This window comes from Triturus cristatus, chromosome 6, assembly GCF_964204655.1.
Source record: "Triturus cristatus chromosome 6, aTriCri1.1, whole genome shotgun sequence".
In the NCBI taxonomy this organism is placed as follows: domain Eukaryota; kingdom Metazoa; phylum Chordata; class Amphibia; order Caudata; family Salamandridae; genus Triturus; species Triturus cristatus.
Genome location: NC_140589.1, coordinates 1,864,879,785 through 1,864,951,873, shown reverse-complemented (window position 1 = coordinate 1,864,951,873; position 72,089 = coordinate 1,864,879,785).

Genomic DNA, 72,089 nt, shown 5'->3' with positions numbered 1-72,089 from the left:
AGAGAAAGAAAAAACCCTACCTGCCCCACCATCGAGCAAATTTGCCTTGCTTCTGGAGAGCTGGAGTCTGGTGAGTGTCAGTAAAGGGAATCAACTGAAAGAGGCTGGAGGATAGTGACCATTGCTTAGCTTGACTAAGATCTGCTCTGAAGAACCCTATATGCCCTTATTCCACCGCACCTTTTGCTGCACCTGCATTTCCCTGACAAGCAGAGCTGAGCCCATCATGGGCTGCATACCTCCTCACCACCTACTCCAACAGTTTTCCTATGAGGGGCCAGAAAGCGATTCATACCCAGTTATGAACCTTTGTTTGATGACCAGCTGCAATAAACCTCAGTTTGTCCCTCATACCAGTGTAGCACTTTCAACCTCTACATTGGCAGTTCTGACAGTGCCAGTGTCAGTTGCTTCTACCAACTCTACAGAACTGCAGAACACATCTGCTCATCAGGAGCACACACCCTGAGCTAAAACGAATTTGAGATAAGACAAAAGCACAACCGACCACCAGCATGGATGGTGCTCGAGCAGCGCAGTTCCACCAATGCTGCACAACAAGAACAGTGTTTTCCAACTGCAGAACCAAGTTAGATACAGCCTTGCAAAACTGTGCTCTGACTTTGGGCCTTAACTACAAAGATAAACTTACCATTAAAGCTGTATTTCTGTCATAGATGGTCTTTAGATCTCTCCGCTGCATTTGACACCGTCTATCATGGTCTGTTGATGGAGCAACTTAGGAAAAGTGGAATTCAGCTAAAGGCATGGGACCTACTAAACTCCTTTCTATCCGATCGCAGCCAAATTGTGTCCTTGGAAAATGTTGCTTCCCGACCTTTCTCGCTGCCTTGCGGAGTCCCACAGGGTTCCTCGCTGAGTCCCACACTTTTCAATATTTACGTCTCTTCATTAGCGCCCATCATCAGAAACCACGGTTTTAGCGTTACCTCCTATGCGGATGATACGCAAATTGTGGTGTCTCTTTTACCCGGCCACGATCTAGGGTTGGACCTGAACTTTCAGTCATGTATGTCCGAGGTGGCGCAATGGATGGCAAATAACTGCCTTAGGTTGAATTCCAACAAAACCGAGGTTATGTTATTTGGTAACAACCCTAGTTTCTGGACCCCAACGTGGTGGCCGCAGGAACTGGGGTCCCCTCCCACTCCCGTAGACAAAGTTAAGAATCTCGGAATGGTAGTGGATTCCAAGCTGTCCATGGCATTACAGGTAAAGGCTGTGGTTTCTAAGACCGGCTACATCCTGCGAATGTTGAGGAAGATTTTGTTCCTGCTTCCGCAGGAGCATCGACAGACTGTTATAGCGGCCCTGATAACATCTAGATTGGACTATTGTAACAGTCTATGCCTCAATATTCAGGAGGGCCTGTTGCATAGACTACAGCTTTTGCAGAATGCCGCTGCCAGACTCCTAACGGGCCTTCCCAAATTCTCGCCTATATCAAAAACCATTCGAGACCTACACTGGCTTCCTATTAAGCATAGGGTCCAGTTTAAGTCCCTTTGCTTAGTCTTTAAGGCCCTACACGGAGAAGGCCCAGACGTCCTCATCAACAGTTTTAGCAAGTATGTCCCTGCCCGACATCTTCGCTCGTCTGATGCCTGTCTGATTAAGGTCCCTTTTATAAAGAAAGTTAATTGGGGAGGCCGTAGTTTCTCGTACAGTGCAGCCAAGTTGTGGAACGATTTGCCATTCCACCTACGTTGCATGGAAAATGTATTCCAATTTAGGAAAGCACTGAAGACCTGGCTGTTCTGTTAAATAATTTCCGGTCTCAGGGGGGTTATGGAGTAATGGACAGCGCCAGGACACCTACTTGGTAATCGTGCGCTATATAAATTACGATAACATAACATAACATAACAGCCCACAGCATAGTTTTAGCTACAAAGTAACCACAGACATTTACTCTCAGAACATATTGCAATATTTGGCATCCTGAAGTTATAAAGTAAATCTTCCTAAGTCATTTTTCTTCTCATAAATATAAAAGAATTGACATGTATTGTGTGTGATAAATGTCCCAACTGAACTAGGCGTGCCATTCTACACTACAGGAGTACCCCATGACTGTTCGGCATGTCATGGGGTACATGACCCAACTTTATCCCAATTATTTTCGAGGAGAAAAGTGTAAGAACTCCCGCGGCTGGACTTACATCCATCCACTCGCACATGATAGGGAGTCGCGGCCAACAACCAATAAGAAAAGGGAGCCATGGGTTGAAAAAGTTTGGGAACAACTGGCATACAGATACAACAAGCATTGAAAATGCAATAGGTCTTGCCTTTGATTAAGTCAAAGCCATTTGCTTTGCTAATGGTTTTCCATAGCAAAGCAAATGGCTTTAACTTAATGAAAGGCGAGACCTATTGCATTTTTAATGCTTGTTACCTTATGCTATAAGCAACAGTCACATTACAGTGTAGTGTTTAAACAAACCGCCTGGCTGGTCAAAATTAAAGCATAGAAACTTCACATCATTCCACACACGCACAACCAGTATTCTTACGTTGGGTTTTATGCTTTGCACACACTGCACAGAAACAACTTAAGGTTAGAAAAGGATGATGGGCAAAAAAAGTCTGCTTGCGTCCTAGAAAAAGAATACAGAAAACGGAAAGTGTTTTTCATTTACGTCCGTTCAGGTTACTAGCTCAAATTCAGTCAGGATGGAGTCAAGCTTGAGAATTATCCAGGTGGGTACCTACATACACAAAGTGGACTTGTTCAGACCAGAGTTGTTCATGCTGTAATGTGTACGATTGCCCCCTTTAAATGGAGTTCTTTTCTTGCGTGATTTGCGTAGTCTTGCTCAATGCATCAGTTCTGGGTTTTTTTTATACAGTGACATTCATTTAACTTGAAAACAAACAAATTGAAAAGTTTGCTTGTCTTCAATCGTTCTTTCTGTATTTAGGAACAACCACAGCCATCCAGCTTGCACAGCTGTGTTTTTCACATTTTTTGGATTCGGTACCTATAGCTTAAAACCTTCTCAAAGGATGGTGTCATATTTTAGTCAGTGTTGGTACTGATCCTTCCAGTGCTACTTTTCCTCAGCCTCAAAGTGATTTAAGGATAAATCATAGCTGATGCTCTAGAGGACTAGATGTTCAGGGTGGGTGTACAGCCCACTTGGATCTCGCGCAACAAACTAAAATGCACCTCGCAGTCAGTGGAGACTCCTCTAGCAAGGTAAGACAAAGGAAATGCGTCTAGGCCGTCTCCAGCGGAAATAAATTACAATGTGTTTTGGTTATGTAGCACGTGCCAGCTTGTCCAGTCCAGTTCCAAGCATACACAATCATCGCAGAAGTGTGTGTGGGGGGGGGTCTGGCAAACTGCAGACAACAATTTTGTGATGATCATATGTTTTTTTCCACTATGCAGCCAGGGATTAGAAGACTGATCTCCCGAATCCAGTTGGCAGAATGACCCATAGACCAGTACTCTTTTCCGTTCAGGTATAATAAAAGTTGATCAATGAAGTTGTGCCTGTCCCCTGCAATAAATCTTTGGTTGATAAGTGAGCCAAAAGTGAAAATCCGTGTGCAGCTAAATAAAAGATACAAAATACCACAGATAATAAATGCGTCCATTACCAAAACTAGAAAGTGTCAAATAAAAAGGAGTTTTGCAAGGCTTCCCATCGGTAAACCCATTCACCGCCCTGTCCATGAGTGGAAAAGCAATGACGTACGAAGCAAAGATGAGGTAAGACAGGACCTTAAGAATCTGGAAGTGAAGTCAAACCTGTCCCTCGTAGACTAAGAACCTTTAGGGAGGGCTCTCGGAAGAGCACATTGCAGATCCAATCCCTTTCTGGAAGCAGGCTGGGGTACCATGCAAGTCACGTTACCTTTCAGACCATATGCGAAGCTAGGTAGGTTTCTGCAACCAGGAAGTGAGGGGAAGCCATGAGTAACAAACTGACAGCAGTGCTCACGCAACCCTTGCAAAGAAAAGGGCACTCTAATCTCCAAGCCCGTTCAGTCAGACACCAAACTCGAAAGTCAGATTCATGTTAAAAGTGATCACCCTGCAAGAGATCATGCGAGTACTACTGTGCACAAAGTAATGTGCAATGAGTCCAACTACCTGCTAAGTGTACCTCAACCCCTTCCTACCTCTGATCGGAACTTTTAGTTTGTGTAAGAGATGTATCCTTTGTCTCTTTACATACATTTGTTTCTCAACTGTTTTCTTACTTTTGGCTTTCTGCTTAAATTTTTGTACTCCTTCCTTACACTTGTCCTTTCTTGATAACACGAATGCTCTTATTTGCCCTCTTTTCCTCCCTCTCTTCAACATTTTCACGCTATTTTCTCTTCTCTCTTTATGTCTTTTCTTCTTTTCATGGGTTTTTTATTCATTACTCATGTTTTCCACATTATTTGTGAGAATATTGCTTTTATGTCATTAAATATACTGTCATGGAATGTGAAGGGTATTAATTCTCCGATTAAGCGCCAAAGGATTTTGTTACACCTAGCCAAATTGAACGTTGACATTGCATTCCTCCAAGAAACGCATTTAACTGATACTGAATCTGTTAAACTCAAACGTGGTTGGGTGGGCGAACTCTTTTATTCACAGGGTGATGGCAAACGTAATGGTGTGGCAGTCCTTTGTCGTAAATCTCTCCCCTTTCAGGTTCTTACCCAAGAATCTGACGCTTTTGGTAGATGGGTTTACGCCAAGCTATCACTTAGGGGTGTTCCAATCTCTCTCCTCAACGTTTATGGCCCAACCACGGGTGAACCTTCTTTCTGGGCCAATTTCTCTCCACTCCTAACTAAATTTATGGACCACAATTTTATTTTGGCGGGAGACTGTAACCAACCGCTGGATCCCTTTATTGATAGGACATCCAAGACCCCCTATACTCCTAACAAACCCCACAAGCTGTTTAGTCATGCTATTTCACAACATAAGTTAGTAGACTCTTGGCGCCTATGTAATCCAAAATTACGGGAATACACTTTCTATTCTCCCTGTCACCGCTCCCAATCACGGTTAGATTACATTTTTGTTTCCCATAATCTCACTCAATCGCTTTTACACTCCGAGATTGGCCCGATTTTGCTTTCAGACCATGCCCCTGTTCTCACATGTGTTGATGTATTCCCTAAGATTGCTGGTCCCAGAAGATGGCGCTTTAATAACTCCCTCCTTGCCGATTCCAAGTTTACAGCTGCCTTCACCTCCTTTTCTGTCGATTTTTTTTTTACTAATGATGACGCCACCCTTCCGGAGCATACTATTTGGGATGCCTTTAAAGCAGCGGCACGTGACTTTATCATTAGTTATGTCGCAAACAAGCGTAAAACTGCTCGATGGTCCACCAAAAACCTCCTTTCAGATATTAAGAGATTGGAACATACATATTTCACATCCCACTCTGCTGATAGCTTGACGGCCCTTGTTGCAGCAAAAATGAAATTCAATGAGAAATCTACAGAAGATGCCTCCCTGTATTTGCTGAAGTCGACTGCTAAATTTTACGGAGGTAGGAACAAAGCAGGGAAACTCCTAGCTAACTATTTGAAGATTAAGCATAATAAGTTAAATATTGAATCTATTTATGACTCTGATGATAATTTGAAACATGTGGATGCTGACATTCTTGCTGAGTTTTCACGTTTCTATGAGACTCAACCCTCTCCCAGTTCCCTTGCGCACTTTTTCTCTACCATCCACACACCCGCCAATTTCCCCCTTGACCTTTCTTCCTTAGAATCTGACGTCACACAAAAGGAATTGCTCACTGCTCTGCAACTTCTCAAACTCAACAAGGCTCCTGGTCCAGACGGCTTTACCGTTGAATTTTACCTTCATTTTTCTAAGTTATTGATTCCACGATTGCATTCCCTTCTTCATACTTTTATTGCCCAAGGTGCTTCCTCAGGGACGTTTTCAGATGCTCATATTTGTTTGATACCCAAACCTGGGAAGGATGCTAAGTATTGCAAAAACTACAGGCCTATATCCTTAGTCAATATTGACTACAAACTTTTTGCTAAAGCATTGGCGATTCGACTAGATCACCTTCTCCCTGATCTTCTGGGTGAAGAGCAGTCCGGATTTGTCAAAGGTCGACATATTACGGATAACACCAGACTCCTATTTAATATATTGTCAAAATCTTCCCGCTGTCAACAATCCCTTGCAGCGGTTGCCCTTGACGCCGAAAAGGCGTTTGATCGGGTTGAGTGGCGCTATCTTTTTCATACCCTCACTTGGTTTGGTTTTGGACCCAGATTCATTTCTTTGGTCTCCCTGCTGTACTCACACCCTAGAGCTGCAGTATTTGCAAATGGTCAAATCTCTTCTTATTTTGATTTAGGCAGAGGCGTCCGTCAGGGTTGCCCCGTTTCCCCCTTTCTTTTTAACCTTGCTTTAGAACCTTTGTTGTCCAAACTACGTCAGAATCCCGCTATCCATGGCTTCCAGATTGCAGATTCTCAAATTAAACTCGCTGCTTATGCAGATGATATTTTACTTTTTCTTTCCAATCCTGCAGAATCCATCCCCGCTTTCCTAGACGAAGTCCGAAATTATTCCTCCATTTCTGGATATAAGCTTAATCATGATAAATGTGAGATCCTACCCTTGACTAAATTTACTTTCAAACAAGATTTTACTGTCTCCCAATTTACTTGGTGTCCCTCTCATATTAAATATCTGGGGTTATATATCACTTCCTCCATTCCAGACACTGTCTCTTTATGCATGTCCAAGTGCGCACAAAAGATTGCGGACCTCACTGCAAGGTGGCATCCTTTATACCTGTCCTGGTGGGGTCGCCTGGAGACTATTAAAATGATGATTTCCCCCATTATTCTTTATACATTGTCCAACATTCCAGTATCAATCCCATCGCGATTCTTTAAAAAGTTTAACTCAATATTATCCTCATTTTTATGGAACTCAAAAAAATCCAGAATGTCTCTTGCCAGACTAATTCGCCCTGCTTCTGAAGGGGGTGTCAACTTTCCTGACTTTCCTGCATATCAGAAGGCCTTTTTGTTACGTCAAGCCTCCCTCTGGCTGCAAGATCCCACCTCTCCCTGTCCTTTGTGGGTTAAGGTTGAGCGTAATCTCCTGTCTCCGTTTTCTTTTGCAGAATATCTTGCTTTCTCCCGCAAACCCTCTTCGCTTCCCACTCCTATTCACAAGTACACTCTCAAGCTCTTATTGTCTGCTGCCCCTAATCCACCTCTGACCATTGACGATTTCCTCTCCTCCACCATTTGACATAATAAATATCTTTTAATTAGTAATAAGCCCTTTTACTGGAAATCTTGGAGAACCCGGGGTTTGATTTGGATCTCGCAACTTTTTTCTGGTCCCACCTTTTTCTCTTTCTCCGATCTCTGTTCTTTTGGTTTACCCTCATCCTTTTTCCCCTAGTATCTTTTACTTAAAGCTGCTATTCTCGAGTCTTACGAGCAGATATCGAACTCTTCGCTTCCCCTTGTTTCACACGTTCCTAGCTCTCAGCTCCACTCTCTCCTACGTAACACCCCCAAGGCATCTCTTATTTATAAATACCTCCACACGCATGAGCTGCCCAGACCTAAATCCGAGATTGAACATCAATGGGAATCAGATCTCGGAATAAACTGGCCGATATCTATATGGGATGAGATATGGGCAAAACTCCGTAAAACCTCCAGAGCGGCTTCCCTGACACAATCCTTATTTTTTATTTATAACAGATTACTGCTCACGCCTTCTACACTAAATAAGCGTTTTCCAAACACCCCAGATTTATGCTGGTCGTGTGATACCCCTAATGCTACCTTACTCCACATGCTATTTCTTTGTAAACATGTGCATGACTTTTGGTTACAGGTGTGGGCTCAAATTAATGTTATTTTCCATACTTGTATTCCTTTTTCTCTCTCTCATCTCTTCTTAGGAAGCTTATCTTCTAGCTGGGATAATGTAGATATGAATGTTCGCATTGTTGATTTATTATTGGCTGTAGCTTTTCAACAAATTACTGTTAATTGGAAAAATACATCTAATGTTTCCCTCAAAGCGTGGTGGTATAATGTTTGCCACAACCATAGACTTGATACTGCCTTTGTTTTTCCTGTTCAATTAGCAGCTAAACGTGCAGACTTATGGCTTCCCATTACGCTGTATTTAAATAACTGTGCTGTCCGTTCTTTTCGTCCAATGCCTGTTCAACAAGAAGTTCCTAAACCTCCATGATACCCTTTTCACATTCAAGATTTTCTAGCATATTGTTTTGTTTTTATTCTTTTAACGATTTGCTGTTTAACTTATAACGGTTATGCCTTTTATGATTCTTTTTCTAATGCCCATGATTATTGCTTTATTGTAATTTTCTTATCTCTTACATTTTGCATTTGTTATCCCTTCCTCCCCCTCTCTTTCCCTCTCCCCTCCCTCCTCCCCTTTATAGCTGATATTGTGTATTGATTCTTCCCTTTTCATTCCTTAATAAAATTTCATTGAACTTAAAAAAAAGTGTACCTCAACCCTTGAAGAGTAAAGCACACGTTTCCAAAATGGATTCCCTTTATGCCACCCCGATAGCTTCATGGTAGGAGCCTAGTGGGCCTGTTGACATTTCAATAATATGCTCCAAGAATGCACAAAAATAAAACTGCTCAGTGCAGGAGACAGCAGTCGGTCAGTTGCAGCTCCTTTAGGTGGGTGGGTGGGTAGGTGGGTGGGTGGGTGGGTGGGTGGGTGGGAGGTGTGTTTGAGACTCCAGTTCCATACCGCCTACTAAAAATTCTCTCAGAATGGGGGCCTGGGGTACTGGAGGCACAGGTAGGCTCAATGTAATTAGTGCACTTCCAGAGACCACCCCCTGCCTCTGTATCAGTAACGCTGCACAGGTGCATGGGCAAAAAATGTTTCCTCAATTTTCAAGGAGCCACACTTCCATGAAAATAAGGCAACAACAACTATCAGGATGCATAATGGGTTATATTAATCTGGGTACATTCGAAAGTATCTTAACCGTCAACATTAGTACACGTAGGCTTTTAAAAAAAAAAAATTATAGTCACACATTGTGTCGCGAATGACCTCAGATCTTGGATAGGACATCAATTCCTCAGCTGCTTCATCAGCCAAAATGGAAAAAAGCAGATCCTTTCCACTGAGCAGAATAGCAAGAGAGCGTCGAGCGAGCCTCGATCCTAGAAGCTGTGCACCTGTCCTGGTATTTAATGCAACAATGAAAATACAGCTTTAAAACAAATTATGAAAACAGCTTACGGCCATATATCGATCAGTAAAATCATTGTGCCTGAAGTGGGTGATTGGCACAAGCAGCTGGTAGGGTTGCCCTCATTGACCACACACTATCATTTACGAGTTGCTAGATGGCGTGTATAGTTACTGTTGATACGGACACACTGGTGTCAAATGAAGAATGCCTCCTTTTCTCGCGCAAGGAAAATGCACCAACATGTTTTTTTTTTTTTGCAAAACAGATCGAACCGGTCGAAATGCATAAGATCAAGTCCCAATGGACAGGTTAAGACAAAGTGCACAAAATAAACTTTCAGCGGCAGCAAGGCGCCCAGTAAAAGCGGGGTAGCTCCCGTGTGCACGAACATGGCTATCATTTGGTGCACATCGCACACTGCCCGCGCGCCGCACTGCAAATCGCCACATCTTATGTAGGAGGATAGCGTTACTAAGTACATGGCTGGCACGAGTCCCGGCGCGAGCAGACAAGGGAATGAAGCGAAGAATAAGGAGGAAAAAAGAAAACAAATCACAGAAATACCAGAGTGAGCCAGGAATGACAAGGAGGTGAGAGGCAGAGTGAAATATGAGCTGCACAGACAGCCAGCACCTGGCTTTATACAGACTTGCTAACAAAGCACTCTAAAAAGGAGGGGGTGGGGAAACTGGCTTTGGGGGAGGGAGAGAGGGCTGTTAGAGGAGAAGCAAAGCATCTTGGTGGTCATCTTTAGATTTAAAAAAATATTTACTGGGCAGTTGAAGCAGCAGCGATGTGCATTGTTTTATCAACACAGCATCCGCTGAGCTTCATGAAACATGAAGCGTGGAGGCTGTGAAGCAGTCGCCGTGCTGATAAAAGGCGCACCGCCACACACGCACCCAACAAAGTGCCCCTCGTAAATAACAAGCACATTAATAAACTAAATTTGCAGTCCCCAAAAAAACCAGTATTACTAGATTTTTTTTTTTTGGTTTTATCCAGCGCAAACTCCACTCGAAGGTAGCAGTGCTTTGAATGAGCACCAGTTGCATTCCCGACAGACAGTCAGTTGTAGTTACGGAAAGATTAAGTGCCAGATGGTCGTTAAGTGGCACCCAGGATGCCGGAACCGGCGCTGGGAGTATGTTGGGCCGAGTTGGCACAGCACGCCATGGCCAGCAGCTGCAACATTGGTGAGGGCAGGAAAGCTGGCAGTTGTGGAAATGCGAGCAGTAAAGAAAACAAGTAGTCCCTAACTAAAAAGATAACAGCCTTCAGCGTAACTAAACTATAGTTGGTCGGTGCTGCTTCCTGCTAAAACGGAAGTGATGTATCGGATCTACAGCCAACAATAAGACAGTTAAGAAGAGCAATGCCACACTTAACCAATGGCAAGCGTTAAGACAGATTACCCTCCATATTCTGTTTACTATAGGTCTTGCGACAGCGCAAGCGCTATCTACACGAGACCTAAAAAGGAACACAGAACAATTGTTGTTTACTCCAGCTCTCAGTTGGAGCAAGTTCAGCACCATTCATGGCAATCCACTGGAAAGGAAACACTCTTTCATAGAAAATAATGGAGGGAGTGAACTTAAATTAAAACCCATGGAAAATAATGTTCATTTAAATGGGAGTAGTTGAAACTGTTAAAATATGAATACATACAAAGTAATGCTACAAAAAAAAATTCATATGTATTATTTAATAAATGGTCATTTAAAAATCAATATAACACTATTTTTATTAAAATATAAATTAAAGCTGTAAGTGCAGCCTATTTCCTTCGTTCTACATTTCAAATAAATATAAATTTTAATTAACATCAACATATTTTTACTTATTTTCATTGATATAACTTTTTTGTTCCCCTTCAGTTTAGCGTAGGGAAACTTCGGACATGACATAAAACCTTTAATTAATTAATTATGAACAGAGCTTAGAAGCAGCCACTTTCCGCGGTGGTTATAACAAAATGATGGAAGTTATGTTACCGCAAATTTCCCAAAAAGCCACACCGAATAAAACACAAAGCAGGAAATAAGCTGAATGAAGCTTCAGCTCGGCCGTGAACTTAGTTTTAAAAACAGTCTGTCCCGTAAATGGACTGTCTGTTCATGCAGTTAGACACATGCAATGTGAAAAAAAAATTGCACTTTCCTTTCTATGCAACAAATCGGGCAAAGTGCCACGCATCGGTATGAAATCTCGCTTTTACTACCAACGAAAACCCTTTCCCGGGGAACTGACGCTTCTACAGACGGGCGCTGCGGGGCCGTTTGGACCAAGCACTGCGCATTCGCATGTCTGCGTTTAGGACTAACGGGCGGGCCCGTACGGAGCTCCAAGAATGCCCCCCAAACAGAGACCCTTATGTCTAAAAAAATATTTCACTAGACGGTCCTACTGTAAAAAAATGAAAAATCGCGTTTAAAGTTTCAGGATTGCATTGGATTTAAAACACATCGTGCAGCCTCCCAGTCCCTGCTGCTGGCACTAGCCCTCGCGCCCGCCGAAGCAAGCTCCGCCCCTTCCTTCTCCTGCATCATTTCCTTGGATTATAGAAACATAGGACAGTCGAACAAATCTCACTAGACGCTACAGTGCCATCTAGCGGTCAGTAATGTCGGTTACACTTTCATTCATTGATCAAGGTCCTGTGAAGAATATACATCTTCCAACATTCCCTTAGATTTCAATCAACAAAATTTCGTAATATTTTAAATTCTGCAGCTGGCACTCTGAATGACAGCTGCGTCCATCTCAGCACTGGCCTGCAGAGAGCCTTTCATCTTTGATTTAGAAATCGACTTTGTTGTAATCAGTTTCCACATTATGCTAATTTGTCACTTCTAAGTGCTGCCAGCTGCAAATGTAACTATTAGGAGACGTCCGCAATAAGAGTTTATCCCAATGAGAGACTTTGCACCAATCTGTTCCCTCTAGTTAAATAAACAATTAACTAATAAATGGAACTTGATATACTCGTGTACTGACCAGTGAAGTCTTTGGCTTGTCACTTCTATATGTCAATTGGTAATCCAAGCTGTGGAGTTCCTTTGCATTCTGGAACTTGTAGTGTCAGCGCGCCAGCTGGTTTCTCTTGACCTTACCAAGAGCACGCCAACGGCTCAGACCGGGAGTGGTGTATCCCCATACGGACTTTGCTGCTCCCCGAAAGGAACCGACTCTAATTTTTGTGATCTCAAATCAATGGTAGAGCTGTGACATTCTCACCAAGAATGACAGACATAGCTCAAAATTTTAATGAGTTTATATAAAGAATTATTTAGCTAAATTTATCAAGTATATCATCAGTATAGTTGGCATTAGGGAATACACATTAAAAGTATGCTGCTTGGATATGAATTTACCTTAAAAATCTCAAAGGACAAGAGGCATTTGGCAAAACAGGAACAAGTTGGTTTTATTTAACGCAGCGGCTGGGAGGAACATCAACAGTGTTGTGTCTGAAAACTGTCTCGATGTATATAGGTTTTTCCCGGCATTATATACAGTTCTTGAATTCCAATAAACCGATTACACATTCTTGTAGAGCATGTTAATCCAGGTCATGAACCATAAATCAAACCATTAGATAAGGGGGCACAGGTGGCTCTCGACTTTAAAGAGACCCAATGTAGGCACTGGCGTAGCTGGGGGGTGGGGTGGTCCGCCCCAGGCGGCAGTATTTTGGGGGCGGCGGCCGTGCGGCACTTGTGGCCCATTGCAGTAGCCTTTATAATTTATTTGGGGACACTGACACTAGTGTCAGTGTCCCCAAATAAATCATAAAGGCCGCTGCAACGGGCCACCAGTGCAGCGCGCAGCCCTGTTTGAAGTGCAAGCGCAGTAGCGCACCGCCACCTGCTGCTTGCAACTGCTGCCTGCAGCGTGCAGCGCACGCACGCACACATGCCACGACCACCCAGAATCAGACCGTGACGTCGCACGAGCTTCTGCAAGGTTGACTGTGCGCCGGGCGGAGGCGTCCTGGTTCATTGTGGAATGGGGCACAGGAGACCGGAGAAAGCATGTGTGGAAGATGCAGGTAAGGAGTGGGGGAAACTGGAATAAGCAGGAGGGGGAGGCGGAAACGAGCAAGAAGAAACACAAAGAGAACAGGCATGAAGGAACGGCAGGCACAAAGAAAACGGGCAAAACGAGGAGCAGAGAGAGTGGAACAAGGGCAAAAAGAGCCACGAAGAGAGACTGGAGAGTGGAAAATGGGCACAAAAAGAAAGGGAGTGGAGAACGGGAATAAGGACGAAGGCAAAAGAGTGAGTCATAGTGAAAAGAATAAAGAGAAGGGCACAGGAGTGAAGGACGAGAGGAAGGAACAGAGTGAGTAAAAAGAAGGAGCACAAGAAAGTGGCATGGCTTCGAGGCAGCGAGGCTGGGCTCCAAAGGGCCTTAGTCTAGTCAGACGAGCAGTTTTTTTCTATTTATTTGTACCTATGCCCTATAAACATACAGGCAGTAACAAAAACTATTATGATTTGCGCATGTGCAGCACACCTATACAGAAAAGTTCTCTAATACATCGCCATTTACGGGCAGTCCCATAATAAATAGCAAAATGGTACTCGAGACGTTCTACATATCGGGCAGCAAGCCTCTTTCATATATTACCCAAGCAACATTGCTTGCATAATATATGTTCTATGCACAAAACTGAAATGTTAGAGTCTAATCTGTGGTTACTAGACAACGTGTGTATATATATGAATCTCCTGCTACTTCCCACATGTCAAATATATTTTGAAAAAGGTTTCCCCACTTTGTTCATGTTAATAACTTCTGTTTAGTTGTGTCTGTTCTATGGCTATGTATAGCCTTATGATGACTTCCTGTTCGGATCTGCTATGGCTAATAGTTCTAGCACTGCTGACATTTGTGGCAACTCCTGAGTACGGCCTTTTGTGCTATTCTGTGAATAGCATGATACTTAACTGAACCACCCCATATCCTACTGGAAAGCCTAATTCAGGAGAACACTTGGTTACAAAATGTTGAATATGACTGAGACCATACTTTGAGATGTCACTGGCACTGTTGTACTGCCCATCACATCACTGAATGCTGTGATCAGAGATATTCTGGATGGTGAATTTGGTGGAGATTTGGAGTATAATGGAGAGTTGGCGTCCACTCATGTGGTATTAGTTTTCTTCTCCATTTGAGAGAGAAGCCGAGTGATAGGTTACAGATTGCCGAGCACATGACCCACCCGAACTGGAGCTGAACAAAGAGGTTCCGATTGCAGTTCTGGATAAGCAAGTGCAGCCTCCAAAGACTGACAAAGCCAAATCTATTATGGTGAAATTCTCCTGTTGACTAGAGATGTAGAAGTCCGACTTGCCACAACTGTGAATCTCTGCAGAGGGTCTATTAGTCTTCCTCTTGTGAGAGAAATGGGGACAGACTCTCTCCAGGTAGAAATGGGGTAGAAATGGGGATTTAACTCTAGAAATGGGGTAAAAATGGGGACCGACTCTCTCCAGGTATGAATGGGGACTTGACTCTAGAAATGGGGTAAAAATGGGGACCGACTCTCTCCAGGTAGGAATGGGGACTTGACTCTAGAAATGGGGTAAAAATGGGGACTTGACTCTCTCCAGGTAGGAATGGGGACTTGACTCTAGAAATGGGGTAAAAATGGGGACTTGACTCTCTCCAGGTAGGAATGGGGACTTGACTCAAGAAATGGGGTAAAAATGAGGACTTGACTCTCTCCAGGTAGTAGGCCGGGCCGGCCCACTACCTGTAGAGAGTAAAGTGATAAAAAGTGGAACATTGTCATCTGGTAGCAGTGCACCAGTACCGTGGTGAAAGGACACTAGTGGTGAACAACGTTATTTTTTACAACTAATGCCTGTAACCTCTGAATTTGTTAGAGCTCTAAAACATAGACTCACAATATCAATCTACCTTTGGGGAATTACAAGTAGTGGAAAGGTTGCAACTAATTTGGCTTTGCCTGTATCTACTGCATTGATGCGGATGAAACCACTTGAAGCCATTGTAAATGTTGAAACATATTGAGCCTTTTGCTGAGGATGATGTTTCTTTATGCAAGTTTTTAAAATAAAGTTGTGAACAATTATGCACCTTAGACAATTTATTGTTTAGAGTTTGGAGTGCAGTTACATTAACATTACCCAGAAGAATGTATATAAGTTGGCAAAACCAGTGCTGTTGACATTTTAGAGACAGAGTTATCAGGAGTTCATTTGAGGGTCTGTACATCTAGGCATGCCACCTCCCATTGTTGTACGGTACAGCAGCTTCACTGTGCAGACACAGACAGGAAACATTTATCCTTGCACACAAAGGCTATCTTCGTTACTTTTATGTGAAATGGTGACAGGCTGTCCCCTTACTGCCCTAGTTGATGCGGACTTGATACATACAACAGTGTATTCCTGGTGTACCTACATAGAAGGTTGATTCAAACTGTTTGAACATCAATATTCAAGCTTAATTTGGGAAATTTGATACAAAATAATGGAAACAATTGTAAACAGCTATATATAAAAAAAAAATACATGAACAGCCATTTTGATTTCTTTTTTTTTTTTTAAGTGGAACGGTCTCATAACGCTTTGCTAATTCACACACAGCATAGGGACAGTGTGGACAGCTGGTAAGCAACGTTTCCTAACGCACAGAGAAGAGGTTTAGCATTGTGTAGCAGCAGTTCTGTTATGTTGACCTGCCAGATATGGTTCAGAGTTAGCCAATTACTTGGCCTCGGCACTTTATGCAGACATCAGTCTGCGTTTGTGATTCATCCGTCAGAGGTTTTCCAGTAGGGGAACTGAATCACATTAATGTGAGTGGCTGGCTTGGAAGACATTGGTTATCCTCATAGAGCTGTTCTATAAAGGGAGTTGGGGGGGGGGAGACTCTTGACACTTTCCAGCCTAACCTGTGTTAATGTTGAGTGTGTTTGGGGGTTCCGCATGGTGGTTCACAGTGGAGGTTAGGGTCTTGAAGCATTCCCCCTAATTAGTGTCAGCTATGGTAGTGTTGTTGTTTGAAAGTAACGCCATGTGCCCTTCTAAATGACACAGGTGGTTGATGTAAGAGTCATTCTAGTGTAATATTTGTGGATTTTATGTTTCTCATTTGGTATGCATTGTTCCTCATCTAGGTTCTAATACAAACATTCCACCCTAGATTCTTGTTTGCCTGTATCCTTGTAGTTGGAACTGGCCTGCCTCTTGCTTGCATTGTCTCTGTTGTCTTGTTCTAGCCTTCCATTACTACTCTGCCTGATGTTTCCCAGCCTAAAGCCGCTCAATATTGAGGTCTCTCTGTCTCCAAGGCCTATCTATTGTGTCTCCCGGTTCCTTTGTTTTACCTGTCCCGCTAAAGTATGAGAGGCTCTCTTTCTCCAAACCCCATCCTGCAAGCATTAGTTCCCGAACCCCTCTTGTTCACTGGTTCCCTGTTCCCTAGTTGTTTAGACACAGTGCAGACAGATTGTCAGAAGGACAATCACCTATCCAGGGTTAGCTCAGCTGCGATTAAGGCATGGCTTTGCTCCCTGTAACTTGTTTGGGACTGCTCTGTTGTCTGGTGAGAGTAGCTCTGTTGACAAAGACCTTAAAGGATAGATTTGCTGTTTGCACTGAGTAAGACATTATCCAGAAGAGCAAGGGATTGATCAGATGAATGGTACTGATCAGCTGCCTTTGACATGTGATGGATAGCTGTGGTCACTGTGGCACGTAAGTAGTACATTTGCTATCTGTGACATATGAGTGATACTTGTACTATAAGCGCTGAGTGTGGAATAAGTCTTGATCTGAGCAAGTGGTGGCTGTGCTGTTAGCGCCAGTTAGACATGTGGGCTATTGCACCTGTCTCTGGGTAAATGTCAGTCTGTACCCTGCCCTTATGTTGATGTGTTCTTGTAATTCTGCTCAGGAAACAGCAGGGATAAACTGACCTATCTGCTTCCATTCTCTCATTGATACATTTACCTGAAAGCACAGGCAAGCCTTTCTACTCGCTCTTCCTAAATAATGCATTCATCTGTAGAGCCTAGACTTCTAGAGAGAGTTGAATGGCGTGTGAGCTATTTACCTTAAGAGTTTTGGCTTGTGAGAGGAAAGGAACACAAAAGATTGAGATACAAGATACAAGAGAAGAACCTGGTATTCTCTGATCGCAGGGCACCAGGGCCTAGGTTGTGAAAGCTCCAGTTGTGATCGCAGGTTGCCAGTGCGATTGCTCCAGTCAGTCAGCAGTTGTCTAGGCGCATCCAGGTCTGTGTACCACTAAGGTTATGAACCTTTTGAAATGCGTAAGGGATCTGATGAAGGGCTTTATTCCTGGATGTCTGTGAGTAGAGTGATACCAGTAGTAGCTAGCTACTACACTCCAATGATTGAGCCGTGGACATACTGAAACACACATGCGTAAATGCACACATAACTTACTTCATATCCGGACTTCTTTAATGTGACTCTTTTTATCCAGACCCTGGTTCTGCCATGCCTATATTCGGGTCTGGGAGGCAGCTGAAGACATGTGTTACAGTGATGTGTGTATTCAACTGTGACCGGTGTATCCAACTGTGTAGCCTTGGACCGTGTCATGTATGGGCATTTAACTTGCATGATCGAGGTAACTATTAGCGGCGATACTACGTGTCTCTCGGACCTCTTTCAAGTGCTCGCTGTCCTTTTTCCCCAGCTCCCCCCACCCAGGGGCGGCAATCTGAGGAATAGCCCCGGGCACCACGAGCTCTAGCTACGCCACTGAATGTAGGCCAGTGTGTGTGTGTTCAGATGTCCGCATGGGGAGTGCGTGATCACTGTGTGTAGTGTATATGCTGTGTTCTGATTGGCTGAGTGTTCCTAACTGAGTGTCTGAAAAGTTTCAGCTCTCCGTCCATCATTTCCTTGTGTTTGCTTTGTTCACTCCTAACTACTTGCGACATCTGACTTGGTGGTATTTGGAAACGTGCGCCTTTGGACAAACTTGTTTTATTGGGGTCAATCTCTTAAGAACTTTTGTGATGTAGCTGCCTATCTGTGGGATCGATCCCAGTTTCCCCTGTTCTCGTGTCTGGCTTCGGGCTAAGTGTAACCGGTAGGCTTGGGTTTAGGTCTAAAAGCCTGTCTCAGAGGTCATCTTTGGTGGATTCAACAGAAATGACTCGAGTTCATTATTACGTGTACATGGTGGTCATTGATATCGAGTATACCAATATTAACATTATTGCGCGTACATTTGTCATGGCCTACATTGACATTGTATTTACCAGCATTGACATTTTTGCATGTACATATATCATGGCTTACATTGACATCATGTTTACCAGTATTGACAATGTTATGTGCACGTATATTATGGCATACATTGACATCAAATTCACCGATATTAACAAGTACAAAGAATTCTGTGAAGTTCAATTAAAAAATCGAACATATATTTGCCTTATAGAAGTGGGGAAAGGGGTTCCTGGTTGCATAGGAAAAGTATGTCTTTTTATTGGACTTTAGAGCAAGCATGTCATACATAACTGCACAGGTACACGGCTCTCAGGATATGCACCAATGAAGGACAAGCAAAAAGAAAAATGTTACTACCGAAGACATTTGAAGATTCCCTCATAATACTAGATTATTGAACTCAGTTTATTGGAGCACTATGATAGACACAGTGTATAACGATTGTCTGAGATAGTTGAGATGTGCTTGGTTAGGTAGAAGGTAGAGAGAAGCCTCTGGGAATGCTCACCGTCTCTTCGTGCAATGCTTACAATTCTTTAATTAGAGCCAGCAGTAACTTCAACAATAATCACATGGTATGCTGCAACACTAATTCAAGATGGAGGAAGACATAGACTGAACTTACGCTAACATTAACCAAGCTGAAGGGGGCAGACTGAGATTGTGAGCAGTGCCACAATTTCTGAATCCAAAAACAGACAAAACAAAAGGCTTTCCATAGTGAGATCTCTGTATATCTTCAGAAATTAGCAGTTTTGGACTCACCGCTATCCACTTTTAAACTGACCACACAACTCGCTGGATTGTGTGAGGGTCCAAAGACTTCGCAGTGATGCTGTAAAACATACAGAATGTATTATTTTAACCCAAGATACTTGGTCCTTGGCAGGGCTGTTTGGTACCAGATGTGGTGGTTTGCACCCGGAATTCCATGTCTAAACCATTGAAAAGTTACTGACTCTCAACTTGGGGTGGTAACCTTTTCGGATAGGGTAAGGGGTCTCTCTAGGCCCTCTTCCTTTATGTGAATCGGGGTGCATGTTTCAAGAGAAAATAGTTTTTTTTATGGCACCCTTATTTCCTTTAAGTTGTATGACACCTGCTGAGAATACCCATATATAGTTTCAGTTTGCCACTAGAAGAACAGAACATAAAATAGACTTCAAAATAACATGGAATTAAAATAATCATACATTGAGTAATTGTTGTAATGAAGTCCATTAGCCGAGGTGTCGAATATATAAGTTGATTTATTGATCATGGCTGCAGGTAAGTGCATTTATAGGTTCTTAGCTTAGATCTTAGGATAGCCCCACCAGGAGCAGCCTCCCTGCTGCTCAGCCCATACTCTAACTGACACTCCAGCAACTCACAGGCAACCCAAGTATTCCAACGCATCACCATGCACTCCAGCATTCCACACGGCACACTCATACTGGCCGAGCAGCAAGGACCAGACCACCAGGGAAGATGCAAAGAACAACACGCCAAGTATAACACATCTTCCCCCTTTACAGAACACATAACAACGTTGTGAATATAAGATGAAAACAACACCTATACATATGGGAACATGCATGGAATACAAGATGAAACACATCTTCCCCCATACAGAACATATAAGATAGAAACAATGCACATTAATTAAGATACAACGTTGTTTAACAATGAAGGGCAATACACCAAGTATAACAGTATCTAATATTTAATATATTGTACTGGTATGTGTAACAATAAAGACTTTATTGTGTATTGTATGTATCTGGCCCGCTGGGGTGTACTGTGCAACTCCAAAATTGCTGCTTCATCTTTACCGTCAGGCCAGCAAATTGCAGTTTTCAGGAGAAAATGATCCAGCCTAGTTGGGCACAGTGTGCCATGTCCCTCTGTAAACTAACAGCAGTCATCACGGAACCCAAGCATTTGTTTAATAGTATTAGGGCTTGGGGAAAACAGCAGTCCTTCTATAGAAGGGGAAGAGTTTCTCTCCCATCCCCTAAAGTAAGCTTCTACATTTCCGTAACACAAATGCCATTTCCTCATTCACAGCAGGCCCGGTAACGCCTGGATGAAGACGAACAGGTGAGAGTTGATATTTCAACCTGAACTACACAAAGAACTTTCAGCCTGGTGATGCTAATACCCAATTTGCAACTGGCCAAGTGAGGTAGGGGAAAATCACTGGATAGGTAGCACCATCCGTTAGGATGAATCTGCTACTCACATAGCCCCTCAATCTTACAATAAACTCTGGAACTTTGGTTTGTCCTTTGTGACATCACTGTGGTTATAAATAAATGGCCCTATGTTTACACACCGAGACCAATAGAGTGGTTTTTGAGTGTCCCAATTATGCTGCAGTGCCCCGTGGTCCTCTTCCTGCATGAAACCAGAAGCAAGGGCCACAAGACCGACAAGGAGGATGGAACGCATGGCAATGACAGCACCCTAGCCCCGCTGCGGCAGCTCTTTCTCAATCACAGACTGAAACCTATGGCGAACGGAGGATCGAGCACCCACAGTCTACACTGCCAAGAAGGTGCATCAGAACAGGCCACAACTCTCAGTCCATTTGGCATGCCACAGGAGGTGCACCCCAGGGATGAGGCCCTGCTCAGGTTAACCATTCAGAGCATGCACCACCTCTGGCCCCCCCATACTGCAGGAAAACAGTAACCAGACAACCTGGAAGAGACAAACACATTGTACTCTGGGTGAGTGAAGCGCCTACAGTCAGCTATGATCAGGTGATTGTGCAATTAAAACTAAGTCAATAAAAAATAAGTGGGGTGAATGTATGACAATGTTCTGCATTCTGTCCATCAATTGTTGTTTTTGCATTTGTCACCCCGAGTGGGAAGGGTATGCCCAGACGTGGGTCCCGTGCTCTCCATGCTTCTGGAATCAAGCTATCCTGGCTGAAGAGGGCTGAAACCCCGAAACCGGTCCTAGGATGCTTGTTTCCATTCCAGGGAGGACCTGGCTTGGCAGTTCGGGCTGGACTGTTCCCATGAGGCACAGGGTCAAGACTGATTTGCATATGGCTGGGTTCAAACTGGAAAGGCATGGAGAGCAAAAAAACGATGGATTTAGGCCCAGATCTCTGTACTGGGGTGAATGTATGACATTGTTCTGCATTCTGTCCATCAATTGTTGTTTTTGCATTTGTCACCCCGAGTGGGAAGGGTATGCCCAGACGTGGGTCCCGTGCTCTCCATGCCACGGGAATCAAGCTATCCTGGCTGAAGAGGGGTGAAACCCCGAAACCGGTCCTAGGATGCTTGTTTCCATTCCAGGGAGGACCTGGCTTGGCAGTTCGGGCTGGACTGTTCCCATGAGGCACATGGTCAAGACTGATTTGCATATGGCTGGGTTCAAACTGGAAAGGCATGGTGAGCAAAAAAACGATGGATTTAGGCCCAGATCTCTGTACTCGGGTGAATGTATGACATTGTTCTGCATTCTGTCCATCAATTGTTGTTTTTGCATTTGTCACCCCGAGTGGGAAGGGTATGCCCAGACGTGGGTCCCGTGCTCTCCATGCCACGGGAATCAAGCTATCCTGGCTGAAGAGGGGTGAAACCCCGAAACCGGTCCTAGGATGCTTGTTTCCATTCCAGGGAGGACCTGGCTTGGCAGTTCGGGCTGGACTGTTCCCATGAGGCACAGGGTCAAGACTGATTTGCATATGGCTGGGTTCAAACTGGAAAGGCATGGTGAGCAAAAAAACGATGGATTTAGGCCCAGATCTCTGTACTGGGGTGAATGTATGACATTGTTCTGCATTCTGTCCATCAATTGTTGTTTTTGCATTTGTCACCCCGAGTGAGAAGGGTATGCTCAGACGTGAGTCCCTTGCTCTCCATGCCACTGGAATCAAGCTATCCTGGCTGACGAGGTCTGAAAGCCCGAAACCGGTCCTAGGATGCTTGTTTCCAGTCCAGGGAGGACCTGGCTTGGCAGTTCGGGCTGGACTGTTCCCATGGGGCACAGGGTCAAGACTGATTTGCATATGGCTGGGTTCAAACTGGAAAGGCATGGTGAGCAAAAAAACAATGGATTTAGGCCCAGATCTCTGTACTGGGGTGAATGTATGACATTGTTCTGCATTCTGTCCATCAATTGTTGTTTTTGCATTTGTCACCCTGAGTGGGAAGGGTATGCCCAGACGTGGGTCCCGTGCTCTCCATGCCACTGGAATCAAGCTATCCTGGCTGAAGAGGGGTGAAACCCCGAAACCGGTCCTAGGATGCTTGTTTCCATTCCAGGGAGGACCTGGCTTGGCAGTTCGGGCTGGACTGTTCCCATGAGGCACAGGGTCAAGACTGATTTGCATATGGCTGGGTTCAAACTGGAAAGGCATGGTGAGCAAAAAAACGATGGATTTAGGCCCAGATGTCTGTACTGGGGTGAATGTATGACATTGTTCTGCATTCTGTCCATCAATTGTTGTTTTTGCATTTGTCACCACCTCTGGCCCCCCCATACTGCAGGAAAACAGTAACCAGACAACCTGGAAGAGACAAACACATTGTACTGTGGGTGAGTGAAGCGCCGCCAGTCAGCTATGATCAGGTGATTGTGCAATTAAAGTCAATAAAAAATAAGTGACACACCAAGGACAGAGAGGGAGATACAAGGAAACACGTGCAATTAACCAACTTGGGCAGTGAGGCTGCCTGACGTCAGGGGACCTTTACATTGACGGGAAATTTATAACACGTGACGAAGCACAGGAAACCTTCAATTTAGGACTGGGCCAATTTCTACAGTATGGGAAAATATCTAGTGTGGCTCAGGTGCAGTGGCTGGGGTTCCCGGAGGAGCCTCCCACAACTAAGATCTTGGAAGTAATGTTATACATGGCAAGGGGTAGGCTCCTCGTTTCACATCTTTACAAAGCTCTGAGGGAGTACCTTATGGGAGAGACTCTGAGCATTGAACCAAAATGGGACACATTCATGACGGAGGCCCTGACAGAGTGCGAATGGAAGAAGGTGCTTGGGGGAGTGCAGAGAGTGAGTGCAAATCCAAGGTTTAAGCTCCTCCAATATACACAAGGTGTACCTCATGCCGCACACGTTGCACACAATTTATCCGGCCGGGAGCGATCAGTGTCCCAGATGCCATGGGCAGGAAGCGGGCTTTCTGCATATGGTCTGGTCCTGTCCTCCGCTGCTTCCCTTTTGGGAGGACATACTCAAGCGCTTTACAGGAGGCTACGGGTTGGACCATACCTAGGGAAATTTGGCAAATATTATTAGGTCAGCTACCCACACTAAAGAATAAAAAACTAAGCAGGTGATTTGTCAGTCTGGGCCTGGTGCTAGCTAGCAGACGGATAGTGAAAGCATTGATGTCTCCTCGGATCCCACATGTTGCGGATTGGCTCATGGATGCCAGCAAGTGGGCGATAGCGGAGGCAGTACGCATGAAGTTGGTTCGGAAGGATGAGAAGTTAGAGGATAATTTGCTAGCATGGGCTGCTGTGTTGGGGGAACTTAAAGAATGAAGCTACATCCACATCTCAGGGGCCCCCTGGAGGAGGAGAGTCTGCACCAAGGGAGTAATAGTGCAACAACATCCAGGCCATATTTATGATAATAGTTGATGGAAATAATGTGGTAAACAATAGAAACAAGACCACCTGACACAGAATGTTGAGGGGGAGGAAGGGAGGGGGGTAGTGGGGGTGTTGATTGATACTCACTCCGCAAAAAGAAAACTCTGTTTCATATCTCCATTAAGACGGACTGCGTCAGACAGTAAATGTTATGGTGTGGTAACCCGAAAGAAGGAATACTTATGCATTCAGTTGGAATGTCAAGTTTTATAAATGTCAATAAAACGTTATTGAAAAAAAAGAAAAAGAAACTAACAACAACTTGGGCAGCTTTGCAAGATAAAAACCAGAGCCCTGATCAAAAGGACACACACAGAAGCACCAATACCAACAAATCTAATAGCAACTTGGCAGCAAAACAACAATCTTGTTAGATAGAAGGTGTCTGCAAATGACTCAGCTATGCTTATCTTATCAACACAGCACATGTGACAATGCAATTTGGCATGCTGTTGGCCCCTTTACCAGTCACAGCTAGATGAAGACATGGGTTACTCATTTCGAAAAACTTTCAACCATGGCAAAGGAGACAGAACGAACAACCAAGAGACTGATAATACTCAACCTAGTAGCAGCAGTGCCCAAGATGATCCTAACTATATCAGACAAGGGCCCTGACAAGGACTACAATGCAGCTCTCAATTGACAATTTAGCACAGAAAGGAATCTAGGCTTAGAAAGATTCATATTTTGGCAACTAAAGCAAGACTTCAATAAAACAACACAGACATTTTATGCCTCCCTACGAGGGCTAGCCAGTACCTGCAAGTATAACTAACAGAACAAGGAATCCTAAATCATACAAGGCTCTCATTCATCTCGAGTACGGAAAGAGATCCTTTTTCAAGCAAAAACTTAAGCTGCCAGACTTGTTCACTCTTGGCCGCTCCCACAAACAAGCAGAAGCTTGTGGCACACAATTGCAGACCTCGCTGGCAGCACATCCCTTCAAAGCAGAACCAGTGAAATCCTTGAATGAGCTAAGAGGGGAAGTGTACATGCTGAAGAAACTAACAAAATATTACTGTGACAACCTTTCTCATCAAGACTCAGTACGCCATTCGATAGGTAAGTGCTGTTCTGCATATGGAAAAGCAAGCCATTTGCAAAAATCGGCAGGTCATAATCAAGTGCCAAACCACTGGTACAAAACAATACAACTGTTGACAGAATCCAAACTACTCCAGCAAGAAGGATCAGAGGGGGACACAGGGTCAGACCAAGAACTCTTGTACATCATCTCTGTCTTATGAGGGTCCACAGGTCTGGCTTCTTCACTTTAAACTTACCGTACATGGTACCAAACTCATCAGCCTCATCCGCAGTGGGGCCACTGGTTGAGTGATGTTGTGTAAAGACTTTTCAAGTCTCATCCCCGCCCTCAATTTCACAATATTGACTGCGACAATATATGCATATGTCACATCATCACCGCTTGGGAAAGCAGTGAAATCCATCACAACATTCATCACAAACATTTCTCATCAACATCAGTCCATTGTTGCTCGATTTTTGCAACTAGGACAGGAGGAACTACCTCCCGGTCAGCTGACTCACTAAAATAAATTGCATTTGTCGATGAAGTTAAAGAACAAACTGTGGAGAGGATGTTGGAGGAATATGCGGAAATTTTCAAAGTCACTGAATGCCTTAAATGAAAGAACATGAAACTACACTGTGGCACCTTCATTCAACCAGTCACACACTTTCACACAGAGGGAAGCTGGAATTATTGAAAATGTAGAAGGACCCATGCAGGGGCTGTCCCCAATAGTGATGATAGTAATGACATGCAATCCCAAGTAGCCATCAGAAGTCCAGATATGGACAGACAAGTGGAAGACAAGCACTGTCATCCAGCTAAAGCGCCACAGCATGGTGATGGTATATTAAATCACTGAAGAAGTGAATGGGGCTTCAGAACTGAGCTGAAATCCGGGTACCACCAACTTGGGATGCACAAGGCGCCTCGCTATATACCCATAGTTTCCACACCATCTTCAAACCAGCACCAAGGAGGTCCTGTATCAATTTTATGGAGAGCTGAACATTAGTGACAATATTCCAGTTGACAGCCATGCCATTAAACAACATCACACACGCCTTTGAGTGCTAGTGGACAGAATAAAGGAAAGAAGACTCAATCCAAGTCAAGGTACCGTAATTTGTTTAAGCCGTAGATTGAGATTTTGGGATACAGATTAATTGCCAGAGTAGCAACATACCCAAAGAAAGTCAGTGATGTTGAGACAACACCACTGCCCAAGAACATCTCAGAGGTCTGTAGTTTTTTACGCATGGTGACACCCTGTGACATTTACAAACAGAACCTAACATTGCTAACCAAACCACTGTGAGGCTTCTTGAAGTCGGATGCCACATGGGTATGTTCGAAGGCAAGAGAGGACCTTCCAAGAGACCAAGAAGGCGCTGTCTGTGGAAACAACACTGACATTTTACTATCTAAAAAATTCCACCAAACTGCCTTTTCCATCTCCGAGTTCCAGCAAGTCAGCACAGCGTGAGCAGTCTGTATATTCTTATGAGAATATGCAAAGACTCCACATGCTTCCACCAAGAACAGCCCAGCATCCATGCGTTCAAATGCCAATCTGTTGACTCTGTCACCTAGCTATCTTCCTGGACACCAAAGCTGTACACATACGTCAGTACAAGAGAAAAGAAGGGAGAATGTGAGCAGAAGAAGACAGGCAATGCATGAAAACATATCTGAGAGGGCATCTAAACTTGCTGAGAGACTATATCCCAGGTAGCACATTCAATGCCCTAATGTCCCACGACTGTGGATAGTGACAGTGACAGTGTCCTAAAACTATTTATTTTCCGGCTGCTCCATAACATGCACATACTAACGGGTATTCACGACACAACCCAGATACATGCGATCTGTCTGTCCTGTTTCATCGGATAACCAAATGTACACAGTGTGAATTTCGGGCTCTCCTCGTCCCAGGAGGATAACATGACTGGGAGAGCATCTCCAAAGGGATACCGAGTCTTCTCTGCCCCTACTCCCCATACAGAGCCTCAATGCCCACAGCCAACTACCAAGGACCCATCTTGTCCACCTCCACCCCAAGAAAAGGTTGCACCAGAGCTATAACAGCAGGCCTATGACTCAGCATCCCTCCCAGGCCCGGGCAAATTTACAGTTTGAATACATGAACCAAAAGACTAGTAACCTCATTTACTTCCAATTCTAAGAGGTGGAAATGAGCAGTGTGGATCAGACCTTAAAGGAAACAAGGGCCATGCTGGACCAGGGATTCTTGGGGTGGTTTCCCCTGTCTTTCTGCCTCTACTACCTGTATGTTTGACTGTATGCTGGACTGTTTTTGCTGGTGTTTGAACTCTGGGCACTTTACCACTGCTGATCAGTGCTTACGTACAAGTGCTCCCTGCGTAATTTGCGATTATGATTGTTTATCCATGATTGAAATATTTGATTTACTGGTAAGTCCCTTGTAAAGTGCCCTGTGTGCCCAGGGCCTGTACATCAAATGCTACACGTGGGCCTCCTGCACTGATTGTGCCACACACATGAGTATCCCTGCAAACACGTCATAGGCCTGCCACTGCAGTGTCTGCCAGTGCAGTTTTAAACTGCCATGTCGACCTGACAAGTGCACACACTTGCCAAGCCCAAATCTTCCCTTTTATTACCTGTAAGGTATAGTGTATGTGAAAGGTAGAACATATACTGGTGAGTTCTACATGTCCTGAGAGTGAAATACTGCTAATTTCTTTTTCACTATTGCAAGGAGTATCTCTCTCATAGGTTATCATTGGAGCTGCCTTGTAACATCTTACAAGTGTAACTTTCAATAGGAAAGAGAGAGTGATTTGGGATCTCATGTACAAGAAAATGACCCAGCGGGGCGCGCAAGCAATTTTGCTTCACCCAGCAGCGCCATTTTCAAAGAACACGGATGTGTCACATTAACAACAATACGACGGATCCGTGTGCTTTACCCAGTGCTAGCGCACAGTTGGCTGCCATGCACCAGCACAGGCACCCTTGCGTCACTTTGCAAGGGTGCCTGTGTTGCAGGGATAATTGTTTTTGTGCAGGAAGGAAGACCTTCCTGCATAAAAGCAATAATTGATGGCATTTTTCTCTTTCTATGCGGGCTGCAGAATGCAGCTTTCATTAAAAGAGGAAAACACGAGTAAAAATGAAATTATTTTCCCTCGTTGCGCCACCCCTACAGCTCGCATGGGGAGCCTATGATTCTGACACATTCACAGCTTTACAAAACATTGTAAATCTGGTAACGTGTCAGGTTCCATGGATGTTGCTTAAGAATGCCCGCAGAAACACCCATGGAACACTTCTTTCAAGCAGAGTAATGTGTGAATGGGGTCCATATTTACAAGGCCATGAAAAGTCATGCATGGTCTTGTAAAGATGAGCAAGCCCATTCGCCAATGGTGCATCAAAAACAGTGATGCACCAGCAGCGCAGAGGCCATTGGAGTTTTGGCTCCCTGAACTCAGAATTTAAAAATACATCTTTTAGGGAAGATTGATTTTAAATTCTGCATTTGAAAAGCTATGTTTGTGTGTTCAGTCTAGACAGTCACACAAACAGAGCTAAGGTGTGCCCTGCATATCCTGATGGCAAAACACACAAGATGATGGACGGAATGTTGCACATTGGCAAAACATTCACCCCCAGTCACAGATCTGGGTTTTATCCATCACTATTTTGCTCACCACGCCACCCCAGTTCAGACATGGCCATATGCAAATCAGTCTTGACCCTGTGCCTCAAGGGTATGTCCAGACGTGGCTCCCGTGCTCTCCGTGCCACTGGAATCAAGCTATCCTGGCTGAAGAGGGGTGAAACCCTGAAACTGGTCCTAGGATGCTTGTTTTCAGTCCAGGGAGGACCTGGCTTGGCAGTTCGGACTGGACTATACCCATGAGGCACAGGGTCAAGACTGATTTGCATATGGCTGGGTTCAAACTGGAATGGCATGGTGTAGCGGGTCGGAAGGATGCACGAGGAGTCTGGGGGAACTCAAAAGGGTCTTTATTGTTTTTACAGTGCTCTTGGGAGCTCTGCGGCTCCGGTAGTAGGGAAGGGGACTTTCGGGAAGGCGGGGATCCGGGCTGGTACGGCTGCGTCTCTCCCTGATGTTCCGGGGCTTCTCCAGGATGTTCAGGGTCCTTGGCGTCTCAGGTGGATGATGGGGGCCCAAGAAGAAAAGAGAAGAGACGAAGGGATCAGGATCAGAGACAATATGCTGAGGTTGTAGGGAAAGGGAGTGATGAATCACACGGTGCTCTCCTTAATTGACCCAGACAGTGAAACGGTGTGAGGTGCTCAAGGTAGGGGTAAAGAACAGACTGCCGGTGTCGAGTTATAGGGGAGTTAGGACGTGTGGTTCACGGAGGTTTGGAAAGCTTCCCTCCCACCCACGCTCTGACTCGGCCCCATACCTGTTGAAGCCACACTTCCCTTGAAGTGTGGCACGGGGATTCACGGGAACGTTGGCCTCCTGGCTTTGCCGTCGGGTCTTCCTCCCCGTCCTCGTCTCCTCCTCCGCTTCTTCGGTTCGCTCTCTCTCTCTCGTTCCACGGCTTCTCGCTTCGCTCCTCTCCAACCGCCGCAACATCTCCAGGTGTCGAACACACCATCGTACGGTCTTTCCGGGATATTTCAGGTTCCGGGCCTCTTACGTCAGACGAGGAGCCGGGTCTTGGCTGGTCGAACTCCGCCCAATTAAAGTAACAGTCCCCCTTGCTGGTCTCTGCCTCTTTGTTCCAACAACAGCTGATTGCCTGGTCCCCGTGCGGCTGTGGGGAGAGAGAAGAAAGGGGTGACCTACTTGCGCCTGTCTCGCGGACACTCGGCACCTCGTCACACACGTCCACCCCTGGAGGCTCCCCATCGGGGAGAGGAAAGCGGGAGAGAAAATCCGCACTCCCGTTTTCGGACCCTTTTCGGTGTCGTACCGTGAATGAGAAGGGTTGCAGGGAGAGGAACCATCTCATTACCCTAGGGTTTAAGGAAGCGTTCCGGCTCATCCACTGCAGCGGAGCGTGATCGGTATATAACGTGAACGGGTGACCCTCCAAATAATACCTAAGCTTGTCAATTGCCCATTTCACTGCGAGACATTCTTTCTCTATGGTCGGGTACCTCATCTCCCTGGGAAACAATTTGCGGCTGATGTATAGGATGGGGTGGTCCAGTCCATCAGACCCTACTTGTGAGAGAACCGCCCCCACCCCATAGTCGGAGGCATCTGTGTGGACAGTAAATGGTTTAGTGAAGTCGGGGGAAGACAATACCGGGGCGGTGGTAATGATTTTTTTTAATGCGGTGAAGGCATCCCACATCTCCTGGGTAGGGGTATGAAGAAGGCGTGCGTGAAAGGTCTGGCTCAAAGTATTGGTGAGGGGAGCTGCGAGGGCTAAGAAGGATGGAATAAACCGGCGATAATATCCGATGAGCCCTAGGAAGGCTCTCATCTCCTTCTTGGAGGTCGGAAATGACGTTTCAGAGATGGCCCGGATCTTTTCGATTTGGGGTTCTATTAACCCATGTCCTAGTACGTATCCTAGATACTTCACTTTGTGGAATCCGATGCGAGATTTCTTTGAATTGATATGCAAACCGGCCGCGCGGAGGGCTCTGCATATGGTGTCTAGGTGTTGTAAATGAGACTCCCAGGAGGGGCTGAATATTATGATATCGTCCAGGTATGCGGAACTGTAGTTCTGATAGCTTCGCAAGACCTCGTTCATGAGGCGTTGAAAGGTCGCGGGTGCTCCATGCAATCCGAACGGCAACACGTTGAATTCATAGAGCCCGTCTGGGGTAGAAAAGGCTGTTTTCTTTTTGTCTTCTTCTCTCAGCGGGACCTGCCAATATCCCTTGGTCAGGTCCAGCGTACTGATGTATTTAGCGTCCCCTAGTTTTTCGATGAGTTCATCCACTCTGGGTATGGGATACGCATCAAAGGTGGAGACTTTTAGGGAGGGGACCGATGAGATCCATCCCGACTCTCTCAAACGGGGTGCCGATGATGGGCAGAGGCTGGAGTGGAACAGCGGGAGGGCGATGGGTGTTTTTCTTTTGGCACACTTCACAAGAGAGTCAGTGGTTTTTAATCTCTTGGTGTACCCCTGGCCAGAAAAAATACCTCAGGACGTTGTGGGTAGTTTTTTCGCTCCCTGTGTGACCGGCTAATAAGTGAGTATGGGCGTAAAACATTATCTGTTCCCTGAAGGATACGGGGACCAGTAACTGTAAGGGGTCATCCTTCTTTCCCTGTCTGTAAAGTAGTCCCTCCTGTATTATGAACCTGGGATAACCTAGGGAACCCCTATCGTGTCCGGCATGCGCTTGTTCCCAGGCGTTGAACAACGAGGGATCGCTAGTTTGTGCGAATTTGAAACTCCTGTCACTGACCCACGGATCAGGGGAGAGTAGGGTTGGTACAGCTTTGTGTAGGGGGGTTGGGGGTCCCTCAATGGAAGCTGAAAATAGTCTGTGGAAATGGGGATTATCCGTACCTATGATGATCTCCTCTGGCAGTGTTTCGAGAACCCCCACCCGGACCTCCTGTCTCTTCCCCTCTTCTACTTCTAGGGGCACCTGGGCTAGGGGATATGCTCTCACGTCCCCATGGACACATTTGATATACACCCACCTGTTGGGAACCACCTGAGTAGAACGTACAAAAACCCCCTTTATCACTGATTGTTTGCACCCGGAATCTAGCAGGGCTTTGGCGGGTCTCCCATTCACTATAACCCTTACGTGATATGCTCCGCCTAGTTCCGCCGAGTAGAGGACCGTCTTTGGCAGGTATCCCACCTCCATGGGTTCTTCGGTTCCCTTCTTCTGGGGGCATAAGCGTGCAATATGCCCCCAGGTTCCACATTCGAAACACTGCGGGCCCCTAAAGGAAGGTACGTCCAGTCTGGGGGGGGCTCGAGGTACTCTTACGTCCAGGGGAGCTCGGGGTTTCCGTTCCGGTCTAGGAACAGGCAACGTGGGTTTGTCTGACTCCCCGGCGTACGGTCTTGGCTGCGCGCGGGAGAAGGTTACAGCCATCTCGACGGCTTGGCCGGTCGTCAGACGAGAATGTTGGCGCAACCATCGTTGAGTTCCATACGGGAGAGCGTCCAAATATTGCTCCAAGTATATCTTATCCATGATTTCTTCTTTTGTGCTATTTGTAGGTGTGAGCCAGTTATCCGCCGCCGCTTTCAAGCGAAAGAAAAGTGTTTTAGGATTTTCGCCAATAGCCCCCCTTTCTTTGCGAAACCGTACTCTATAGGCCTCGGAGTCCAACCCCAAATGGTCAAGAATAATTGTTTTAATCGAGGCGTATGGGGTGTCGCCTGTGGCGTTAGCGACTTGATAGGCCGATTGGGCCTCTCCTGTCAGGAGGGGGACGAGAAAGAAGGGCCACTTGTCCAGGGGCCATCCACAGGCCAGGGCGGCTCTCTCAAAGTTCACTAGGAAGGCGTCGGGATCTTCTCCTGGCGCATACTTTTGTAGTGAGATCCCCGAAGGAGTGGGTGGTGGGCGGGGCTCCCGTGGTAGAGGGGTCCCGGATGAGTCAGTCACTAGCTTCTGTAGCCCTTCGAGCTGCGCCGACACCGTCTGGGTGAAGGTTTCGCGATCAGCTTTGGCGGAGTTGAGCTGTTGTTCAACCATCCAGCCCAATTGTTCCTGCCCTTTCACTAAATGGTGCAGCATCTCGTCCATCTTTGGAGTACAGATGGCTACTTCCGTACCCGCATTCTCCACCACTTGTATCGGGTCGGAAGGATGCACGAGGAGTCTGGGGGAACTCAAAAGGGTCTTTATTGTTTTTACAGCGCTCTTGGGAGCTCTGCGGCTCCGGTAGTAGGGAAGGGGACTTTCGGGAAGGCGGGGATCTGGGCTGGTACGGCTGCGTCTCTCCCTGATGTTCCGGGGCTTCTCCAGGATGTTCAGGGTCCTTGGCGTCTCAGGTGGATGATGGGGGCCCAAGAAGAAAAGAGAAGAGACGAAGGGATCAGGATCAGGGACAATATGCTGAGGTTGTAGGGAAAGGGAGTGAGGAATCACACGGTGCTCTCCTTAATTGACCCAGACAGTGAAACGGTGTGAGGTGCTCAAGGTAGGGGTAAAGAACTGACTGCCGGTGTCGAGTTATAGGGGAGTTAGGACGTGTGGTTGCTGCAGATCAGGGCATACAAATTCTCCCTACTTCCACGGATAGAGTAATTTCACAGATACACGCACATGCACTCATCACACACTTGGGCCCATTTCACTAACATACGCTCGATTACTCTATCAGCACTGAACCTGCAGAGAGAAAACTCCTAAACACCCTGTATCTACAGTAAGGTCAATATGATCAGTTTGTTACTGTCCTGAGTCATGATTTAAACAACAATAATCACATCAGAGTACTCAATAATCGACAAGAAATAACCACCAACACAGTAATTCATAAACGATATTTTATCTAAAATTAGTTCAAATGAAAGTCAATCAAAAGCAAATCATTATTCTCATAATTACCTATTCTAGCTAAATGTCATAAATGGGTCAGGACAGGTCTCTCAGTAAAGTCTCCCGAGTCGCCGTCCTCACAGCATCGATCCTCACCAACGCAGGTTTGGGAAGAAGTGGCCTTAGACCCTCTCTAGTCTAACAATATTTATAGCAAATCTTACAAATTAAAGCAACATAAAATGTTCTGAATATCCGTTAAACCACTGAGCAGAGCGAGCAGGAAAGGATGTAGCATCGCTACATTTGGAAAATCTCCGCTCAGAAAAATCACAAAAATAAAAAGACGGAAGAAGGAAACTCGAGTTTTGCAAATGTTACTTTCGCGCACACATTTCCTCGGAACCACCACTGTAATCACAAAGTTCATTGTGGCTCTCTTGTCCTCCAAGGTTATTTGGACGCTTGCCTGGAGTCACTGTCATCACGGAAACTTTCAAAACTCCAGCAGGAGCCATGGTCAGGTGACTGTCAACCATGTTCAGCAAGGCCCTCTCATAAAAATTCGATCACTCGAGTGCAGGCTGTAAAAGGCAGCCATTTTGTCACAGGCCAAAACGGACCATCTTAATTAAAAGAGACAAAAACAACGTTACCACAGCATAGTGATTAAACAGTGTTAACCCCACTAATACCCTTATGTGTATGTAATTATCTAGCCTTTTGCAGCACACCAAAGCATTAATACACATTATTTCAAAAGCGTTTTGTGCTTTTAAACAAACAGCACTTAGCAACATTCATTTAATTAAACCTGCACATTATTATTAAGCAACATATATGCATTCCCACGTGTAGTTTTTCTTGTTAGTTTGTTGATTAATCAAAGCTTTCACACAAAACCAATAATTATCGTTTTTAAATTAGTTATTTTAGTCACAACTTATAGACAAAACTGGAGCTTAAAAACCCAATAAATTTTCAACAGAAAACCCTGCTCCAGCAATCCCCCCTTTGGTGATATTATCACCAAATAAACAACCCCAAAAAAAAAATTGAGTCCCATTTTAGGAGAAATTGGAAATGTCTTTTTTTTTTCCACAACACTACACACCAGACTCCCTTTCATCATCCCTCTTCGTCTCCAAGTACACACTCTCCCTCAATTCTTCTAATTCTATCTCTTGTGGATCTCTTCTTGACCTTTTTTGTTTCTCTTCTGCATTACTTTTAATTTTTCTCTTTTTCCCTCCCCTGTTTTTACAACAAAAAAACACCAATCTTAGTATCAATAAAGCAACAATTACACATGACAAAGAAACAATATCTTACCCATAATAATACTACCTATCTTAGCAATAAAACTCTTAACAGCTATCACCTTATTAGCTAATTTAGTCCAGATACTTTCAGCTTCCAGTGGTACTAATTCTTCATGCAAATCAGTAATATTTTTGATATAGACCTTCAGGTCTTTGCTTTCGTCAGGAATGTAAGTGCAACAATGTTGTACCTTCAGCATTCCACAAACTCCACCCTCCTTGGCCAATAGAATATCAAGGGCAAGTCGATTTTGCATAGACATGGCACGTACGGCAATCATCTCCGTATTCACCAAAAGAAACCCTCCAGCGGTACTTGTCGATAATCGATCCACCACTGTTGACAGTTTCCGAATCCCATATGCATTTAAAGAAATTCCCACTGCTGGAATTAAAGCTCCAAAAATATCACCTACAATTTCTGACCAAGTTTCTCTCTTAAAACGTGTTAGTAAATTAATATGTTCTACATCTTCTATCTTATCTATATGAAAGATTTTTGGAAAGACCAGGCCCACATAACACGTGCCATACCAATGGTCAGGCAACCTGTAATAAGCCTTGTTCCGACAAACATAATACACTCCCGGGAAAACTGGATCCTCTCCTCCCTTGAAACCCCATCCTGTTGCAATGAAGTATGTATCATGACACTCACTAGTGCCAACAAAATATGTATCATATTGGGATTTCTTTCTAGTAATACATAGTTTACCCTTCTGTGGTGCATCCAGAGCCAAAGTTGGACTAGCCCCATTCTTCAACTCTTTTCCCATCTCAATGTCCCAAATTGTCTCACTCACTCCATATTTCCCTGCCTTTTCATGCATGCTCATTCTCCTTTCCTCCACCATATTTAGGAAAGCCTTCTCCTCTTCCTTCAAACTGCAAGTTAAATTGTTCTTAAAAATGTAATCTAATGTTAATTCTTCTTTCTCAACAAAAATCTCACCAAAAATGTTAGTTTCCCTAGCTGGATTCAGCCTTTTATTCATAGGCAATTGCCCAAAAATGTTATCTTTGTTAGACATCTCATAATCTATTTTCCCTAGCAAATAAAAAACACTACTTAACACACTACAAGAAATCCCATACGTAGCTGGTAAATGGTGATAGGTAACACCCTCTGAAACGGATGCAGGTAATTGCATACATACGTAGCAATCCCTAACTTGCATTGTCTTCACATATTCGTACAACAACTTTGAAAAAACATTGCTAGAAAAATCATTAATTGACCTATCTTTATGTATGTAAGCGTTACTAATTCTAGTTGGAACTACTTTATGCGAACTCTTCTCTGCATTAGTCACATTCTCAGTGTGTATCTCAAATGTACCTAACGTAACTCTAAAAGTAACTAATAAAGCTAGTACACCCCATAATAGCATTAATAATCCAGTACAGCAGCAGCACATTCTACACCATCTTTTTAAGAAGGCACATCTACTTTGATTATTCTCTATGTTAGCCATTTTACTACTTTGACCGTGTCTTTTGACTTAGCCTCTATTATTTCACTACTGGCACTTCTAAAACTTTGGATCACTTCCAAACAGCTTAATTTCAGACTTTCCTCTCTTCACTTTTCTCCAAGTGACTCTTTCAGTTCACTCAATTTTGATATTCATCACTCTTCACTTCAACTTCTTCGACATCAAATTGTATTAGATCTCCAACAACATCTTCAGTATCTGACTTTTCATCAATGTCAGTCAAAATAACTTTCAGGATTTCACCTGGATCCTCCTCAACCACTTCTCGTACGGTCTCCTCTGGATTTCCTTGACTTTCTGCCTCTTCACCTTCAGACAGTGCCACGTACGTCCATTCCGGCGACCTATACTTCTGGTTAGGTTTTCTTATTCTTTTGATTTCCTCTGGTTCTTTCGACCCTTTCTGCTTTTCACCCTTTGCTGGATTTTGACTCGACACTTCGTTCACTTGTTCAGCTTTTGATGTATTTGCTCGTATCAGTCTGTATCTCAGCCTCTTTATTCTGTTGTTAGGCCAAAGATCTCCTCTCACAACCTTCTTTGGTCTTACTTCTTGATTATTCCTTTCTCCAATCCAAGCTCTCTTTCTCACAACTCGACCCTCTGATTTCTCATTCTCACTTTCATCTGATTCTGTCTCATTTGCCTCTTGTTCTTCAGTAGTTTTCCTTAGCACCACAGTTTTTCCAACCACCGTTTGAGATTTCCCTAACTCTTTCCCTCCTCGGGTCTCCGACACGCAATCTTCTTGCTGTCTACTTGTCCCTTCACCTAACTTATCAGGAATGTTCCCTACACCTCCTCGGGGGTCTTCCGCAAACTGTCCCTCTCTAGCTTCTTCTGACCCTGCTTCTTCAGGTGTAATCTCAAGTGGATTTTCAACTTCTTCATCTGATTCAGGAGTAGTCTCTGTGGAATTGCTCTTTTCTCTTCTTTTTTCTCCACTGCTCGTTGGAACTTCAGGCACTCTTACAGAATCTGATCTCCCTTCTGAGACTCTCAATGGTTCTCTTGAAGCTTCCTCTGATTCTCTTTCAGAATTTCGATTTCTTCTCACTGACTCAGCTTCCTCATCATCGCTTGAATCTGACTCTTCAAAATACTCCTTACCAGTCCCATCTTTTGGATTAGGAACTCTCAGAGTATGACTTGCATGCACCCAGTTTTTCACACCGGCACACTTTACTGCAGTTGTCGTAGTCAGAATAACTTGTCTTGGCCTTCCCCACCTTGGAACCAAGCAATTTCTTCTTCTGTGCACTTTAATCCTCACCCAGTCCCCTGGACTCAGATCATGAGCTTGCTTCTTCTCAAGTGTTGTAGCGTCTTCTCCAACCTGGTGAAACACAGAATGAACTGCGTCAGCCAGGCCTTTACAGTAATCCAAAACCATGTCATCAGTTATTGTCATCAACTTATTGACAGGCACAAATGCATGACGCATTGCACGTCCCATCAAAATCTCATGTGGACTCAAACCAGTAGTTCTATCTGGAGTAGATCTAATAGTCATTAGCACTAGAGGCAAGACATCAGGCCATTTCATTCCAGTGGCTAAACACATCTTACCAATCCTGTTCTTGATTGTGCCATTCATCTGCTCCACAACGCCAGAAGCCTCTGGTCTGTATGCACAATGTAGCTTCTGCTGTATGCTCAATGCTTCACAAATCAAACTCATGAGCTCATTATAGAAGTGTCCACCTCTATCAGACTCAATTGTTACTGGAAACCCATACCTAGGAATCAACTCTCTTAACAGTAACTTTGCCACTGTTATCCCATCATTTCTCCTAGTCGGATAGGCCTCCACCCATCTTGAGAACAAACATACTACCACTAGAACATACCTCAATCTGTTCACTTGGGGCATTTCAATGAAATCAATCTGCATTCTCGTAAAAGGACCACCTTCTCTGCCTATCGTTCCCAGACTCACCACTGTCTTTTTCCCAGTGTTAAATTGCTGGCAAATCAAACATCTTTGACAGATGCTTTCTGCAATCATCCTGAACTTTGCATTATACCAAGTCTGCTTAAAAGACCTGATCATCGCATCCCTTCCCAAATGTCCCTGGCCATGATACATTCTTGCCATTGTCGACAGCATAGAGTTAGGCATGACTGGTCTACCATCTCTATAGATCCAGACATGATCAGTCTCTCTTGGGGCACAACCTGCCTTGATCCAATCTTTTTTCTCTTCATTTCCTGCCTCATCCTGCAACTGTTTCACTTCATCCCACGTTTCTAGGACATTAGTAAACATCACAGAACACAAAGACATTTCCTTTTCTCGTTCCCTATTAATCGAGTGATTATTTTTAGCACAATACTGTGCAATGTCGTTTGCGAAACGATTTCCAAGTGTAACAAAATCATCTCCTTGTCCATGAGCAGCACATTTTACAACTGCTAATTCTTTAGGCAGCTGTATCGCCTCAAGTAATTTCCCAATCACTTCAGCATTCTTTATTGGAGTCCCACTCGACGTCAAGAAACCTCTCTGTAGCCAAAGCTGGCCAAAATCATGCACGACTCTGAATCCGTACTGACTATCAGTCATTACAGTCACTCTTAGATTCTCCCCAATCTCACAAGCTTTCGTCAATGCCACCAATTCAGCAACTTGAGCAGACTTCACTCCTTTCAACGGTGATGCTTCCATAACTTCTGAAACCTTGCACACTGCATATGCTGCACTCAGCACACCCTCATCATTCCTCAGACATGATCCATCCACAAACAGCACATGGTCACTTTCAGGCAATGGAAGATCTCTTATGTCTGGTCTCGGCTTTGTACAGTAATCAAGCAAATCCAAGCAATTATGATCATCTTCGTTCTTCACACCCACATTTTCAGTATCTGGCAACAATGTTGCTGGATTCACATTCACACATCTCTCAAGAGTCACATTTGATGCTCCCAGAATGACTTTCTCATATTTAGTCAGCCGACTATGTGACATATATTGAGTTCTGCTTCTCGTCAAAAGAATTGCCACATTATGAGGTACGAATACCCTTACAGGATATCCCATTATTATACCCTCACTCTGTTCCAAGCTTCTGCATGTTGCAGCTACTGATTTCAGACAACCTGGTAAACCCACAGCTACAGGGTCAAGTGTCGATGAGAAGTACGCAATAGGCCTTCTCAGTTGTCCATGCTTCTGGATTAACACTGCAAGTGCACATCCATTTCTCTCACTACAGTACAATTCAAACTCTTTTTCATAGTCTGGCATTCCCAAAGCAGGGGCTTCACACATTCTGCTCTTTAGCTCCTCAAATGCTGCCATTTGTTCTCCATCTAGTTCCAACGGGTCTTTTACCTCACTCTTTGTCAGCTTAATCAGTGGTCTTGCTATCAGGGAGAAGTTACTAATCCACTGACGACAATAACCCACCATTCCCAGAAACATCCTCACTTCCCTCTGGGTCCTTGGGGCCTTCATTCCCCTGATAATTGTGATCCTGTCATCAGTCACCTTTCTCAGACCTTTTTCAATATTGTGTCCAAGATAATGCACCTCTTTCTTGCAAAATTGCAATTTGGCTGGAGATACTTTTAACCCTCCATCTGCCAGATGATTCAGTAAAGCTATAGTATCTACTTCACAAGCTTCACGTGTCTTTGATGCCACAAGTAAATCATCAATATACTGCACTAGCACTGAGCTCTCAGGCATGATCAAACTTTCCAACGACTTTTTCAATAACTGATTGAATATCGAAGGACTCTCTGTATACCCCTGTGGAATTCGACACCATGCTAAAATACGCTGGCCAAATCTAAATGCAAAAATCGGCTGGCTGTCATGATGCAATGGTATCGAGAAGAAAGCATGACACAAATCAATCACCGTGTACCACTCAGCATCATGAGGAATCTGATACAAAATCACTGACGGATTTGGCACAATGGGACAACATGCCACCACAATCTTGTTAACCTTTCTCAAATCTTGTACAATCCTGAATTTCCCATTAGGCTTCTTTAGCCCCATTATCGGTGAGTTACACGGGCTACTCAGTAGTTCTCTCAAAACTCCCTGCTGGATCATTTTCTCAATAATAGGAGTTATTCCCTCAATTATTTCTGGTGTCATTTTGTACTGAGGGATATTAGGATAAGTAATTCCCTCTTTCACTGAGATTTTCACAGGATCTACATTATTCATCAATCCCACATCTTCTCCAGTAAAATCCCAAACTGTCCTTTTCACTGTGTCTCTCAGCTCTTGAGGCAAATCCTCTGGATTAAACACAGCATATGTACCAACCATCTCACTCTCTCTATTATCTAGAGTCATCCGGTACAAAACATCCTCATCAGGTGTTTCAAAAGCTATTCCATCCGGTGTACAAAAAATTGTACAATTCATCTTGCACAGCAGGTCCCTGCCTAACAAGTTCACTGGACTAGTGTCACAGACCACAAATCTGTGCATGTCCGAAAATGTCCCTATTCTTACTCTTACTGGTTCGGTAAGACGTGTCTTGATTTGTATATTGGCTACACCAACTACTTGGATTGCTTCATCCGAGAGAGGAAGATTTCTAATATCTGCTGACCTGACAGTTGATCTCGTTGCTCCTGTGTCTACTAAAAAAGTAACACCTTCTTCATTTATTTTCCCATCTACAAATGGTCCTGCCTGGTCTATTTCTAGAGTTGCACCAAGTATGCACTCTTCCTCCTCTCTTCGGCACCGTCAATAATCACCTTCAGACTCACTCCCTTCATTCTTCAACAAATACTGTTGTACCGGGTTAGAACGTCTTTGTTTGTTTACCTGCTCATCATTGTAGAATCCCGAATCCTGATTGTACTTTTGGGACCCTCTATTCTGCGGCAAGGGCGGTCTTGGCTCCTGACTCTGCTGTTTAACAACCTTCTGCTGTTGCTGCTGTTGATTACACCCCTCTGTCTGCACCTGTTGATTTAATGATTTATTTTCATTATTCACTAATGGTGGATTGGTACACTCGGATCTCCAATGTCCCAGTTGACCACAGTTGTGACAAGGGAACTTTTTCTTGGCTTCCTCAAGATTCCCCTTTCCTTTCCCTGCATATCTGGGCCTATTCCCTGGATTATTCGCCTGTTCCACTAACTGTGCTTCTTGTCTCTCCGCAACTTTCACCTGTGCCCACATTGCCTTTTCTTTCAGCTTTCTTTGTTTTGCTTCAATTTCATCACTGAAGTACTTTGCATGTCTCAGAATCTCATCTATTTTCTTACTCTGCCAGTCCACTGTATGCTCACGAATTCTCTCACTAATCTCAGGTCTCAGGCCATATACAAATCTGTATACAAAATGACTCAGATCCTTGTCACCCAGGTGTTCATCTCCACTGAACTGTTTGAAAGCCAGTATCAGCCTTTCGTAAAAAGCATGAACTGATTCTTTTGCTTCCTGATGTGTTCGATCTATCTTAACCCAGTCTGTCTCCTTTGGAGGTACTTTATTTTTCAGGAATACAATTACCTGATCATATTTTTTCATTACTTCTGGATCTGGTGCTCCTGTTTTCTGATCTCTTGGATATTCCTCAGTAGGCCAACTTACAACTATTTTACACTCAGCCCACAAGTCTGCTGGAACAATTATATCAAATAGACTATTCAGGTCAATCCACAGCACCTTCGACAATTTCACAAACCTGTCTACCTGCCTATACCACTCGACAGGCTTTTCTCTCAGTCGAGGGAAATCATTCGTAAATGATAAAATATCCTGTCTGGTCCATGGAACATGTACATATCCTCCTCCAGGTATTTCTCTCATAGGATAAGCATCCACTGTTTTCTCTTTTTCTTTCACAGGAAATGCTGAATAAGTCCTGTCCACTGATTCTTCCCTTTTCTTATACCACCTATCCTTCCATCTTTCTACATCACCCCATTTCCTCAACAAGGCAATCATCTCTTTAATCTGTCCTGTTCTGCCAGCACCATTTAGATTTTCAATATCCTTATCCGTGAAATCCACCCTGTAAGGTTTCTGCAAAACTTTCACCTTATCCATGTCAACTCCCTGTTCACTCGCTATTGTTCTTAACCTTTCATGTGTATTCTTCACCCTCCAGGTAATGCTTTTGCACATAAATAACAATTCTCCATCATGATGGTTTTTGAGTATGTCTGTAGAAATTGTCCCTGCAACAAGCTCCTCTAATTCAGTGCGTAACCTGGCTACATCAATTGCCTGTGAATCTTTATCCCTCTTTTGAAGAACTTTCAACCAATCATTCAAATCCTCAGGTGTTATTTCAGTAGACTTTTTCACTGCACCCACTTTCTCTGGCATCCTTTGTGGTTCCAAAATCGGCATCCCTGAACTACTAGTATCACTAGTATCCAATCTTGAATTAGACTGCACCTCTAATCCTCCACTACATGTGTCACGTCTTGTTTGTCTTAAATCATTATTTTCTGTCCTTATTCCTAACTCTCCTGAAGGACCAGCCAAACTTGTTAATGTATTCCCTACATATGGAACCATCAAACCCTTCTCACCTGTCCTCTGCTTATCAAAAAAAGCATAACCGGACCTATGGTTACAGGTACCGTAACAGCTTCCAAATTCTTTGTCAGCTCTCTAATCTTTTCAGTCAGCTCCGATGTAGTCCTGGCTAATTCTCTCGTATTCTCATCACCACATCGATTCTTTCTCTCTTTTTCTCTGAAAGAGCTACCACTTTTTAAATCAGGTGTCACAACTTCTGTCTCAATGATACGCAAAGTATCTCTTATTGGAGTAGCAGCTGGTGTGCTCTCTTCTGGTTCTGGCCTATATGGTGGTGGTCTCTTGTAAATCATGTCATCCAAAACCTCATCCTCATAATCATTAACTCTATACCTTTTCACTTCTGCTTCACGTACCCCTCTTGTTTCCCTTCTTTCTTCCGTCTCTTCAATTTCCCTCATAGGATATAATCCTTCTGTCATGCTAGCATCTCGCCATCTCCTCATTCGATCATGATGAGTTTCACGATCATATTTCCTCCCAAACATATACCTATAGTTGCCTCCAGACCTCTGTTTCTCTCGCTCATGTACTTCATCTTCCCATTCCACCAACGCCTCAAATTGTGTCGGCCTTGGTCTTGGGTCAAGACACAACATCTTTTCCCGTAAATTTCTCAACACAGCCCTATTAAATGAACCATGTTCCGGGAAAGCCAAAACACCATCCTCTCTAGTGTACCTAACCCAATTGTCCAGCCATATACAGGTATGATACCCATATTTCGCAGCCATAAAGGATGCAGGCGTTTTCGTTGGAGGTAACAATTCACCTTCTCTTGTTTTAATGTCCTTATCCTTGTCGAACCACCTTTTTAATTTACCGAACAAGGATTTCTTCTTTTTCTCTTCTTGGTAATACATTTTAGCGTTTACCAAATCTTCTAATCCCTTCGGTTACGCAACTGTACGGTACAATTTTCGTCCAATAACAGCGCGACTCACACCAACGCACCAATCCTGGAGCGTCTACGTCACCCTGTACTCCTTCCAATCCCTGCGCGGCTCACACCAACGCACCAATCCCAGCGCGAACACTGTTCTGATCCACCACCCAATCAGAGCGCGGTCTCTTTGACGTCACCAGTCGCTGACTACAGCTTCTGCTCTGTCTCCTGTCACTCGTCTACCCCTCCTTTACAAAATCTCCTCAGTAGACTTCGTTTAAATTTCCACAAGATCTATTAGTTACAACATTAAAACATCTCCATTGTCTGCTTCGCTAACCACAGAATAGTAAAGAAAATCTTTTTCACAAGAATCCCGTCTTTCCCTGAAACAGCACTCACTTCTGCTCCACCACGGAATTATTACTCTCGTTGACACAGTAGCACATCCCTCTACTCTGCCCTTCTAACATGCATTCATTAACTGTTTCCTCTAGGACTGCTCCAAAGAGTCTTACAATCAATTAAATGCTCATACATTCACGCACTTTTATACAAGAAAATGTAGTACATACACACAGAATCCTGCTTTTTCCGAGAACAGCAAACAGTCTGCCCTACTACAGAATTATAACACACGTTAACCAAGCAGTATATACCTCTGCCCAGTCCTTCAAACAAGCTCAGAGAATACCTATTACTTCTCCAGCGGTAAGCTTTAACGGCAAACCTTACGGATCCCTGGGACTTAAGACCAGAGTTTCACAGATAACCTTCGCTATCATACACACTCCTTTTATACTGAAAATATGTCCCTAATAGTAACACACGACGATGTCACTGATTCCGAACTCAGACAATGTGACGCGCAACTTCAATTGTTACACGTTTCTCCTGCATACATACAGGACCAACAATCCCGTCTTTCCCGAGAGCAGTATATACTTCCCTCTGCCCTACTACGGAACTGCCATCAGCTCCCAAGTTCCAGAAGCACTACATAAAACCCAACATGACGACTTCAACATATAGTATTAGTACATATACCAACATCAATCAATAAATCAATGAATCAAAAGCCAATGCACAAGCAATCTAATCAGATCAAGACAATAATCAAAACCATTACTCTGCTACCAGGAAATTGCTGCAGATCAGGGCATACAAATTCTCCCTACTTCCACGGATAGAGTAATTTCACAGATACACGCACATGCACTCATCACACACTTGGGCCCATTTCACTAACATACGCTCGATTACTCTATCAGCACTGAACCTGCGGAGAGAAAACTCCTAAACACCCTGTATCTACAGTAAGGTCAATATGATCAGTTTGTTACTGTCCTGAGTCATGATTTAAACAACAATAATCACATCAGAGTACTCAATAATCGACAAGAAATAACCACCAACACAGTAATTCATAAACGATATTTTATCTAAAATTAGTTCAAATGAAAGTCAATCAAAAGCAAATCATTATTCTCATAATTACCTATTCTAGCTAAATGTCATAAATGCGTCAGGACAGGTCTCTCAGTAAAGTCTCCCGAGTCGCCGTCCTCACAGCATCGATCCTCACCAACGCAGGTTTGGGAAGACGTGGCCTTAGACCCTCTCTAGTATATTTATAGCAAATCTTACAAATTAAAGCAACATAAAATGTTCTGAATATCCGTTAAACCACTGAGCAGAGCGAGCAGGAAAGGATGTAGCATCGCTACATTTGGAAAATCTCCGCTCAGAAAAATCACAAAAATAATAAGACGGAAGAAGGAAACTCGAGTTTTGCAAATGTTACTTTCGCGCACACATTTCCTCGGAACCACCACTGTAATCACAAAGTTCATTGTGGCTCTCTTGTCCTCCAAGGTTATTTGGACGCTTGCCTGGAGTCACTGTCATCACGGAAACTTTCAAAACTCCAGCAGGAGCCATGGTCAGGTGACTGTCAACCATGTTCAGCAAGGCCCTCTCATCAAAATTCGATCACTCGAGTGCAGGCTGTAAAAGGCAGCCATTTTGTCACAGGCCAAAACGGACCATCTTAATTAAAAGAGACAAAAACAACGTTACCACAGCATAGTGATTAAACAGTGTTAACCCCACTAATACCCTTATGTGTATGTAATTATCTAGCCTTTTGCAGCACACCAAAGCATAAATACACATTATTTCAAAAGCGTTTTGTGCTTTTAAACAAACAGCACTTAGCAACATTCATTTAATTAAACCTGCACATTATTATTAAGCAACATATATGCATTCCCACGTGTAGTTTTTCTTGTTAGTTTGTTGATTAATCAAAGCTTTCACACAAAACCAATAATTATCGTTTTTAAATTAGTTATTTTAGTCACAACTTATAGACAAAACTGGAGCTTAAAAACCCGATAAATTTTCAACAGAAAACCCTGCTCCAGCATGGTTCACGGAGGTTTGGAAAGCTTCCCTCCCACCCACGCTCTGACTCGGCCCCGTACCTGTTGAAGCCACACTTCCCTTGAAGTGTGGCACGGGGATTCACGGGAACGTTGGCCTCCTGGCTTTGCCGTCGGGTCTTCCTCCCCGTCCTCGTCTCCTCCTCCGCTTCTTCGGTTTGCTCGCTCTCTCTCGTTCCACGGCTTCTCGCTTCGCTCCTCTCCAACCTCCGCAACGCCTCCAGGTGTCGAACACACCATCGTACGGTCTTTCCGGGATATTTCTGGTTCCGGGCCTATGAGGGGCCGGGTCTTGGCTGGTCGAACTCCGCCCAATTAAAGTAACAGTCCCCCTTGCTGGTCTCTGCCTCTTCGTTCCAACAACAGCTGATTGCCTGGTCCCCGTGCGGCTGTGGGGAGAGAGAAGAAAGGGGTGACCTACTTGCGCCTGTCTCGCGGACACTCGGCACCTCGTTACACATGGTGAGCAGAAAAACGATGGGTTTAGGCCCAGATCTCTGTACTGGGGTGAATGTATGACATTGTTCTTCATTCTGTCCATCAACTGTTGTTTCTGCATATCCTGATGGCACATCACCAGGCTGATGGGTCTTCCTGAGCCAGAGTGGTAGGATGAATTGTCACTGATACCTGAATAGGGTTGTGTCTGTCCTCTCACAATGCTTTCTCAACCCTGCTTGTAGTGCGTCTAAAGCCAAGGCAGGGCAAGGCAGGGTCTTGTGGACAAAGACTTTCCTTTGAAGTATGCCTACTTAATAGACCAAACGGGGTGTTAGTATTGGATCTCAATCCCCACAATTTTAGAACACTTCTGGAACTAAGGACTCTGTCAAGAAGAAGAGCTGATAAGCTGCCAATCAATCAATCTATCAGCATTTGTTAAGCGCATCTTTGTCATCCCTAGGGGTATCTGGGACTGTGTCTTAGTCAAAGAGTTTGGTCTTGAGCCTCTTTCTGAAGTCTGCCAGTGAAGGGGTTGTACAGAGCGGAAGGAGGAGGTCGTTCCAGGTCTTGGCTGCGATGTAGGGGATGGAGCAGCTGCCGCTGCGGGTGCGGCAGATGCGAGCGGTTTATGCGACGGTGAGTGAAGAGAAGCATAGGTGTCTAGCAGGTTGGTGGAAGTTCAGTCGATGTTTGAGGTAGGCATTTCCTAGGTCCTGGAGGGCTTTGTAGGCATGCGTAAGGATCTTGAACAGGCATCTTTTCTGGATGGGTGTGGACAGTGGAAATTTCTCAGTTGTGGGAGAGGCGATGTGGGTTCGTTTGGGGAGGTCCAGAATGAGTCTGGATTCATTGATCTGTATGGTCTGGAGTCTTCTGAGGCATACCAGAACATAGTAAATTCCGTAAAGAGTTGAAAACCTGGCTTTTTGTAAATTAGATCTGGTCCATTTATCAGAGCTGTCTGCAAGCGCCATGAGACTCATGTGAGTGATATGTGCGCAATACAAATGTCCCTGATTTCATTTGATTTGATTCTGAGGAGCTGGATGGAGATGCCAGCAGAGAGGGCATTGCCGTATGCGAGGCGGCTTGTGATGAGGGCCTTAGTGAAAGTTTTTCTGGTGTTGGTTGGGATCCATCTGAAGATTCTGAGGAGCATGCACAGTGGTGGAAGCTGGGGTAGGCGACTGCGTTAACTTGTCATTTTGTGGTCCGTTGGCTGTTGAGGATGATGCAGAGGTTGCGTGCCTGGTCAGTTGATGTGGATCTGAGTTCTGCAGGCCACGAGCTGTGGTCCCATGTGGAGGTGTTCTTTCCAAAGAGCAGTACCTCATTTTTGTCAGAGTTGAGTTGGAGGCAGTTGTCTCTCATCCATTTGTCGATGTTGGTCATGGCATTGCACAAGTTGGTTTTGGCGTTGGCAGGGTTCTCGGTGAGCGAGAGGATAAGTTGAGTATCATTTGCGTGGGAGATTATGTTGAGTCCATGGGAGTACTACCTCTTTGGTATATTGCTTTACTGGGTTGGCTTGCAGTTGCTGCTTCTGTCAGTGAGCAGTCAAATGACTGGACTTTTCTGTTATGAATCCTGCTTTCCAAGTTCTCAAAGGGCTTGTGTGTGCTTGTCTCCTGTTGGAAGTCTCAGGGCCATCAAAGACTTCATCTGCAGCACCCCCCACCCCCCGAACTCCTCTGCTGGGAGTTCTGACCTGTCACGTGTTGAGAACTCCAGTACTGGGCCCTGGGAGGTAGTTTGGCTGTTTTAAGCGCTGATAATCAATGCACGCTCCCTCAGCTCTGTTTTTTCCGTCTCCAGTTTGGCGTGTGGTTAAAAAACAAATGCATTTCTACATCGCACCCAAAAAATCGAAGCAGTGCCTTTTCACAGCTGGAAGAACCGCCGCAGCCCGAGTCCAGAGACCCAATCCGTTGAACAGGCTCTGCTGTGTGCCTGAAGGAATCAACGCATCACCTGTCTGCGTCTGTGACAATCAATGCCAGTTTTGCTGCCGCATTGACCCAGCGCATCCAGATTTTCCACGCATCAAACCTGTATGCCAAATTTCCAACACATTGCCCCGCAGGAAGGAGTTGCCTCGCTTCTCCTTTCAGTAAGGAATCGACGCAACACTTATTCTGCGTGCATCAGAATTGATGCCTCCATTCCCCTTGGACTCAAGAATCAACCCATTGCTTGTTTTCCGTAGCTTCCTTCCTTTGCGGCTGTTTTTTGTTTTGGATGTTAACGCATCAAAAGTACTTTGTGCTAAAATCAGAACATCCATAAAGTTCCACAGACTAACTTGCTTAAACCTTTGAAAAGTGATACCTTTGCTCATGTATGTTGGATTTTTGTTGTTTTTGTCTTGTTTGGTTTACATAAAGATCGGTTATTTTAATAAACTGGTGTGGTGTCAATTTGTAGTGTTTTCACTGTGTTACTGTGTGTTACATGTACAAATGCTTTACACATTGCCTCTAAGATAGGCCTGATTACTCGTTCTAAGCTATCCTGGGGTTATCCTGACTGGAAAGAAGGGTCCCTACTTGGGCAGAGTGCGTACCACTGCCAATTAAAGACAACCATTTCTAACAGGCCAGATGTACAAAGCTATTTTTGCAGTCGCAAATGGCCCAATTCTCAGAAGCAGGCCATTTGCGACAGCAAAAAAGCTTTTCACAATGTTCAAAAAGCAAATTGAGATTCAATAACTTGTTACTGAATTTCAGTTTGCGTTTGCTACCAAGTACCAATTTGATATTTGGAATTGGCATCCCTTCCAAATACCGAATCTGAATGTTATGTATTAATGTTTTGCAACCAGATTCTTGTGGTAACCCATTTGCAAAGGGTAAGGGGTACCATGGGGACGGCTCCCCCTTTGAGAATGTTTTTAAAGGTTTTTTAAGAGCAGGCAGTGGTCTTATGGACCACCTCCTACTCTTAAAAAATTAAACTGCAAAATGTCCTTTTTACTTTCAAACCTATCGCCCACCATCCCTGTGATGGCTGCGATTCCTAATGGGTCGCAAATTACCATCTACCTCAATAATATGTATGATAGAGGTCTATTTGCAACCCACTAGAAATCACTAATAAAACTCAAAAGAGTTTCATGCATTAGGAATACCGATTTCCTAATTGCGAAGGGAAAACGGTATTCCTAATGTGAGTACATCTGGCCCTAGATCATTAAAACCCCTCAATCACAGATTATTCTTAAGTGAAACCTCTTGCCCCTCTACTCCACCAATTTGGGGTTACATCATATAAGGTTGTCACCGGAGTCAACCTTGGGTGGTTACACCACTAACACTCACATCTAGATTTAAACCCGCAGAGCTGGTGACCCCCCCACTCTGAAAACCTCTAGAAACCTGGAATGTGTGCGATAGGAGTGATAATTTGTGTATTTAAAACTTTCCTGATATATTTGGATCAGTTTACGTATAAATTGATCCTGTTCTGAGTAACAAAGAAATAAATATTCAAAGTGATCAATTGGGCAATTCAATCCCATTAATGTGTATTCTTCTTTTAAAGTTAAACACACTTATTCAACACGTTATTTAAAACTCAATCAATTATCCCCCTCAACCCTTGAAACGTCCTTGGCCTAGCTGAGTTTCAGGTCACATTTACATTAGCTTTTAAGATGTTACTGCCAGGTGCCAACAGTCCCAAAAGGGAAGATAATGCAGCAATTAAAGCAAAAAACTACCACAAACTGAAACAGGTTAATAAACATTAAGAAAAACTATGACAAAAATTCCAAGAAACTATTAACCCACTCTTTTTAAAAATAATATTTGTTTCTGCAACTTGGCTTTGAAATCCCTTCCCATCTGTCCTTGTGCAAATACTCAAGAAAACTGAGGCACCCCAGGGACCAGTGATCTAAAGTGCGCTGCACGACGGAAGGAGCGGATAAAGAAGCAGCTGCCTCATTGGTCTTTTAGAGTTAGGAAATACTACCCTACTTAAACACACCAGCAGTGTGTTCCTAGTCTCAGCTAAGATGGGATGAGGTAGAGGAAAGCCAAACATATAGGTTCACAGTGGCCTCCAAGGACTGACAGACCTATAGGGTAATCTGTCAGTGCCCTATGGGCCAGTCTGACAAGCCTGTGTGTAGGCTGGGTTTGTTGTAAGACGGGCTGGTTTATATTTATAGATGATGTGGGCTGGTGCTAAAAACATCCTTAAATGAAGACTAGGTGGCAGTAGCGAGAGCACTATGCAGGCTGTGGATGCTGCTAGCTCATCAAATGCAGCATGGATGAATCAATCAAACTTTGTGGTGGGCAGAGCAGGAATGTGTAAAAGTTTTTATCTTTGTTAAAGGGATGGACCTTCATGAGTTTCACTGACACATATCTGGAATATCGCCACACACACACATTTCCTGAAGCAAACACAAATATAGGTGCCCCCCACCCCTTAGTGACCACCCAGATAAAGCTAACATTTGGGTTTGACACGTTTTCTGGACTGCTTTCAGAACAGAGCTTAGATTTAAGTTTTCTAGACCATCTGGACCCTCTGACACTAACGACTTAGAGCCGGATTCATATGTTGGCGGAAAGGGTACAACATTGCAACGTCCATCATAATAGTACGCCTGCCCAATTTAAATGCGGGTGGGTATTTCGTTTACCCACAACAGAGACTTCTCCGTTTCCCCATGGGTGACCCAACAGAGTAAGGGTTGTCAGAGGTTGACCTGTAAGTCTGCTAACCTCATTTAGATGAACAAACATTCAGGAAAACCCTGACAGTAAGAGGCAGTGAAAACTGGAAAATGCTCCCCTCACCATGAGGCTATGGGGGTATTGTTTTATTTTGAAAAACAAAACACTGCTTTGGGGTTTTGTTTTTCAAAATATATAAAAAAAAGTATAACTTTGCCTACAGCTCTGTCATGCTTAACGGAGCCGTACGGCAAAGTTACACTACATTGGCCGGAACCGCCTTGATGTTAATTGTTTAATAAATCTTTATGAAATATTTTTTTAAATGTTTCATCCACCTCAGCGACATCCTGGAAAGTTTCAGGGTCAACCATTAAGGGGGTGCTGAGAAAAAGGAGGGCTCCAAAATGTGTTTTCCTTATGCAATATTCCATAGGAAAATTTAAAGGAATTGTAGCAGGTTTGTCAGACAGCTAGATCATGACACAGGAAGTGTATTTCTATAATTTGGTGTAAATCACTTCAGTAGTTTTTGAGAAATTAAGGTCAACATTTATGTATATATCATGCCGGACCTCGCAGATCTTAAAGATAAAAACTGATTGTCTGCCACCACATCAAGGAAGATGTAGCAGCAGTAATTTTAGGATTTGGGGACTCAGTGTCCTCTCTTCAGAAAAGTAAAAAAATATATAAAGGAGCATGGTAGGTCCAGGCCAAAACCAGGATTTTTTGGTTTTGTTTTCCGGAACCACAGATCCACGGAGGATCTCCCCCTGGTCAGCCAGGACCACGTCTTAATATTAAAGAGGTATGTGGCCCCTGTTCCAAAGACATTACAAGGCTACAGAGTCCCCTTTTCCTGGGACTGCAACTTCTGGTGGTGCCCTGGTCGCACCTGTGACACCCTCAGCAAATGTGAACCTTGGAGTTCTGGTAGAGCCCTCTGGCCCCTGCAACTCCACCAGCTCCCCTGCCTGCACCAATCCTTTTCTCTCTGCTCTCACAGGTGGGGGCAAACCTGTGTTCCCTGTCCACAAGAGCGAGGTCAGGGTGTTGACGTTTTCCTTGCCTGGAACAGCAGTGTTCTGGGGGCTGGGATCCCAGGAAAACTGCTGCCTTTTGCCCCAGGTGAAGGGGTCCCTGGTACAATGAAATGGCCTCTACTCCCCACAAAAAATAATTCTACCCAGAGGATGGAGTCCTCAGGGGCCTTCGGAGCTTAGATAAGTGGCCCCACATACTTCCCCAATTACTGAATGCTTTATCCCAAGGAGGCAGTCCCCAGGGCCACCAGAAGGCTTGGCTAAAGCCTCACTCCCCATTCAAAGAGTTATTCCTACTGGGGTATGGGGGCCCCTTGAGCCTTCAGGGGGACTGGGTGCCCAGAGGCATGAAATGGCTCAGGAAGGGGACTCCACAAACCTGTCCCAACAAAAATGACTGTGACCCCAAGAGGTGGGGTCCCTGGGGCCTTGAAATGACTTGTGTAATGGGCTCCACAGTCCCTCCCCAAATACTAAATGCTTTAACAAAGAACAATGAGATCCCAGAGGTCTTCAGGCGGCTCAGTAAAGAAGAATGTATGCCCTATCCCCATTAAAAAACATATTGAGCCTGAAGGATAGGGGCCCCAGGGCCTTTGGAAGGCTCTGGAAGAGGGAGGCCACATGTCTGAATTCCATTAAAAAACTTCTGAGCGCGGGGATAGGGTCCCCTAGGCTTTCAGAAGGCTTAGAAGGGAGCTGAATGCCCGCTCTCCTTTCAAAAAGTGACTGGCCCCAGGAGATGGATGAATAGCCCCTCATGTCACAATCACTGCACCTGCAAGGGCTTTTAAAATATGTTTTTTAAGCTTGTGGCACCCCTAGAAGGGGCACAGGCACCACCAAGCTTTTCAAAAAAGGTTGTGGGGGCCTGTAGGGAGCACAGCAGCCCCCCTACAACATTTTTAAATCAGTGAGTATCCTGGGTCATTGAATCCACGACCCCAGGAGAGCTCCCAGATATTTCAAAGCACTTTGAGTGGGAGCTGGATGCTCTACAGCTGGAGTGCAGGGATTCCTTGTGGCTAATTCTATGGTTGTGCTTTGTGGCCTGAAAAAGGGTTTTTTGAAAAACACTCAAAGGCATGTTAATCATTTTTTTTAATCCTTAATTGAAATTAATTTGGGACAATCACTAACATAAGAAATTGCAATGTGTGTATTTAAAAATGTACATTTGATTATAGTTATGAGTGACATTTTGACATAGCCAATATGTCTGCCTCATATATGTCCGTGTGATGACCCTTTAAGAATGCCAATAAGCCAGTTTTTTATATTTTGCTGTTTTCAATGAGTCGGGTACTCAGTAGGTATATATACCCAACATAAGATGGCACTGCAGGTATTTTCCTCTCGATGAAGACCATGGAGCCAAGTATTTCTTCAGTGGTTACGCTAATACGCGCTTGCCTGCTGTATGCACTACCGATTTCCTACTCTGTGGTAGCGATTATCAGATTTTAGATTGAATGGAAGCGCTTTCATGCGCGCTTTATCTCTGTATGTGTTCTTAATTCCGATACCAGCGTTGTGATTATTTTTGCTGATTGAACGCATACATTGTGCCTCATTTACGGAGACCCTGTATTTGTGGTCATCGATTTAGGATAATATTACCTCATGATTTGGGAGGGGCCATAGTAGAGGTTTTTGATGTGTCGATTAAATGTCTTTACTGTGCTAGGCCGTGATCCATTGTCATACACGATGAGGGATAGTATTATCAAGAGACTTAAACTTGCAATATTGTTGTTGTAGATTACAGATTGATGGTTCTTCTTACTGTTGGGGCATAAATATACATATGAAGAGGAGCATTGCGACTATTTTAATATGGGTGAGACATAGGAGTTACAAATGATTATGCATTGATGTGGGCCATTGTGCAATTTTGGCGTTGATAGTTACTGTCTATTTATGACTAGGTTTGCAAAAACATTCAGAGACTTTAAAGGTTATACAACTACAGAACATTACATTGTGACGACTTACCAACAGGTGAGCTAGCAATAGGAGACTAATGCATGAGAACAGCCACAAGGATTATAGGGTGGCACTAAGGTGTGAGTGCAAATTACAGCATGTCATGTGCCGTGTTATGTGAGGTGTGATTATTCTTCACTTTTCTAGGATCCACTTGAATTCACACTAATACTGCACAAATTAGAGAACAGCATATCTATTAACATGTGGTGGGACTACACTTTGTATCTTTTCTTATTTCATAAATGTGCAATAACTAATAGTGCAAACATTTGTGACTTTAGAAATGGTTGCAATTATAGACCTACTAATCTGATATAGGCCAGGGATCTAGCGATGCATTCCATGCTCTTTAGGAATACCTAAATACATGTTAGATTTGGGAGACACTGGAATTTGTGCTATGCACAAATATTTACTAAATGTAATATTAGTTTACGGTTTACGTTTGCAGCCCTGATGAAGTCAGTGGTTTATATACCGAATGACGAAACATGTGTTGGCTACAGGATTGATTGAAGTGGCTGCAGGATTGATGGAAGACATCTGCACTTATGTGAAGAAGGAAGAATAAAAGACAAAGAAATGGGTGTGTGTGCACATGTGTGCTTGTGAATGTGGGTGTATCTGTGTACACTGGTGTATTCATGAGGGTGTGCATGAGTAAGCATTTACATTGATGAGTGTATGTGTGTGGGTGGGTGACCTGCCTGCTCCTCTACCTCTTGAATTACGGCTGCCACTGCTGTGTTTTAGCATTATAATATAACCTCAAGACCGATAATATTCATTGTACAATTTTCTATGAATTACACATCATATTTATTTTTACTGCCAGATAAACCACTTCGAGCTAGACACTACCCTTTTAAAGTATGCCTTCAGGCAACCGGTTTCTACTATATTTTTTCAAAGTCTCTATAGTTTAATCCCCCAAAAATGTCAATACTAGTTAGACACATGGCTGAGCTCAAAAAGCAAGAGCTTTAGCTTGTTGCCCGACAGTAGGCCAAATTGTGAAGCCGCCTGTTCCATTGCTGGCAAAAAATTGGTATGTCATCTGCAAATGCTAGCTGTCCAACTCCTGCGGTACATGAGTATAATGAGGGAATGGTAGTTAACGTTTTGAGAACTTGGATTTAATGCTCCTGGTATAGAGAAAAAGCTGCAGTGAAGAAACCTTGCCTTGTGCCACTCTAAATCAATAAAGTGTCTTAGATGCCTCCCATGCCCACTGTCCAGGCAGAGAATGAGCAGTATATTGATCTAGTCAGAGCTACAAAAACAATTCCAAATCATGCTGCCCAAAAATCCACCAGGGGACCCTTTCAAATGCCTTTTCTGAATCCAACAGGATCTTCCCAGTAGAATGCAAAGATGATATTGCCAAATTAATATCGGAGAGTGTGTCTCTTTTTGGAATAAACCCGTTTGGCATGGGATCAACCAAGTTGGTTTTAATTGTTTTAGGATGATTAGAAAGAATACTTGTATATATTTTGGAATCTGATTTAATCAGTAAAATTGTCAGTATTCTCCACAAACTGAAGGATCATTATTTTTTTCAGGAAAGCATATATGTATGTTTCACCCCAGGACTGTGGTAATGCTTTAGAAAATTCGGTCAAATTAAGCAATGCATGCATTAGGTTATCAAGATTTTAGGATTGTATCAATTTTTTATTGTTTTAAGACAGAAAAAAGGATGTACACATCTTCTGCCTACAACCAATGGCCGGCGGAGAAAAGAGGGAAGAAAGGAGGAGAAGAGGTGATAACTAACGATTTATACTTGTAAATCAAAAATAAAATAAACTGCTCGAGCCATGCCCGTATGTTCCGTGATGGTGTCTATATAATTCTGTTTCCACCATAGTGTAATTGTCAGGTTGTATGCCAGCTGTGAGGCGTAAGTATATCAGACAGGTGAGTTCCCGGAAGGTGTTGAACAGATATTTTAGTCATTTTCAAATTTAGGGAGTGCCTGGTCCACAACTGCTGTTAGTTTCTCCATACTTAGTAAATCCCAGCGCTTGTACAGCCCGTCTAGGTGTGTGGGTGTGGAGTCGGTCCCCCATCGGAAAAGCAAGACTTGTTTTTTGGCACACAATGCTAAGGTGATGGCCCTCCCCCTAGAGGAGTGAAGGGGGTACGTCAAGGCATTGGGAAGCCCCAGGAGGATGTAACTAGGGAAGCGGGGTATCGCGGTTTTGAACATTTGGTCTTTATCGGCCAGTATCTCTTCCCAGTGACAATGTAGTTTGGGGCAATGCCACAGGAAGTGTGTTAGTATACCTGAGCTGCCACACTTACACCAACATTTGCCCTCGCACCCTTCCTTCCACTTGGCCAGACGGGTGGGGTGTAGTACCAATAATGCACTAGTTTTAAGAGGATCTCTTTTTCCGGCTGCCCAGTGTGCTGATGTACGGGCTTGGAGCAGGTTACCAAGATTTTAGAACATTTTTGGGATAGCTTGGTAGAGAGCACATTGGTATCTGCTGCCTTGCCTGATCCCAATTGAGAGATTGCAGTTTCTATCCCAAATTGGTTGACTGGCGAATCTAGAGCCTTTTGTATATCAAGTTGGCCGACTGGTAAATCATGTGCCCTCTCTGTTGCTGTTAGTTTACTCAATCTGAACATGTCAAGGTAACTATTTAATGCTTCAGGAATGGTGCATTGCTAGTTGGATCATTTTAGCCTGTAAATATGCTTTGCCTAGCCTTTTTACCTTCCCCTGTGGCATAGCATAGCTCAAAGTATAGATACAAACCTCAGCCTTCATGGCATTCTATACAACCATTTTTGCTGCCGAACCCACATTATCATCAATAAATTACCCTGAGATGATCATTCATTAAACTTATAAAAGATACTTCTTTTTGCGTGCCCAACGGTGTTGAGATACCACAGTTTTAAAGTAGCTTGCCTTGATCTAAAGGTTCAGATATTATACTAGGATTTAATTTAATGGACAGAAATCTTCTGTCAAGGCATACGATTGTACAATTTATTTTGAAACCTTCCTAGATTTCTCCATGCAAAAGCAGTAAGCTTTTTGTAGGCATTGGGACCTTGTAGAATCAGACCATAGTTCATTAGATAGATTAAAATTGCCACTGATTTAGGTCTCCAATTGGTAATTTACATGATGATTGCTCTTCAATATAAAGGGCCTGATTTCGTCCTGGGACTGACTGACACCCGATTGGCGGTCCTGGCCGACCCATTACAATCCAACCTTTCTATCCAAGCCCAGTCTTGAGGGAGTAGTGTGACTCCACATGTGGCCAGAAACACTAAAGCTAACCAGTACCCAGCCCTCATGACCTCTACTCACCCTCACAAGTACCCCAACCTTCTTGCCCTTATTCGATTCTGGCCTTCCTACCCAACACTGTCCTATTTCCAGAATAGAATTAATAAGACCTAATATAGTGTCCCATTGTCCTTCAATCCTGGAATTCAAAAGCATATTTGTTTGCTTTGTATAGCGACGGAGGGAGCTTGAACTGGAGGTTACAGCCATTGAACTGCTAATCAAAAGTGCCAGTAAATAAAAATAAAAATTAGAAGGATATGGAAGAATATATAAAAGAAGTAGATAAAAGGAGGTGCCAGGCACAAATGTGTAAAGAATGAGAAGCTGCTTTGAGGGGGCAACTTAACCAAGCAAGGCAATGAAATAAAACTCCTAACAGTAAACTGCCCCCACTAATCATTATTTTAAGTACCACTTGTAAGCCATTTTCTTACCAGATTTTGTGCCTATACAGGATCTTGAAAAAAAATCATTTGACCTTTACCGAAAGGATGTTATCAGCTCACATAAGCTCCAATGCCACTCCACAGTCTCATAAGAAAAGTCTGATCTTAAAAACCCGGATATATGAGCAGATAGAAGATCTAATTCCCATGTGAATTGAAATAGCATGAGAATACTGACCCTCTCTTGTCTTACGGAAAGGAGATCTGTGTACTGTTTGCATTTGGCGGACCATGGCTCAATCTCTGAACCATGGAAATGATTGTTCAAAAAGGTGAACAATAACCACTCTTAAATTATCACCATCATTTCCCCTCTGGAATAGTAGGGACATGCAATTCTTCAGATCCTCTATCTTAAAAGCCAAGGTTCAGATGTACAGAGCATCTTGGTAACCTATTACCGAATCACAAATTGGGTTGGCGATTCGGTATTAGGAAGGGGTGTGTTTAGGGCGTCTCTTCCTATACCAAATCGCAGTGTGAATGTTTTGCAATCAAAAATCGGTAATAAAACATTCGCATTTTACCACCTACTTCAAGTAGGTGGTAACCCATTTACAAATAGGAAGGGGTCCCAAAGTGTGACCACTACCTGCTCCTAAAAAATTAAAAGAAAACTTAAAATGTTTCTTTAAAGAACTCATCCCATTTTCCTTTAAGGAAAACAGGATGCATTTAAAAAATAGGTGGCTCGATTGAAAAACAATCACAGCCATGGTGGTCTGCTGACCCCATCAGGTCACCATGCCTGTGATCTTTGTGATTCCCAATGGGTCGCAAAACGAGACCTGCCTCAATAATATTCATGAGGTAGGTCTATTTGCGACACACCGGGAATCCCAAAATTTGTAAAACACACATTTGTAGCTTGCTGTTGCAAACATTTGCTATTTGGTAATCGCGAACAGAATTGTTTGTACATGTGGCCCTTTATGTGCAAAATGCGATTCTGTAACTTGTCCCCAAATCGCATTTTGCATGCGTGATTTGCTATTTGGAAGGGGCGTGTTTAGAGGGTCCTTTCTAAATGCCAAATCAGTATGGTATGTACTGAGTTTTGGTCACAAAACAGTAATACTTTATCACAAGTTTAAAACTAGTAGTAACCCATTAGCAAAGTGGAAGGGGTCCCAAGGCCCCTTCCCTTTTGCAAATGTAAATAAAAAAAATCTTTAAGACTGCCTACTCTAAAAAAATTAAACTGCAAAGTTTGATTTGTTTTTTTTTAAATGCATCACGTTTTCCGTTTAGGAAACGATCTACATAAAAAAAATAGCTTTATCAAAAAGCAATCAGAGACATGGTGGTCAGCAGGTCACCATCCTTGTGATGGCTGCAATTCCTAATAGGTAGCAGATTACGACCTCCCCTCATAAGTATGCATGAGGTAGGTCTATTTGTGGCCTACTAGGAATGAATCGCTAATGAAACTCAAAAGAGTTTCATACATTAGGAATACTAATCTCCCAATTGTGATTCAGAGAGAATCACAATTAGGAAATTGGTATTGCTAATGTCAGTACATCTAGCCCCAAATTATTTATCCTAATGTCCTGCTGCCTGGCTTGATTTTGAGTTATGTGTACTGCCTCTGGTAGACCTGCTGATAATTGTGACCAATTTTGTTTACATTTTCCACTTGCATTTTGAGGTGGGAAGCTTTAAGTGCTAAGCAGACTTACTTGTGCACTTTGCTACAAAGAATAGTATATTGTAGATGGAAGATAGAGTTGTCACAGCGGGAAGTGCCTCTTCATGGAGTGAAAAGTGTACACTTGCTGCTAGGGATGGGGTCTAAATACACAGGGCCTGATTTTATTCTTGGTGGTGGGATACTCCATCGTGACAGAGTATCCTTACCACCAAGAATGCAGTCTGACTGCTGAATTTATATGGGGGCAGACATTGGTATAACCGCAGTGGAGACTACTCCCTCTCCACCATGTTCAAACCCCTGTGGAGTAAGGGCCATCGGAGGCACCCTTGTAATTCCAACCACCTAATTTGGATGGGTGGAATTAAAGGTCAGCTTTCACTGCCTGTTGCCGCCAGGAAAACCCTGGTGGTAATGGGTAGTGAAAACTGCTAAATGCTCCCCTCGCCTTGGCAGAGAGCATCTATGGTGGGGGGAGCATTTTCTTTTTCATTTTCAAAAAGAAAATCCTGCATTCGGATTTTCTTTTAAAAAATAAAACAGTTTGGTGCCAGACTCCTATATGTTGACTTAGGCCTGCACCAATCTGAAAGAAGCATTGACTGAACTGCTGTGATGGCTGTTCCTGCTCTAGAAATGACCGCCATTTTGGCAGTCATTTCTAAATTTGGTGAGCGGCATCTCCGTCAGCTCTTGGTGACAGAGTTATTTACTCCATCCCGCTGGCAGAGAGAGAAACGAGCTGCCTCCAAAACTATAAACTACGCCCATATTCTCTAGATCACAGACCAGCAGATTAGTGGTGGAGAGTTCAGTGCTGTTGGTAATCTAAAGCAGCTCCTCATTCTTATCCCCTGCCTCAAAATCATTACCTCTCTCTGGGTGTGTTTATGAGCACCCCTTATACATTTCCTCTGCCCCCGTTTTCCATGCATCCCTCTGGTCTTTCCTTCGCACAGAGTTGTTGCTATTAACAGTTGTTGCTATTAACATGGGTCTGTATACCTGTTTGCTCAATGTCGGACTCTAAATCTGACTTTTTTTTAAAAACGTATTTTTATTAAACACTGCTTCCATTACATCCAAGATAAGGACGCACATGTACATTTCCGGAAATTACAATCAAGATATCACCAATATTGTTAATAAATTATCCTGTGAGTATATATACAGGTTCAATACCCATAAGTACGAGTTACTCTCGTTTATATCAGCAGTACAGTTGTTTTTCTTTGTTCTGTTCATCTCCAAACAGTTAAACAAACATCCCAAATAATATTATAAGAACAATAAGCACAACAGGGAATATAGATTCTATTCTTGAATCCAATCCCTTACCGTCCATCACTCCCTCCTCCCCTGTGGCAGCGTCAGACAGGTTGCAAAATACCTCCGACCTAGGTAAAAAGTGAGCAGTAGACTCATATCTTATTCAAAAGTCATGGATTTGTGGTGTGAATGGATGCATGTGGTAGTGCTGTATCGGGAGGTGTTAAAGCAGATCCAGTGCTCGGCGAGCTATGCGTACTCACGGTCTCCCCCTCATATTCTGTTGTGGACACTTCAGTCAACATTTGCCCCCATTCAAGAAGATCGCTTTCCGCATTCTCATCTTTCCGTACTGCTTTGAGGCGACATTCCTCAGCTACTCCCCACTCCTGCAAGTTGTCTCTCTATTTCTTCCACACAGGTGGACCGGAATGCATCCAGTGGATTGCTATCCTCCGTTTCGCTAGCACCAGTCCTAGAAGCGCAAACGTATAGTGCATCCTAGTCCCTTTCTTGGGCGTCAGAAGCACTCCCAGAATACAGTGCTTTATAGATGTATCAATACGCACCGCTGTAGCCGTGCCTAGAGATAACACCACCTGGTGCCAGTACAACTGCAGCCGTGGACAATTCCAGACCATATGTAGAAACGTGGCAGGGTCTGTTCCACATCGTGGACATGCGGAAGACCACCCAGGTGTGAAACGTGCTTGTAAAAAATCTGATCTTTATGTAGAACATAAACTCCCCACTTCTGACATATCCCAGATAGAAAAGAAAACTTCTAACATTTCCTCTATTTTAAGCATGGCCTGTGTGGTTACATTGCTACCCTGCCTAATGGATCAGTGCAGAAATTATAGAAGTAAAGTAGTCCAGGATGCCTTGCCTGAGTGGCACCGGTGGCTGCCCAGGGTGGCCCTTGATTAGCTAGTGGACTTGATCCTACCTTCTATTGAATTGGGACAAATAAACAGAGTCAGAGTTGAGGTGAGCATTAGAGGGGCAGTAAGACATCATCCTATATGAATATGAAGGTGAATTACTGTTGTGTGCCGGATGGTCTCTGCTGCGATTAATTTCTTGTAGCAGAGTCTTACGAGCTACCAGTTTGCTATAATTGTCTGCTATAAGATCCTTCCAGATAGCTAAGCTGGTTCTTATTCAGCTAGTGTTCAGGGACTTTTGACCTTCCCTCAGAGAGCAGAATTTGAGGAAAGCAGATCACTAATTCTCACTTTTTCATGTTGCTGAAGGCAGGATGGAGGTCAAAAAGCCTTGTGCTGAGTGCATGGTCTTCTATTTTGACCTGTCTTGGTGAAGCGCTGTGGCAGAGCTGGAAACATGCATTGCCTCCTTAGCCACCTTGGCCTCCTTGGTAGCCCCATCTGTTACAGGCTCTACACGGATGCTGCATCTGGAGGATTCTCTGTATCTTTACCCCCCAGGTGAACTACACCGACTTTGTAACACTACTCAGCGTCTTCCCGGCGTCTGTCAGGAGACGCACAGTGCGATGCACCGACTACAGGTTGGGCTTTCTTCCCATCCAGCATTAATGGAAGATGACTTGCAGAGAAATCCTGTAGCTGGTGCATGTAAAACATTGAATCCCAAAGCATAGAGGAAATGAGGAGTAACTTGTTATGTTATGTTAATCTACAAAGTATGCTTCTCACCCATGACTGTATCCCAGTGCTAGGGCAGGTCGAGGTTTAGGTAAAGAGCCACATCTTTAGCTTTGTGTGGAACTGAAGGATAGAGGAAGTGGCTTTCATATGCAGGGAGAGGTCATTCCAGGCTTTGGGGATGAGGCATGAGAAGGCTGAAACGCTGGCTCTGGATCTGAGGATGCAGGAGGCCGGCTAAGCTGAGGTTTCTGGTAGGCATGTGGAAGTCAATGCACCTGTTTAGTCACAAATTGTTAAGGTATTTGTATGTGTGGGTCAGGAGCTTGAAGAGTGTGCGTTTGTGAATAGGCAGCCAGTGGAGACCTCTGAGGTGCAGGATGAAGTGTGCAGGACAAGAGTCTCAAAGTGAGTCTGGATAATGCGATTTGTATGGTGTGAAAACTCTTGTCAGTGATAGCTTCTTAGAGACTGTTGCCATAATCCAGTTTGCTGGTGATGAGGGACTGATTGATGGTTCTACGGTTGTTGATTGGGAGCCACTCAGAGAATTTTTGAGTTGTTTAAAGTTGTGGCAACATTAGGAGACAACTTGGTTTTCTTGGCTGGTCATTAAGAGTTGGTTCTTGTCTTGGGTGGCCGGGCAGAGTGTAGGACCGAGATATGCTGGTCAACAAGTGGAGCGCCATAGTGATGGAGCAAGGTTTCGCATAAAAAGAAACTTGCTCGTATGCAAACCTCTCAAATAACCTTTAACATTGTAATCAACCTGTTCGTGATTATTAATTCTGCACCACATTCTACATATTGTCTCTAGAGGACGCTTTTCTATGTGCTTCACTAAGTGAATAAACCGAGTGTCTTAAAATGGCCGCCAAAAACGCGGGAACTCTTTTGCGCATGCGTCTACTACATCTACGTAGTGTGACGTTTTCTGTCTCTTGGGGGGAAAACTCTGCAGCTGCGCAATAGCTTCTAATATGGCTGCTTCAAAGTAACGCACTAACGCACATGCTGTGCTGAAACTAACCTATGCAAGTTTTACTAAGCCATCAATGCAAAAGATTTATTAAGTAAATGGGGTTAGAGTAGAAGTAAGTGGTGTACAGTGAATTCATTTATAATTGTATTCTAACATGTTCTTCTTTGACTTTATTAATATTTCATATTTGGGCCTTGGAGGGTGACCACGTCACTGTTTCCTTGTGGCTTCTACGCATGCGCAACGGTTGCTTTTCCTGGAACAAGTGAAGTAATTGACTGACTGCCTAACCCTAAGACCAGCAAGCACATGGGAAAACCAACTTTTGACCCTACGAGAGGAAGAGGACGCTACATTGTAATAGACTTATCGATCCACATATGAAATGCTTGTGGGAATAAAGCTTGTGGGTATTAAAATTAAGGGGCGGGGAGTTAGACAATAGACTAAAGAAAAATATTGCACTTAGTATGGTGTGATGTCCTCACCCCACTATTTGGCCCAATCAAATTGCGGGTGAACATGGAATTGAAACATTTGGGGGTGGATCATACATTGGAATTGGTATAACAGAGGTAAGTTCTAATTAAACAGACACACTTGATGCTGAGATGCTGATGCTATGCTGAGATGCTGCCCGAATTTGCTGCAATCTGACTGAAGAATTTAACACTAGGAAACTTTGTGGAACAACCGAGGAGGCACATCGAGGAAGGGGTCCGGACGAGCCCGAGCAGGAGAGAGTAGCACTAGAGAGGGGTGTAACACTGGCATTACACTAGAAGAGGTCACCTTCCCTGTCCTGAGCTGATCCTCAATCCTTGACTCTCTGATGTCGGGGTCCTCACACCATTTCTAGGTAAATATAGTTGTAGGGTAAATGCTCCGTACTTGCTCTCTATCCTTTCTCTCCTAAGGTGCTGTCATTGCAAGAACTTATTAATGCAAATTGATTATAAGCTAACTGTACTATTTTTCCTGATGGAGAATTCTAGTATACCCATGTGTATTCTGTTTTGACTCACAAAATGTATTAATTCAGATAAACTTTTGAAACTCCTTCTGAGTCTGTGATTCCTTTGAATAGAAGTTAAATGCATTATTGTATTTCCTCCCTATTCTAATATACTACTAGATCTTTTCGACTGTGCATTTACTCAGGAGACAGGAATGGTAAGAATACTGGTATAAGAGTTTCCTAGGGTAAACAAAATTGATGACCAGTGGATATTTACTAGCTGAATGTATGAATGTATATGGGTCCAAATTGAGTGTTGTGTGTATGAATGTGTAGAGCTGGTAAACTCCGCTGCATCAGTTTTACTTGGTAGCAGAGGCATGGTTAGTATAGTTAGTTAGGTGAGGAGTGTATTTGAAATTTGAATTATTGATTCATGTGTTAACCAAAACTCGTTATGTATTGTTTCATGTTGTCTGGAAATTCCTGGGAATATTGAACAGCGGGTGGTGAATGGAAGCCACACTGCAGTGAGGAGATTGGTCTGGATCGCAGGACTAGAAGCACTAAGTTAGAGAAAATCTCTTGTATGTTAGTGAGAATAATTGGTAGCGAGGGGTTCACTGGGGAAATGTTGGTATTATATCACCTAGAAAGGGTAATACTGAAGGAGTAGCAGGTTCTTTGATGCTTGTGTGAAGAGTAAACGGAAGGGTTTTACTTGCAGTGTGTGCAGAGTAAGAGAAAGAGTTTTACTCTAGTGAAAGAAATCTTACTGTTCTTTGAATTAGTGGGTCAGACACAATAGCAAATGTTTTTATGTTGTTAATTTATGAAATTGTGTGAAAATTCTGTGAGAAAATAAGTTTTCGCATTACCTTGTAAAGGAGGGTTCAGTTGAGGGTGCTGCACTGACGTCACTGAGAGCCGCGCTGGGTTTAGTTGAAACAGCGGGTGAAAAGTTGATGTGAAGTCTTGTAAAGGAGGGTACAGTAGTAAGGAGTGAAACTGACGTCACAGAAAAGCCACGCAAGCATTGGCTGAGTAAGCGAACAGCGTAGGGTTTGCTTACGAGCAGTACCTTAATAAGCACAAGCACGCAAATGTACGGAGAAAAGAGAAAAATGACATTTATACAAAAGATTAAGAATTAGGACAAACCTATTAAGAGTAGAGAGGGGATTCTCATTCCTCCTCCAAATATGCCTGCATCATACATGATGGTGGAGAGAGGCTATCATACTTATGTATTGCTAGCTTAGCTATTTTCTGAGGTGGAAGCCGGGAAACGCGTGCCACAGTTGGAATTTATACTGCTAAATCCTTTTTCGCTGTTAAACTGCTAATTTGCACTCACTTTTAATATCTTGCTGTTTTTGCCATCCCGGGGACCACGCTCTTGGGGATCGGGGGCAGAAACCCGACTTCCTGCTTGGGACGGCCGCCATGTTGGAGGCTACAAGCAGGCAGCGGGCTAGTTGTTAAGACCCTATTGTCTACAAATGCCTGAGCCTGAGAGCACGCGCAGCACTTAGCTATTTCCTGAGGCGGAAGCCAGGAAACGCGCGCCACAGTTGGAATTTATGCTGCTAAATCCTTTTTCGCTGTTAAACTGCTAATTTGCACTCACTTTTAATATCTTGCTGTTTTTGCCATCCCGGGGACCACGCTCTTGGGGATCGGGGGGCAGAAACCCGACTTTCTGCTTGGGACGACCGCCATTTTGGAGGCTACAAACAGGCAGCGGGCTAGTTGTTAAAATCCTATTGTCTACAAATGCCTGAGCCTGAGCGCACGCGCAGCGGACGCGCCTAAGGCGCGCCTAAGGCAAGCCCGTCTGCGCCCGTCCGCGCCCTTACAAGCCCTAAGGCAGGAACGGCTGCCAAAATTAGGGCTATCACCCCCCACCGGCCCCGGGTAACTTACTCCTCTAAAGCCTTATTGGATATCAGAACTAGGGAAGTCGCCCAGCTCACCCCTATGTTTAGCTGCGTCAACGCCTTTCCTTGAAGGGCCAGTAGCAATAGTCTCTTTCATTGCAAGCTAAACACCCCAGACTCGTCGTCCGGGTCAGACCTGTCTGACCCAGGCTATCTCAGCCCTAAATTTATCCTCTGTAACGTCAGATCCCTAGCCAAACACCCCATCGAAATCTGGGAAATGATCAGTACCCATTCTCCGGAACTATGCTTTTTTACAGAAACCTGGCTAAATCCCACAAACCACCCTCAGATTAATCTAGCAATCCCTGATGGCTACAAATTCATTCACTTTGATAGACAGGGAAAACAAGGGGGTGGGATTGCAATTGCTTTTAAAAACTGTCTAAACGTCCAATGGACTGCCACGCATATTACTGACTGTTTGGAACTAGGATTTTTCAAACTTACTAGATCACCGTCTGACAGCTGGAACGGGGCCCTGATTTATCGGCCTACTGGACCAAGGTCCCAGTTTTCAAATGAATTAGTCGAACTGATCACCATGCAAGCTCTAGCATCCAGCAACTTTATTTTGCTTGTAGACTTTAATTTTCACGGCCAAGATCTATTGAACCCCGATGTGAACAACCTCTTAAATAGTTTAAACCAAATCGGGATTTCCCTACTTGCAACGGCCCCCACGCACATGGCAGGCCATGCCCTAGACCTAATTTTTACCAATATGGGTCACCTATTCTGTCTTCCTCCCCTTCCCTTAACATGGTCCGACCACTTTATGGTCCCATTCTCCACTCGACGGCAGTGTACTAACGTACAACCTGGATCCCTAGCACGTACAAATCAACTTCGCAGACCTTGGAATAACCTATCTCTGGAGGCATTCGAGGCTGTCACGCACAGCCACAGGCAGATATATTGGCCAACCTTAATGTCTCGGGACTCCCTAATCCCCGAGAAAAAATGTTTTCCCTCCAAACAGCGATTATCAGCTCCCTGGTTTACTGCGGAGCTTCGCGCTGAGAAATCCAGGTGTAAAGTCCTGGAGAGACGTTGGAGAACCGGCAAAACTCTGTTGGACAGACAGACCTATAAACTATCCCTATCAAAATATCATCAAAACATAAAAATAGCAAGAAAATCTTTTATCTTAAAACAAATTGATCAGGCCACCAATTCATCTAAAACATTATTTAACATAGTCAAAGATTTTGTTTCACCCCAAGCCTGCAGATTGCCTCAAATGGAGTCACAGGAACTCTGTAACTCTCTTGCGACTCACTTCCATGAAAAAATTACCTTGATCTATGCCAACTTCTCCTCCCCAATAGCCCAGACCTTAACCTCATGCATAAGTTCCTCAAAAAACAACCAGCAGACTTTCGGCAATCTCAAACAATTTGAACCCCTTTCTATAACTGAAGTCATTAATCTGCTATCTTCAGCTAAATCTGGCTCACCTGTGCCCCCCCAGAATGATGGCCCTTTTAGCTTCATGTTGCGCCCCGGAAATTCAAGGAATTTTCAACTGTTCCATCAGTTCAGGCAAAATTCCTTCCATTTGGAAGGAAGCCCATGTCCGACCTATCCTGAAAAAAACGGCTGCGGACCCCCACGTACTTAGTAACTACCGCCCCATATCTCTGCTACCCTTGCTGGGCAAATTACTCAAATCGGCCATAAACAGACAGCTGAGCCGCTATCTAGAATCCAACAATCTTCTGGACCCTTCACAATCGGGGTTCCGTCCGGGATTCAGCACCGAAACCGCAATCCTAGCGGTGACCGATTCACTGAGGCACGAAATGGATGCTGGAGGATCAGCTATTCAGGTCTTCCTGGATCTCTCCACAGCGTTTGACACCATCGCACACTCCAAGCTGACGGAGAGACTGCTCTCTTGCGGCATCCAAGATCAAGCCCTACAATGGCTGCAGAATTTTCTGTCTGACAGAAACCAAACAATCATGCTGGGGCCTTACCGCTCAGATAAGTGCTGTTTGGACAAAGGTGTACCCCAGGGTTCCTGCCTCAGTCCCACTCTGTTTAATTTGTACATGTCCCCTTTAGCTAAAATAGCAGAGTCATGTGGATTTGAGATAGTCTCATACGTGGACGACACCCAGCTTATCTTCAAAATAAACCCTGAAGCAAAACTAGAACATCTACGCTTCGCAGCTTGTATGCTTGCCATTTCCAATTGGATGACTGAAAATTATCTCCAATTGTATCCAAGCAAAACTGAAATTATGTTAATTGGAAAAGCTCCTCTTTTTTGGGCCCATGACTGGTGGCCTCGAGAGCTGGGTGTCGCCCCCGCCCCTAAACAAGTAGTGAAAAACGTGGGGTTTAAACTTGACCGGGCCCTATTTATGAAGGAACATATAGCAGCAATCTCCAGTTCGTGCTATTTCAGCCTTCTGCTTTTACGGAAGATCCTTCTCTACCTTCCTACCAAGCATCGCAGAACCCTAGTCCAGGCCATGGTGATCAGTCGCCTCGACTACGGCAATGCCCTACTGGCAGAATTAGGCCGACGCTGCTAAAAAAACTGCAGGTCATTCAAAATACCGCTGCGCGAATGATTCTAAACCGCCCTGCTGGCTCACCTTCAGCCCCTCTGTTGCTAGATCTTCATTGGTTTCCGATCGGGAAATGATCATACTTCAGGACCTGCTGTCTTACATACAAGGCCTTAATTGGCAAAGGTCCTCAATACCTGTTAAGCAGGCTCACTAAACAGACCTCGACCCGCAACCTTAGGTCAAACTCTCTTGGGTTCCTGAAGATCCCCCGAATTCGTCTCTCCCGCTCCGGGGGAAAGGCCTTTTCATATCTTGCACCTCGCTATTGGAATATGCTACCTATTTCCATTCGTAGATGCCCTTCCCTTAGTATTTTCAGAAAACAACTGAAAACCTTTTTTTTCTGATCACTTGGGAACTCTCTCTTCTGTCACGTGTTTTCTCGTATCCTCCTCAGTCTGCTGCTAGATACAGCGCCGAGATGCCCCAGGGTGAGTCGTGCTCTTTAGAAGTCTCCCTAACATAACATAACATAACATTAGACAATTGGATAGAATACACAAAATATGATGGAATATTAGCATTTCCTGAGTATGGAAGCTTTAATGGAAGAATATTGTACAACTTAAGAACACGAATGAATGAATTAGAACCCAGACCTAGATTGACTCAATATGAAGCTTTAGAAGAATGGGAAATGGAAGCCTTTGAACTTGACAGACCACGAAGCAACAGGACCTTAAGAAAATATTAAGCCAAATTTCCCCAAGAGACTATAGATAGTCAAATGAAACAATGGAGACAGGCCATGGTGGCAGAAGGTTTATATCCTGTGTTCACAGCAGAAGAGCAGATAGGAGGTAAATGTATAGAGAAAACCAAGCACTTAACCATGTTAGGTAGCGGAGAAGCAGAAGAGGGATACCTAGAAGACATATTGATGAAAAGTCCTCCACCTTATAATGACGGATTCAACAGAATGACCCCTAGTGCCCAATGATAGGGGCACCTTTGGTTCCACAGATAGTACATGACACCACAGATAGGGTACTTCAAGAAAAAGAAAGGGAGGCAATAAATAAGAATAGAGATGAATTGATTCAGAAAATAGCTCAGATGACCGCACATCCTGAGGCATTGACAATACCAGTGACAATAGGTCCGGTAGTACCATTGTATGGAGAAAAATCAAACTGTCCCAAAGTTCCTGTAATGCCTACCCCAAGCCTAGAACCTGGAAAAGAAAAGATAATAATAGATCATCAAGCAAGTGAATGTGAATCAGTAATATCATTGATGGATTTGCCCATAAGAGAGCCGATGATGGAAACCCCGAAAAGGAATTTGCCCAGTTATTCAAAGGAAGTTAGACTAGAAACGTCATCAGGAACTAGAAGTGCCACAATAGTAACCCCAGAAGATATAGAAAGATGGTCCCAAGAAATAGAGAAGCCAAAGACACAGCCAAACATATTCGACATTTTCAAACTAAGAGTAGAATTGGAAGAAATGGTTGCTGGAAATGTGGGTCTAGACAGGTTAAACACATACAGTGAAGAAGAATTACTGTTTATTTGTAGAAGCATTACACAAAATACAAAGGCATTCCATGAAAAGCTGACAAATCTGGCATCGGAAATGGGAATTGACATAGGGAAATCAAAAGTATTGCAGAAACCATATAGAGCCGAATTTTCTGATAAGGATTTGGAAAACATGAATGTGTCTGGAAGGAAATTGCAGATCAGGGAATTGTTATTTCTGTTGGGGAGATCTTGAAAGATGGAAAGTTAGATGGGCGAAGAAAAAGGAAAAGGAAGAAGCACACGTAAATCGAACGACATCTGAATATGTCATGAGAGAAACAGAAAAAGCTGAAAGGTTGTATCCGATGAGAGAAGTACCCAGAGGGGGGTGCGTACATGTGCCATGGAATAGGCAGGATATTCTGTCTTTTACGAATGATTTTCCGAAATTGAGAGAGAAACCAGTGGAATGGTACAAGTTGAGAGGTTTGGGAAAGTTTCAAAGGTTTTATTAAAGGATCTGCATAGTCTATTTGACATAGTGGCACCTGCAGATTTGTGGACAGAGTGTAAAATTACTGTAGATTGGCCTAGCGAGGAATATCCAAGAGACTCGAAAACAGGAGCCCCGTCAGAAGATGTAATGAAAAAGTATCATCAGGTAATCAGTTTTCTAAAGAGTAAAATTCCCCCGAAAGAAACCGATTGGGTAAAGATAGACAGAACGACCCAAGAAAAGAATGAGTCTGTACATGCATATTACGAACGTCTTTTACAGGTGTTCAAACAGTATAGTGGGTTTTCATTTTCTTTTTTTTTTTTTAAACAATTTTTATTAGAAACAAAACAGCAGCGTTATTAACATTACATAGACATCACAGCAGGATGTACAATCTTTTGGCACTATGTTACAATCTGCAGTCCATCCGGAGCCCATAATATAAAACAGTGTGAAAAGCATAATCGTACAATGAGGGTCACAATTTTGCCTTCGGGTCAGAGAACCCCACCTGCACACAGAGTTCTTGGTAGACCGGGATTTACGTCATCATGTCATCACCCGCCCCCTCCAACCTTGCGAGTCTCTCCTGTCTAAGCTCTATCGTGAGCACTCGGCATTGTTGAACCAGTGCCTTATCTCCCTCCTGTACATGGATACAGCCTGTTTCCATGTCACATTAAAACCTTAGTTGGCTTCTGTGCTGGACATCTATGCAAGAATAGGACTAACAGCCATTGGTTCAAATCCATCTGGAATTATGTTAAGAATGTTTCCTCGAAACAATGATGGAACTGTGTATGTTACATGAGATGAGGCACTGGATTAAGATTCCCCCCCAAAAAAATTGTTTCACTAACTTATAACAATAACTG